Below are 72,089 nucleotides of genomic sequence, written 5' to 3' on the forward strand. Positions count from 1 at the left end.
TGGGGCTGAACCCGACATTCACTCTCAGGAGACTTACCCTAGACCAGGGTACTCGGTCCCTGCGTCCCTTGCAGGGAGAGGGAACAGAACGAGCAGTTAATATACTGTGGTACTTAGATATTAACAATGAGACCAAAGGCAGGCCGTCACCACAGTGAACGTCCTTAACTGGTCTACACGTGGCTGCGGGTTCAGCTCTGATCATCCAACAAAGTAGGATTCTTCCCACTGTGGCCTTTCCCACATTCTTCTCTCTTGACCTGGGTGTAACCAAAAGGATTCAGCTTTCTATACACAAAGTTAGGAGGGAATACCAACCTTTATTTACACTTGGGTTCAAGTTCAGAGCCATCTTAAACAGTATAGCAAAGCGGGAAAAGGCAGATCCTGGGACCAAGGTTCAAATTCCAACACAAGCTTAATATTAACTGTGTGACAGCAGGCCAGTGTTACCCGCAGCTGCTTCAGTGAAGTGGGAAGAGCAGAGCCCCAGCTTCCAGAAGCTGTTACAGCTGCCTCAGCCCTGCCCTGTCCTGGGCACTGTCCTCGCAGGCAGCTCAGCTGAGACAGCGCAGGCTCTGGAGGTCTCAGCTCTGCTGGTCAGGGGGGAACTCAGTGAGTGACTGAACCCCTGAGGGAGCCCCTAGCCCCACACGGTCACCAAAGGCAGGAAGCAGGAACCGGAACCAGTGTGAGGACCAAGTGAGGAAAACCGCACAGCAGCAGTCAGTCGATTCCTATTATTTACAAGTCACGCCCAGGACAAGGACGGAAGGCCTTTGCACGTGGCAGTTGGATTCTGACACTAGTTTCAAGGGAGCAAAGGATGTGGTTTTAAGCTGTAATACTCTTTTGCCTGGACCTCTTTTGATTGGTGGGTTAAATAACATGATTTTTAAAATCATATACTTAATACTCATCCTAAAGCCACCCAAACACTAAATATGCACATTTATCCTGTGTGTGTGTGTGTGTGCATACACACAGAAACCACGAGGTAGTTTAAATCACCATTAAAAAAATCAATGCTTTCTCTAATTCTGTCACACTGGTAACCAGTGACTGTGCAACAGCTGTTTAAAATTATTGGTTAAAGGAAAACCAGAACTCAAAAAAATTCCAGGAGTATAACATTTACAAGTAAACAGTACAACTGCATTTAAATTTCATGTTCTCGGAAAGCTAGGCTGAGCCCGCGTTGAGTCAATGGTCCAGGTTCTATGCGTTTCCGTAGCACTAAAGGACACAGCCTTCGTATCTATACAACTTAGTAGTCTCAATAGATTCTATTTTACAACTTACTTTACTCTCCATGCTTGTGTGGAGGATTTAATACAATCTCTGTACACATTTTAAACATTATTTCTGAACTTCATTTGGAATTCCTTAAATAAAAAAATAATCACCATTCACCTTCTTGGGCAAGTGCCAGACTAACCCTCTGACTGGAGCTGCTGCCCACAAGTGTCTGGAGAAATCCCTGGCCCACACCCCCCAGGCCAAAAAAGAGCAACGAATTCACACTACACGGGGAAAAGCAACATCTATTGTTCTTAGAGTCTGACTCTCCCCACAGCAAGCAAAGTCTCTTCGCAGGTGCGCCGTGCTGTTGCCGTTGCCGGGGAATAAGGCTCTCTCAAGCCAGGGCAGGGAAGTCTTCAGGGTCATCTGGGTTTGGAGCGACGTCTTGTGTCTAAAGAGAAGAAACATTTTGAACCAACCATCATCCCACCCACTCCCCCTCAGCCAAGGCCTAAGTGAAATGCCGGGCCCGTTCTCCCCCAGGGGACGGAGCTAAGGCAGGGCAGCCCAATCACGGAGCGGAGTGGCAGGTCCCCAGAGGAAGGAGGAGTGTGAGTGCTGCGCAGAGCCCACATAGGGGGCCGGTCCCAGAAGGACACCTCTCCCTTCTCAGACTCACTCCTGTCCCCTCTGCAAAACAGCTGGAAGCACCTGCCTCCCTCCCTCCCTCCCACAAATCCTTACTGAGTGACCCTTTTTGTATCTGGCACTTCCTTCATCCAGTGTTTACTTAGGGATATATAAGGATGATTAAAGGCTGTCCGCCCTGGGGGAGCTCACAGGGCTAGGGGGAGAACCACACTTAGCAATTTCCAGGGTGGGGACTTAAGTAACAGGTGGCCTGGCAATGTGCCCACAGGAGGGGCATCCAATGCAATTTGGTGGCAAAGTACACATGACAGTCAGGTAAGGTTTTCTGGAAGAGGAGGTTCTGGAGACAAGCCTCAGTGCTTGAGCAATGAGAGCAGGGATCCCGAAACACTGCAACCTGAGCTTGAGGGGCGGGGGCCTGAGGGCAGGCTCATTCTGAGCTGGAGGAGCACAGGTGGGTGGCAGGGGAGGAGCAGGCAGGTGGAAGCATGTGGGTGCCAGGTCACCGCACTTGGCAATGAGCGCTACGGTGGCTGGAGCCCTGCTGCCGGAAAGGAGCAAGTGTCTATTTTCAATTCCCAGAATAGATCCGTTTTCCAATCTGGCCTCCAATGTACTCGGAAATTATATTGTTTCTGCTCTTGCGTCAGTACAATAAACTACAGGCACTCCTCCCAGGGCCTGCTCCTTGGAGAGAGGCAATCAAGCAGCAAAAGGAAGATTTCCAAGACCAGCCACAGACAGGCTGCCCCCGCTCCGTCATCAGGAGGCTGGCGTGGCGGCCCACGCTGGCCCGACTCCCACTAATAGGTATTCATGTATTTGTTCGTAAGAGGAGCACCCACTAGATGCTTACCTCGTGCTGGGCACTGGGGAAACCAACAATGAGCAAAAGGAGACACGGCTGCTGTTGTCCATTGTAAAGACAGCAGACTCCAATCAATCATCACACCAGTGAGAATACCATTACAAATGATTTAATGCTTCAGAGAAAGAAAGAAAATTCTTTGCTCAAGGACTCTGACCTGGTCTGGAAGGAAATGTGAGCAAAGGGGCCTTCTCTGAGGAAGTAAGGTTAGAGGACCTATCCTAGGTAAGCAGACCAAGGGGTGGCAAAAGACCAGCAGGTACAAAGGCCCGTGGAGTGACGAGGAGGCCTGTCTGAAGAACCAGAGGAAGAACAGTGTTGGCTGAGGGGCAGGGAAGAAAGCCTTGAGGTGAGAAGGTGAGCCTGGGGAGGTCACGAGGAGGCCTTGAAGCCCTAGGAAGGATTTTATCTGTCCAGAAGACATGATAAGGGCACAGGGCAGACAATCAGATCATAGTTAGGAAGCAACCATCAGGTGCTCTGATGGACCCAAGCCTGGAGATCTTGTCTGATGCAGGTGAGTGAGTTTTTCTCCACTTCTGAGTATGCACTCATGGCAGACAGTGGATCGCCCTGGAGGCCAGGGCTACAGAATGGTCTGTATCCAACTGCTGTCCATGATGCTGACATCACTGTTCCAAAAGCCAACATCAGACCCACACTAGATAGAGGAGGAATCAACAGCAGAACCTGATGACCCTCCAAAATTAGACTATGTAGGCCCAGGGCATCCTCATCCACTCACGTCCTTCATAAAACCAGCCAGGATTTAGAATACAAACACTTACCACCACTTCTGCTCTGGGTCCATAGTTCTCTGCCCTTCTGATCCTTCCCCGGCCTCCCCGTGGGCCACCTCTGGCTCCACGCCCAGGACGAGGGAGGTTACCAAAATTAATCTCCAGCTGGGACGTGATGTCATTGGCCGCTTTCCGGAAAACGTGGGCATCATCCTCATAGTCATCCTTTACCATCTGAAACAACAGTTACAGCATCAAACACACACACACAGCCATCTCCATGGACACTTATTCGGCTCAGCGTCCTAGTGCTGTGCTGCAAAGGAGCAAAGACGGCATCACACAGGAATGTGGCCCTCCTTGACGTGTCTCCCTCCTGGGCTGTGGGGCTAGGCAGAGGAAGACAACAATGCTGCTCTGGTTCCAGCCCAGGTGGGTTCTGTTCATTTCTCAAACATGCGTCATAGTCCTAATCCAAACATCTGTGAACTTACTATTACTTCAGGTGACACCAAATTTCTATCAGTTCAGCACCTTAAGATGTAAGATTTGACATACCTAACAGCAATTGATATAAATGTTTTCTATCTAAATGTATTTTGCTGAGATTAAAAAGTTTTAATTTCTGCCTTTTTTTTAATTCACAAATGCTATTTTGATAAATAAGGAAATATCACCTTCCTAGAATAGAACTTGATGGAGAAACTCCTTTCAATGTGGGTGCTGACTGTACAAATACCATATGTTAAAAACAGCATAATTTACAATAAACAGCGCTGACTCCAGATATATAGTAATGGTAAAACAACAGAGTCTGGTGGCCTGAGGGTTGCTAGCAACGCTGGATGAAGAACTCAAGTTGCTTTTTAAGAACTGCTTTAAAATTCTTTGAGAAAGCACATTTTATTGTAAAAGGTCAAAGAAATTCTGTCTCTGATTAAAGGAAAACTATATTAAATAAATCTCCAAATTTGATTTGGCTTCAATTCATAATAATGGGTAAGGCAAAACAAACAAAAAAAACCCCTCACTTTGAAATAAAATATAAACCTACAGAAAATATGCCAGTGATCTTGGATGAGAATCTCCAAAGTGCTAGCACGTTCAACATTCCTACAACTTGTCCAGGAACTGGAGCCAAATCTCCTGAGCACATCAACCCCTCTGGGCCATATGTTCATGACAGATTCCATGTTTAATGTTTGTATCACCTTCAAAGATTCACATGAAAATAAAGCAGAGGCCTTAGGAAGATGGACTCTAGATGCTAAAAAGGTGAAGGAAAGAACAACTCAGGAGCTCTGGCACTCTGGTAAAAAGATAAACACAGAAAACCACTAAGAGGCAAATGATGAGCCACTGCTGAGCAGACAGGCCGCAGCAGCGTGCCAGGAAGAAGGGACAACTGCAGTGGCGTGCTCGAGACCAGCGCCTCCAGGGCCCAGCTCCACTCAACGGTGATGGTTAGGTCTAAACTGGGCAAACAACAGCTCCACCCAAACAAGAGGCATCATTCTAGTGGTTTTGTTTCTGAGAGTTCCAAGAACAAAGTAAAACAGTAGCCCCAAGATTTGGCTTATGTCGCTTTAGGAATAATTCCTGGCTAAAATCGTCAATGCCATAAGATTAACAAGGACTAAAGATGTGGGCTTTACTGAGGCAGGGCTCCATGACTCAGCTAAGCCAGCTGCTTCAAATATTCCAGGAGGGCTCTCTCTGGAGCCAAGGAGGATGAATTTGGTGTGGATCAAGGAAGAGCAGCTTCAGTTTTACCCAGCATGTCAGCTGCACGTTTCACATCCTGACAGCACATTTGTTTTAGGCAAAGCTTTATTTACAGTGCCCCAGAACAAAAAGAACAAAGAAAGTAGATGAAAAGGCTCTGGCCTCCCATGTGCACAAAAAGCCATTTCTACTGAAACAGCTCAAAACTCACAAGTAAGGCCTCTCAGAGCTCAGAGCAACCAAAGCAGGAGGTGGGAGGGGGTCCTGTATCAAGGTGAAAGTATTCATTCACAGAATACAATTAACCAGAGTGTAAATGGGAACACATACAAATCTACATAGTACAAAATTCATCAGTTACAAACGGAAAACCAGTGAGTAATATTTAGCAGAGAAGAACAGTTTGCTCATCACCATAATGACAGAGACTGGTACCGTGATAAATAGCTGTGATTTCATGATGCAAATTCTGAATTTTAAATTACAATGCTTCGGCATACCCTTAAGTTCAGTAACTTAAATATAATATGATTAAATGGCTCCCTGACCATCTTTATCAATATATGCTGGTACATACTGTCAAAGTTGAGGCTTCCAATAAAGAGCTGAATATAAATCATGAAAAAAAGTCCTCACAGAGAGCAGGATGCTGTGAGGATCTGGCCAGCAGTCTGGTTACTGTGGTAGGGCCAGACCTGCCGCCAGGCTCCTCAGGGCTCCTCTGCTGGTTCTGGCAGTTATGCAGACGGAGAAGAGCTGCTGTACTAACTCAAGAAAGGAGTCAGAGCACAGAACCCTGACCACTTTAAATAATCAACCCCTTCCGATTAAATGCTCTTGTTAAGAATTAGAGCTCCAGTGGGAGCCAGCCCAGTGACGCAGTGGTTAAGTTCGCGCATTCCACTTCAGCGGCCCAGGGTTATCAGGTTCAGATCCTGGGCACAGACCTACACACTGCTTGTCAAAGCCATGCTGTGGCAGAGTTGCACATACAAAATAGAGGAAGACTGGCACAGATGTTAGCTCAGCAACAATATTCCTCAAGCAAAAAGAGGAAAATTGGTAACAGATGTTAGCTTAGGGCCAATCTTCCTCAGCTCCCCCCAAAAAATAAATTAGAGCTCCAGAAAACAAGAGATAAAATGTCAGTATTAAGCTCTCATATATCAATAATCACCCTAAATATAAATGAATTGAATTCTCCAATCAAAAGACAGAGTGGCTGGATGGATTAAAAAACAAGACCCAACAATATGCTGCCTCCAGGAAACACAGCTCAGCTCTAAGGACAAACACAGACTCAAAGTGAAGGGATGGAAAATGATATTCCAAGCAAATGGCAAACAAAAGAAAGCAGCTGTAGCCATACTTATATCAGACAAAGTAGACTTCAAGATAAAAAAGACAATGAGAGACAAAGAGGAGCATAATGATAAAAGGGGCACTCCACCAAGAGGATATAACACTTATGGATATATATGCACCTCACACAGCAGCATCAAAGTACACAAAGCAACTAGTAAAAGACATAAAAGGAAAAATTAACAGCAACACACAATTACATCAATGGATAGATCATCCAGACTGAAAGTCAACAAGAAAGCGGCCTTAAATGAAACACGAGACCAGATGGACTCAATCGATATATATAGAACATTCCATCCAAAAACACAATACACATTCTTCTCAAGTGCACATGGAACGGTCTCAAAGACAGACCCTATGTTGGGACACAAGGCAAGCCTCAATAGATTTAAGAAGAGAGAAACCATATCAAGCATCTCTTCCAACTACAATGCTATGAAACTAGAAATCAACTACAAGAAGAGAGCTAGGAAAGTCACAAATACGTGGAGATTAAACAACATGCTACTAAACAACCACTGGATTTATGAAGAAATTAAAGGAGAAATTTAAAAACACCCAGAGACAAATGAAAATGAAAGTACACCATACCAACTCTTATGAGATGCAGCAAAAGCAGTACTAAGAGGGAAATTCATAGCAATACAGGCCCACCTCAAACAAGAGAAAATCTCAAATAAGTAATATTGAAGTATACCTAACAGCACTAGAAAAGAAAAACAAAGCCCAAAGTCAGCAGAAGGAAGGAAATAATAAAAATCAGAGCAGAAATCACTGAAATAGAGACTAAAAAAACAATAGAAAGTATCAATGAAATACAGAGCTGGTTCTGTGAGAAGATAAATAAAATTTACAAGCCGTTAGCCAGAGTCACTAAGAAAAAAAGAGAAAGCTCAAATAAATAAAACGAAACATGAAAGAGCACAAATTACCATGGATACCACATAAATACAAAGGATTATAAGAGAACACTATGAAAAACTATGCCGAACAAATTGGATAACCTAGAAGAAATGGATAAATTCTTAGACTCACAGAACTTCCCAAAACTAAATCAAGAAGAAACAGAGAATCTGAATAGACCAATCACAAAAGATTGAAATGGTAATCAAAAACCTCCCCAAAACCAAAAGTCCAGCACCAGATGCCTTCTCTGGCCAAACATTCAAAGATTTAATATCTATCCTTCTCAAACTATTGCAAAAAACTGAAGAACATGGGACACTTCCTAACTCATTTTACAAGGCGAACATTACCCTGATACCAAAACAAGATGAAAACAGCACAAAAACGGAAAATTGTAGACCAATATCACTGACGAACACAGATGCAAAAATTCTCAACAAAATATTGGCAAATCGAATACAGTAATATATAAAAAGGATCATACACCATGATCAAGTGGGATTTATCTCAGGGATGCAGGAATAGTTCAACATCTGCCAGTCAATCAATGTGATACACCACATTAACAAAATCAGGAATAAAAATCAGGAAGAGAGACATCAGCATCATGGCAGAGTGAGCTCTCCCCTCTAAGATACAATGAAAAGGATATTCATATACCAACAGAGGACATCCACACAACACAAAGGATGCCTGAGAGATCCACGAAGCCATTCACATGAAGGTGAAGGTGCTAGACCCCCAGGAGGAAGCAGAAGAAAGTAAGGGGATCTCCTCTGCCTCCCAAATGGCAGGGACCCCAGGACTGCATGCAGTTCTTGAGAGGAGTGAGGGGTGGCCATACACAGGAAGACCTTTGCTCTCCGAGTTCCCTCATAGACCGTGGGAAAGCCCCACACAGAGCTGACTAAGCTATTGTGGGGGTGTCTTCATCATGCTAGCACGCCAGGAGACCAGAGAGTGACGGCAAAATGAGGATGCCCCCCAGGACCATGCAGATGAAAAAAAGAGCCCCTTCCCCTGCCTGATGATCCAGTTCAGTCAACTGGCCAGAGCACTTCACAGACAGAAAAGCATCATCTGACAGCAAGCCAGCTGTGGATCATAGTGGGTTCAGAATACACAGCTCTTGACCCACACCCAGTGGTAGCAGGTGGAAACTGCAAATATTATCACTATGCAGAGGCACAAATCCATGCCATCTAGCACTATGAAAAAAACATATTAAATCTCCAGACCAGAAGGAAAATGACAAGTGCCCAGAAATCAATCCTGAAGGCACAGAAATTTATAATCTAAATGACAGAGAATTCAAAATAGCTATCATAAAAAAACTCAATGAGTTACAAGAAAATACAGATAGATGGTTCAATGCATCAGGAACTTCCTCACAAAAGAGAACTTACCAAATCTGGGGAAGGGGCTGGAAATACAAATGAAAGAAGCCAAGAGATCTCCTAACTATAGCAATATAAAAAGACCTTCTCCAAGGCATATAGTACTAAAGCTGGCAAAAGTCAATGACAGAAAAAAAATATTAAGGGGAGCAAAGCAGAAGAAAATAACTTACAAAGAAACCCCTATCAGGCTTTCAGTAGATCTCTCTGCAGAAACCTGACAGGCTAGCAGAGACTGGAATGACATTCAGATCTTTGAAGGACAAAAACTTTCAGCCAAGAATACCTATCCAGCAAAAATATCCTTCAGATATGATGGAGAAACAAAAATTTTCCCAAATAAACAAAGGCTATGGGAGATCATCGCCACAAGACCCCACCTACAAGAAATGCTCAAGAAGGCCCACATACCTGAAAAAAAGAAAGGGGTTAAAAAGCCTTGAGCAACGAGATAAATAGGTAAACAAAATTAAAAATTGCAGCTCTCTTTCAGAACAGGTCAGCAAATAATGATAACATTAGTGATAAAGGGAAGGAAAATACCAAAAATAAATATAATCTTGTCATTTTAACGACAAATTCACAACACAAGATGGAATAAGATGTGACAATAATATCTTAGAAGGGGAAGAGGAGAAGTATGGAATCGGCTTGGTCTAAAGAAATACAAGGCTGTCAGAAAACAGACTATCTCATCTACCAGATTTTTTATACAAATCTCATGGTAACCACTAAACAAATAATCAGAACAGACACACAACAGATAAATAAAGAGAAAGCTAAGAAAACCATCATAGAAAACCACCTAAGTGAATAGGTAGTCCGAAATACATGGGAAGAGAAACAAAGGAAATGCAGAAGAACTGGAAAATAAGTAATAAAATGGCAGCATTAAGCCCTCATATATCAACAATCACCCTAAATGTAAATGGATTGAATTCTCCAATCAAAAGACACAGAGTGGCTGGATGGATTAAAAAATCAGACCCAACAATATGCTGCTTCCATCTCAGCTCCAAGGACAAACATAGCTTCAGAGTGAAGGGATGGAAGGCAATACTCCAAGCTAACAGCAAACAAAAGAAGCAGGTGTTGCCATTCTTACATCAGACAAAGTAGATTTCAAGATAATACAGGCAATGAGAGACAAAGATGAGCAGTATATAATGATAAAAGGAACATTCCACCAAGAAGACATAACACTTATAAATATATATGCACCCAGAAAGGAGCAGCAAAGTACATAAAGCAACTATTCACAAACCTAAAAAGAGATATTGACAAGGCAGTAATAGTAGGGGACATCAACACCCCATTTACATCAATGGATAGGACATCCAGACAGTCAACAAGGAAATAGTGGATTTAAATGAAAAACTACAGCCAATGGACTTTATAGTTATGTATAGCACACTCCATCCAAAAACAGCAGAATACATATTCTTCTCAAGTGCACATGGAACATTCTCAAGGACAGACCATATGTTGGAAAACAAGGCAAGCTTCAATAAATTTAAGAAGATTGAAACCATATCAAGCATCTTTGCCAACCATAATGCTATGAACCTAGAAATCAACTAGAAGAAAAAAGCTGGGAAAGGGACAAATATGTGGAGACTAAACAACATGCTACTGAACAACCAATGGATCACCGAAGAAATTAAAGGAAAATCAAAAAATATCTGGAGACAAATGAAAACGAAAATGCACCATACAAACTCTCATGGGATGCAGCAAAAGCAGTCCTAAGAGAATCTGGAAATTCATAGCAATAAAGGCCCACGTTAACAAACAAGAAAAATCTCAAACAAGCAATCTTAAACTATACCTAACTGAATCAGAAAAAGAAGAACAAAGGAAGCCCAAAGTCAGCAGGAGGAAGGAAATAATAAAAATTAGAGAAGAAATAAATGAAATTGAAACAAAAAAGACAGTAGAAAATATCAATGAAACTCAGAGCTGGTTCTTTGAGAAGATAAAGCAAAACTGACAAACCCTTAGCCAGAGTCACTAAGAAAAAAAGAGAAAGCTCAAATAAATAAAATTAGAAATGAAAGAGCAGAAATTACAATGGATATCACAGAAATACAAAGGATTTTAAGACAACACTATGAAAAATTACATGCCAACAAATTGGACAATCTAGAAGAGATGGATAAAACCTGACTCATACAACCCCCCAAAACTGAATCAAGAAGAAACAGAGAATCTGAATAGACCAATCACAAGTAAAGAGATTGAAACAGTAATCAAAAACCTCCCCAAAAATAAAAGTCCAAGACCAAATGGCTTCTCTGGGGAAGTCTATGAAATATTCAAAGAAGATTTAATACCTATCCTTCTCAAACTATTTCAAAAAATTGAGAAAGATGGAACACTTCCTAACACATTCTACGATTCCAACATCATCCTGATCCCAAAGCGAGACAAGGACAGCACAAAGAAGGAAAATTACAGGCCAATATGCCTCATGAACATAGACGCAAAAATCTTCAACAAAATATTGGCAAACCAAATACAGCAATACATTAAAAAGATGATATACCATGATCAAGTGGGATCTATACCAGGGACACAGGGATGGTTCAACATCCACAAATCAATCAATGTGATACACCACATTAACAAAACGATGAATAAAAACCACACGATCAGGGACTGGCCATGTGGCCAAGTGGTTAAGTTCACACATCCTACTTTGGAGGCCCAAGGTTTTGCCGTTTTGGATCCTGGGCGCGGACCTAGCACCACTCATGAAGCCATGCTGAGGGGGCATCCCACATAGCAGAGCCAGAAGGACCTACAACTAGAATACACAACTATGTACTGGTGGGGGGTTTGGGGAAAAGAAAGAAAAAAAAAGATTGGTAACAGATGTTATCTCAAGTGCCAATCTATTAAGAAAAAGAAAAAAGAAAAAACCCCCAAATGATCACCTCAATAGACACTGAGAAAGCAACGTCCAGCATCCATTTATGACAAAAATTCTCAGTAAGATGGGTAGAGAAGGAAAGTACTTCAACATAATACAGGGCATGTATGACAAACCCACAGTCAATGTCATGCTTAACAGTGAAAAACTAGGAAAAGAAATAAGGAAATGAAATAAAAGGAATCCAAATAGGCAATGAAGAAGTGAAACTCTTGCTGTTTGCAGATGACCTGCTTTTATATATACAGGACCCTAAATAATCCATTGGAAACCTATTAGAAATAATCAAAAACTACAGCAAAGTTGCAGGGTACAAAATCAACCTACAAAATTCAGTTTCATTTCTATACTCTATAACAAACTAACAGAAAGAGAACTCAAGAATACCATCCCATTTACAATCACAATAAAAAGAACAAAATATCTAGGAATAAATTTAACCATGTGGTGAAAGGCCTGTACACTGAAAACTACAAGACATTACTGAAAGAAATCAATGATGACAGAAAGAAATGGAAAGACATTCCATGCTCATCGACTGGAAGAATATAGTAAAAACTGTCCACGTTACCTAAAGCAATCTACAGATTCAATGCAATCCCAATCAGAATCCCAAAGACATTCTTCATGGAAATAGAACAAAGAATCCTAAAATTTATATGGAACAACAAAAGATGCCAAATAGCCAAAGCAATCCTGAGAAAAAAGAACAAAGCTGGAGGCATCACAATCCCTGACTTCAAAATATCCCACAAGGCTACAGTAATCAAAACGGCATGGTACTAGTACAAAAAGAGACACACAGATCAATGGAATAGAATTGAAAGCCCAGAAATAAACCACACATCTATGGAGAGTTTATCTTTGACAAAAGAGCTAAGAACATACAACAGAGAAATGACAGTCTCTTCACTAAATGGTGTTGGGAAAACTGGGCAGCCACATGCAAGAGAAGGAAAGCAGACCATTATCTTACACAATACACAAAAATTAACTCAAAATGGATTAAAGACTTGAATCTAAGACCTGAAACCATAAAACTCCTAGAAGCAAATATAGGTAGTACACTCTTTGACATCGGTTTTAGCAGCACCTTTTCTAATACCATGTGTCCTCAGATAAGAGAAACAAAAGAAAAAGTAAACCAATGGGACTACATCAGACTAAAAAGCTTCTGCACAACAAAGGAAACCAGAATCAAAACAAAAAGACAACTCACCAATTGGGAGAAAATATTTGCAAATCATATATCTGACAAAGGGTTAATTTCCAAAATATATAAAGAACTCATATAGCTCAACAACAAAAAGACAAACAACCCAATCAAAAAGTGGGCAGAGGATATGAACAGACATTTTTTTTCCCAAGAAGATATACAGATGGCCAACAGGCACATGAAAAGATGTTCAACACCACTAATTATTAGGGAAATGAAAATCAAAACTACAACGAGATACCACCTTACACCTCTTAGAATGGCTTAATCACCAAGACAAAAAATAACAAACGTTAGAGAGGATGTGGAGAAGAGGGAACCCTCATATACTGCTGATGGGAATGCAAACTGGTGCAGCCACTAGGGAAAACAGTATGGAGATTTCTCAAAAAATTAAAAATAGAAATACCATACGACCCAGCCATCCCACTACTGGGTATCTATCCAAAGAACATGAAATAAAAAATTCAGAGAGATTTATCCACTCCTATGTTCACTGCAGCATTATTCACAATAGCCAAGCTGTGGAAGCAACCCAAGTTGCAACCAAGGAAGCACATCAACGCATGAATTGATAAAGATGTGGTGTACATATATATACAATGGAATACTACTTAGCCATAAAAAAAGACAAAATCTATTTGCAACAATGTGGATGGACCTTAAGGGTATTATGCTGAGCAAAACAAGTCAGACAGAGAAAGACGTACCATATGATTTCACTCTTATGTTGAAGATAAACACATGGACAAAGAGAACAGATTAGCATTTACTGGGAAGAGGATTGGGGAAGGGGGTTGGGGAAGGGTGAAAGAGGTAAACAGGGACATATGTATGGTGACAGATAAAAACTGGACTGTTGATGGTGAGCACAATGCAGCCTATACAGAAACTGATAAATAATAAAGTACACATAGGGGCTGGCCCAGTTGCATAGTGGTTTAGTTTGTGTGCTCTGTTTCAGGAGCCCAGGGTTCACAGGCTTGGATCCCGGGCATGGACCTAGCACAGCCCATCAAGCCATGCTGTGGCAGCATCCCACATAAAATAGAGGAAGATTGGTACAGATGTTAGCTCAGAGCCAATCTTCCTCACCGAAAAATAAATAAATAAATAAATGTGCACCTGAAATTACTCAATGTTATAAGCCAATTTAAAAAAGTATAATGAAGCAAAAAAAATAAATGAAAGAAACAAACAAAAAAGAATTAGAGCTGTAGGTAATCTAATTGCAAAAATGCAGAGTAGTTATCCTTTGAAATGGCATCATTCACAAAACATTCTGAACCTCTCTTTTGAGACATGCAATTGAAATGCAATGCAATTAACATACAGTGTTTGCACAGTCTCAGCACAGTTCCAGAGCAAGCAGAAAATGCACTTTCACTCTAACTGCTGTGTACTAAGGGTCAATAGGTCAGATCAATTCCTTTTCTTAACGAACAATAAAGATACAGTAAAATTAGGCACACGTCGTCTCTGATTAGTCTTAGGTAGAAACCAGAATGTCAACTACTAACGTTCCATTTTCAAAACAGAAGTGGACAGGCCTGTGTCACTCCCAACAAGGCGGCAGTGGAGAGCCCTCCAGGCAGAAACCCGATGCTTACGTCCTCTCTGAATCTGGATTTGTGTATCACCACTGCTTTGGAAGGGACAGTGGACTCAGGTTTCCGGATGTTAAACTCAGGCTTTGGTCTGGTTTGTTCTTGAAGATTTTTCCACTCATCTAGGGTCATCTCTTGAACTTGAGTTTCTTCTTCTACCTCTGACTCAGGAACTCTATAAAGAAGTATAATCATAAAGAATAATTTTTGATGGGTCTGAAATGTCTACTTTCTCAAAGAAAAAGTCATAACCATTAGTTTAACCTAGTTTCATGGACTAAATCTCAAATCTAAATAAGGTAAGAAAATCTTTGAACCATAAGCTTCCTTATTTTATTTTTATCACTTTATGCCATCATTGTCAACTGAAGATACACTTCCTGTATTCAAAGCAGTCTTTGAAAAATGGAAACATCACCACTCTGACAACATTAACATGACGCTTCACCACCAGGCACTCTCTTCCCAGATGGCATTACACACGAAATAATTCTAGAACTAAACGGAAGAAGCTAATGAAACAAAACAAATATAGGAAACCATGAACACAGGTTATAAAAAAGCAGGTCACAAATGCATATTTTTGTAAATATCCTCTTTAAATTCATGAGTTTTTAAAAGAAAACAGAAGACAGACACATAGATCAATAGAATAGAATTCAGAGTCCAGAAATAAATCCTCATATTATGATCAATTGATTTTTTTCAACCAGGGTGCCAAAGACAATTCAAAGGAGAAAGAAGAGTCTTTTAAACAAACGGTGCTGGAAAAACTAGATAACCATTTGTAACAGGATGAAGTTGGACCCCTACCTCACACCATAAATATAAGAGCTAGAAATATAAAACTCTTAGAAGAAAACATCTTAGATATAAAACTTCATGATATTAGATTAGGGAACAATTTCTTATGTATGACGCCAAAAGCATGAGCAACAAAAGAAAAAGTACGTAAACTGGACATCACCAAAATTTTAAACTTTTGCATAGCAAAGGACACCAACAAGAAACTGAAAGAGAGCCCACAGAATGGGAGAAAATATTTGCAAATTATCTATCTTATAAGGGACTTACATCTAGAATACATAAAGAACACTTACAACTCAATAAAAAGATAGGACAAGACTGAAAAACAGGCAAGGCTCTGAACAGACGTTTTTCCAAAAATGATCTACAAATAGCCAATAAGATGCTCAACATCATTAGCATCAGGGATATACAAATCAAGATCACAATGACTTGCACCACTCCACACTCACTAGGATGGTTAGAATCAAAAAGACATTTAACAAGCGTTGGCCAGGATTTGGAGAAATTAGAACCTCACACACATTGCTGGTGGGAATATGAAATGGTGTGGCCACTTTGGAAAACAGTCTGGTAGTTCCTCAAAAATTTAAACACAGAGTAACCATGTGACCTAGCAATGTCACTCCTAGGTAATATACCCAAGAGAAATGAAAACTATATCCACATGAAAACTTATACAAGAATGACATAAGCATTCTATAATCTGTTTATAGCAGCATTATTCATAATAGCCAAAAAATAGGAACAGCTTAAGTATCTATCAGCTGATGAATGAATAAACAAAATACATATATCTATACTACGGAACATTATTTGGCTATAAGAAGAAATAAAATACTGATAGATATTACAACATGAATAAACCTTGAAAATATTATGCTAAGGAAGATAAATCAGGCACAAAAAGCTTATGTATGATTCTGTTTATATGAAACATCCAGAAAAGGCAAATTCATAGAGACAGAACATTAGTGATAGTCAGGGACTGACTTAAAATTGCAAATTTTATGTTATACAGATTTTACCATAAAAAAAGGATAATATACAAAAAAGAAAAGGAATATTGATCCATCCTAAAGACATGGATAAACCTGAAAACATTACAGTAAGTGAAATAAGCCAAACACAAAAGGACATAAGTTATACTCCATGTATATGAGGTACCTAGAGGAGGCAAATCCACGGAGACAAAGTGGAATAGGAGTTACCAGGAGCTGAGAGGAGGGGGAATGGGGAATTATTGTTTCATGGGTAGTTTCTGTTTGATGATGAAGAAGTTCTAGAGATGGAGGATGGTGATGGTTGCACACACTGTGAATGTAATTATTGTCACTAAGCTGTAGACTTTAAAATGGTTAGAATGGCAATTTTTATATTGTATATATTTTACTATAATTTTAAAAAATTAATAATGTAAAATACCAAAAACCACTTAATGGTACAGTTTAAATGGCTGAATTGTGTAGTATGGGAATTCTCTCAATATGTTTATTTAAAAGAAAAAAAACCACATTGGACATGGAGTGGGGAGGCAATCAAGTCTATAACAGCCTCACTGAAGGCTAACGTAATCTAAGGTTCTAGATTACAGGTTACTGATACGAAAAACAGAAGCAAAATCAGGGGAGAAACCTAATCACAGAGCATCCAAAATAGACACATTTGTAAAGTAACTTTAAAATACCAATCTGATAGAAGAAAAACATCAAAGCAGGGCTGCCTATGAAGAAGCACGAGGAACTTTCTGGGATGATGGGAGCATTCTATATCTTGATAGGAGTTGGGGTCAACAAGTATATGCATTTTTCAAAACAATAACTGTATACTTGTTTTTGTACATTTCACCAATAAATTTTGTATGAGTTTAGGTGATGGGTATAGGTGTTTGTAAAGTTCTTTAAACTTTGCTGTTTGAAAATTTTCAACTAAAATATTGGAAAAATACATATCTCAAACATATATTGGCAAAAATATGAGAAGACATTAAGACTTTTTAATAGTAAATACTAGAAACAACCCAAACTCATCTAGAAAGGAATTTGGTAGAAAAATTATGGATATTATACGTGAATATTAAGCAGCTTACAAAGAAATGAGGACTATAATATATATTTCTATGGAGCACCTCCTGATATACTGATGAAAAACCAAGGTGGAATGTATGTTACCATTCACCTAAGACATAGGGAGACATGCAAATACTACTACACGTAGGCTTTTTGGCTTTTGGTTTTTTTGCTGAAGAAGATTGGCCCTGAGCTAACATCTGTGCCCATCTTCCTCTATTTTGTATGTGGGACACCGCCACATCATGGCTGGTGACAAGTGGTGTAGCTCCACGCTTGGGAACAGAACCCAGGCCACCAAAGCAGAGCATGCCAAACTTAACCACTAGGCCATGGGGCTGGCCTCAGATTTTTTTAAAATTGTAATATAAACCAGGGAAAGAACAGGGACAGAAGCTAGTTGGAAAATATCATGTTTTATCAGACTGAACTTTGGAAACATAAATATTTCCCATAAGTCTAAAATAGATTTAAATTAAAATTCAGTCTCTAAAATTTGAAAGCAAAATTAATCAAATTAACCTAAATGTTTATCAAGTTGGTGATATAACCAGCAGGGAAATTATTTAAAGTGACTTTAAAATATGAATTTGATTAGTCATCCCTATATATAACTTTTTAGTAACTATATTATTGAAGGTAGTGTTGGTAATGTTATTTGTGACTGTTGTGTGTGTAGCAAACAAGCAACAGTATGATATTACTGACAACCGGGATTTTCAGCATGGAAGAAAAGGAGAAACAAATGTAAGAAAGTTCAGCTAAAAGTCTTGTAGTCCTAAATTTCAAATGGAAATACTGAATGAACTCATATTTTATCTTAAAAATAGATGTGTGTAGGGGCTGGCCCCGTGGCCGAGTGGTTAAGTTCGCGCGCTCCGCTGCAGGCGGCCCAGTGTTTCGTTGGTTTGAATCCTGGGCGCGGACATGACACTGCTCATCAAACCACGCTGAGGCAGCGTCCCACATACCACAACTGGAGGGACCCACAACGAAGAGTATACAACTATGTACCGGGGCGGGGGGCTTTGGGGAGAAAAAGGAAAAAATAAAATCTTAAAAAAAAAAAAAAAAAAAATAGATGTGTGTCTATGTCTGTTTCCCAGCTCTGTTCACTTAGAAGTCCTAGAAACAATCAAAAATGTATTAGCAGTGAGCACCCCTAGTGCCAAGACTGGAGACTCTAAATACTATGTTCTATGAAAGCAGATGGGCTTCTCAGAAAAATGGCTCAGGATGAGGTAAGAGCTATGAAGCATGGGGTAGGAAGTACAGATGATGAGTCTGAACAACCAACGTGCCTGACCAAGAAGGGGGCTGTCAGAGGCTGCTGAGTGTGCGCGCACAGGATCAAGAACCAACTGGGAGAGGCTCCCTTCAGCTAAAAAATAGGTCACTTTAAGCACTCCTAAGAATAAAAACTCAGTGAATTAAAACATGTCAAATATGTTTAAATCTCTAAGTTCATAATGACACAAAAAAAGTCACTGGCACCTTTGAAAGATGCTAGGGAAACAACTCATTATTCTGATGATGGGTAAATAAAAGGTAAAAAGTACCTTTATTTATCTGCATTTCCCAAATGAACTTACACTGCAGTGTAATCAACTAGTTCCAGGTAAGTTTTTCTTTACAGACCATCCCAGCTAATAAATGAAGAAAGAATGACTGACTTAGACTATTACCAATTCACAGCCCTAACAAATTAATGGTAAAGCAATGATGATCAGCGACCTTCCATAACCTATGAAACAATCTTGCCAAATCACTGAACCTGAATCTGATCAAACCTCTGCCTCTCACTATTAATTTTCAGAAAATACTGAAAATACAGGTGACAGAGTAACATGTTCGACCACTCTACAAGCCGTGCTGTGCTGCCACTGGCTCTGACAAAGTCATAACAGCAAACTGTTCAATTTTCAGGAATTTTGTGAACTGGCTATTAAATACATCGTTAAAAATTAAATTATATAAACTTATAATTAACTATATTAAAACAAAGGTAATAAATACAATTAATTGTTCCCTAATTATTTCGCTACGTTTTCGCTTTATCTAAATGCTCTTGGGGTGACTGATACCTATTGTATGTGCAGAGTGGAAATACTACATAACAGTGCACATCTCTTCCCGACTCTGCATTCAGCGATGTCATGTTGGTGGTTTTAAATCAGCTATGGAGGGAATAATATACCACAGAAACCAGCAAGTGCAACAGATCCAGACTTCTTCATCCCAGAGAGCCAGAGCTTAAATAATTCCCAGCACACTACTGCCTATAGGGATATAATCAGTAAAATCCTCACTCTGGGAAGCTCCTCGACAAGTAAATTACAAGGGAAAGAAAAGAGAAAACAGAGATTAAAATCGACTTAAGGATAATCAATGTGATATTAGTGTAATATCCACAGACCACTGGAACAAAATACAGAGTACAGAAATGGGGCTCCATACATGTGGCAACTGATTTTCCACACTGGTGTTCAGCATGCTGGAATAACTGGATACGCACGTGTGAGAAAAAAGAGCAACTTCTATCCAGACCTCTACTATATTCAATAATCAACTCAATATGGATCATAGAAATATACATTAATTTTTTAAAAAATGGATCACAGACCTAAATGCAAAACCAAAAGTTCTAATACTTATAGAGAAAACTTCTGTGATATTAGGTTAGGCAAAGACTTCTTAGATTTGACACCAAAGGCATGATCAATAAGAGAAAAATTTGATAAACCGGACTTCATCAAAATTAAAAACATCTGCTCTTCAAACTCACTGTCAAAAGAATGAAGAGACAGGCCACAGATTGGGAGAAAGATATTTGCAAATCATGTATCTAATAAAGGAGTTGAATCCAGAATATACAAAGAACTCTCAAAACAGCAATAAGAAAAACAACCCAATTAGAAAGTAGGCAAACAATTCCAATGACTCTTTATTAAAAGAAGATATACGGACGGTAAATAATCCATGAAAAGATGCTCAACATCATTAGTCATTAGAGAAATACAAATTAAAACCACAATGAGATATACACCTATTATAATGGCTAAAAAGTATAAAAACTGGAAAACCACTTTGGAAAAGAGTGTGGCAGTTTCTTAAAAAGTTAAATATATACCTGACATATAGTCCAACCGTTTCACTACTAGATGTTTATGAGGAGAATGATATATCCACAGAAAGACTTGTACACAAAAATGTTCACAGCGGCTTTATTTGTAGTAGCAAAAGCTTGAAACGATGCAAATCCCATTACCAGGCAGATGGATGACACACTATGGCCTGTCTGTACAGTGGAATGCTCCTCAACAATAAAAGGAATGAACTAATGCTGCATGCAACAACACAGATGAATCTCAAAATACGTATGCTCAGTGAAAGAATACAGAAAAAAAAGAATACATGCCTATGATTCCGTTTATATAAAATTACAGCAAATGCAAACTAATTTTTATGATTTCCTTCCTTCTGCTGACTTTGGGCTTTGTTTGTTCTTCTTTTTCCAATTCTGTTAGGTGTAGTTTAAGATCGTTTATTTGAGATTTTTCTTGTTTGTTAAGGTGGGCCTGTATTGCTATGAATTTTGTAATAATGCTCCTTCAACATTCTCCTTTCATAAAGAGTATTTTTTTTTCCTGAGGAAGATTAGCCCTGAGATAACATCTGATGCCAATCTTCCCCTTTTTGCTGAGGAAGACAGGCCCTGAGCTAACATCCATGCCCATCTTTCTCCACTTTATATGTGGCACGCCTACCACAGCATGGCTTGACAAGTGGTGCCATGTGCGCACCTGGGATCTGAACCCGCAAACCCCGGGCCACCGAAGCGGAACGTGTGCACTTAACCACTGCGCCACTGGGCCAGCCCCAAAGAGTATTTTATTTTTAAGGAAGGAAGGGAGCTGTTGCTGCACATTACTGAATAGGGAAATCCTCAGTGATCCTGGCAACTCTTCCTCTGCTTATAGAACCAACATCTTCTCCCCTTTCAGTTCCTAACACTAAGTTAGTCTAAACGGCACTTTTAACTGTTCCTACCATTCACTACAGAGAAGAGCAAGAATGTTCGTGCCACCACACCTGGTTCAAATTCTGGCTCTGCCACTTACTAGCAAGTGATTTAACCTCTATGTCTCAGCATCAGAATAGTAACAGTAACTTCTCCTTCACAGTCAGCAAAGGGGTGAATGAGTTATGATATGGAAGCATTTAGAGCAGTTCCTGGCACACAACAAATGCTCGATAAATGTTAGGTTTATTCTTAAACCAAAATATAAGAAGTTGAGACAGGTATCCTTGGACATTAGAATACCACGTGACAAGGAACTCGCAATGCTTCTGTAACGAAAGGAGGAAGGGCACAGCACATATAATTATCAACAAAATGTGTCCAATTTGAGGAAAACGTATGTACTTTGGGTTGTATGTTTGAACATAAGTAAGGGTGCATTAAACTGACCTATCAAGAAGTTCTACACCAAGAGGTGCACTGGATGTACATTTTGGCTGAATGTTGAAAGCTTGAGTGTTAGATCAACATTCAGACAAAGCCGCGATCAGAGAGCATCACCATCTTCAAAGGCATTTCTCACATACAAGCCTAATTTTGATATCAAAATATTCTAATTTTATTATTAGAAATTTTAGTAATAATTTTAAAGTTTGACAAAGCAGTACAGAAACAAGAATCTCTCAGCGCAGTCAGCCACTACACGGCTGGGGTGGCTGCTCTGTGTGCAGCTCCTGCCATTCTAACCAGATGCTCACTGTCCACTACAGTCAGCAGAGAAGAGAGAGGGAGATTTGCTGGCTGGCTCTGCTAGGTTATTGCAGACAATAAGACTGCCACCCAATCATTAAGTATTATTTTGTCTCTCAGAGTAACTGATTGAACAAATTATTTTGTCTAATGTGAATGCTAGAGTACCTCAATCAATTCTATAGATTAGAATTATGCTATAACTTACTCTCTAATATTCTGCCTTATTTACCTGAATTTGTATAAATGGTTTATTGGCTCAAAAAGTATATAATTTTTCCTGAAGGTATCTAGTTAACTCACTTTCTCAACATTCAGATAAACTGTTAATCTATTTCCTTAATTAACTGTCTAAATATTCATATAACTGTTAATCTATCTCTTTAATACATTTCTTAGTTTTTTCAAATTGTAAATTAATAGCTTTCATAATCATCAATCATTGTAGCATTTTACTCTTGCAATAAGCAACAATTACAGCAGATACTTACATGTAGTTACATGTAAGTTACAGCACTAACTACATGCCAGGCCCCACTCTAGACACACACACACAGCCCCCCAACCAATCCTTCTAACAGCCCTTGATGTAGGTACAATTATTATTCCCATTTTACAGATGAAGAAAACTGAGGCACAGAGAGAGTAAACAACTTGCACCAACCAGTAAGTGGCAGAGCTGGGATGTGCACCCAGCATAGTGGCTCAGAGTCTGTGCTCTTAACCACTAGACAGCCTGCCTCTTGGCAGCTGAAGGAAAGTAAGAGCTAAATAGGTGAAGGGGATTTGGAGGAGAGGTACAGGAAAAAAGGAAGCAGCACTTGCAAAAGCTCTATGGCAGGCGTGGAGGTAGGGGTGGGCAAGGTGTTTGGGACACGAGATAAGGGCCATGTGGTGAACCTGGAGAAGGCATAGGAGCAGCAGCTGAACTTGAGGGCTCTGCAGGGGCCAGACCACACAGGACCGCACAGGTCAGGACAAGGGACAGAAAAAGGACAGGAAGCCACTGGGGGTCTTATGCAAGTGGTGGGAGCATGACAATTGGAATGCCAGTGTGAAAGCCACTTTGGTGTGGAAACGGGTTGGTAGAAAGTAAAAATGCAGGGTGCCCCATTAGGAGCTCTGGTGATAGAGGAGATGACAGTAGCTGACACTGTGGTGTTGAGTGGAGATGGCGGATATCAGAAGGTACGAATCACCAGGGCAGGCAACAGACTGGATTTTGGGGAAGGAGGGGGTCAAGAAGAAGTCTCAAGGATTATGACTCCTAGGGTTCTGCTTTGTGCAGATGGATGGAAGGCAATGCTGTTCTACAAGATGGAAACCTAATGAGGACCAGAGGTCTGTGGACATCAGTCCTTGAGATGCTGAGCATGAGGAGCATTTGGGATGTCCCAGGTGAGGTGTTCAGTAGGCAGATGGAAGCACAGGTCTGGAGCCCACATTGAAGGTTAGAGCCAGAGGTGTATATTCTGGAGTCAGTGTATAAATGACAATTCAAGCTGTAGGGATGCCTAAGATCCTGTAAAGAGATGCCAGAGACAGAGAAGGGGACCTACGGCAAAGGCCTGAAGAACTTGACAGTTTAAAAGACCAGAAAGACAAAGATGAACCTGCAGAGGAGCTGAGAGGCAGAAGGAAATCCAAAGGAGTGTGGGTACCACAGAAACCAATGGGAGGGTGGGTGTAAGAAGAAATCAATAAAGTCAAATTCTCTGACAGGACAAGAAAGATGCAGACAGAAATGTCCATTAGGTCTGGAGACATGTGGTAACTGTTTCAGAAGGGCAGTGAGGACAGAGCCAGACCTGGAGTGAGGAGGGGATTAAGTGAGGGGAGGAAATGAATGGAGAGTACACACAACCCTGAAAACTGTAGCTAATTGAGAATGTGGGGCAAGAGGAGAAGATTTAAACTGGAGAGATTAAGCAGGTTTAAAACGTTGATAGGAAGATCAGAGTTGGGAGGAAGGAGGTGAGCATACCTGAAAAGAGAGGAACTAACTGATGGTATGAGATTTCTGTGAAGTTATAGGAAACAGGATCCAAAGCCCAAGAGGCAGAGGAGATGGGGCCTCCGGTACACCATGAGAGGAGGCACTAGGAGGCGTGCAAGTGTAGGCAGCTTTGTTCCTTTGGGGATGTGAAGATAATGAAGCTCTCATCTGATGGCTCCTAACTTCTCTGTGACATAGGAGGAGAAAAGCTGTATCCAGAAAATGAAAGAGAAGGTGTGGGTGTGGGGAGGACTGGGAAGGGGGAAGGGGGAAGTGTGGGGCAGTGTCAGGGTTTTGAGGAGACAAGAAGGATTGAATGAGTCATTGTCAGGGTGGAGGGGAGAAAGAATGAATGCAAGGAATGGGATTGCTGGGCAGTGTTGAGAGTTCATTTCAGAACGCCGGTTATCGAGAATTTACGGGGATTCCCGCCGGCTCTGCTGCTGACTTGCAGTGCTCAGTGTGTGGTAAAGGCAGATAGCCAGCAGTCACCCAGGACGTGGGTTTTGACGGCAAAGTACAAAAGAAGATCCAAGGAGCAAGGGAGTTCAAACACTTGGCAAGGGTGCTAGAGATGGACGAGACACCCCAGTTCCATGAGGAGAAGAGGGAGGAGGGACTGGGAGAGAGCAAAGGGACAAGAGATGGGGGTCCTGATGAGAGACAGGCTAGTCACAGTACACGCTGCTAAGAGAAAAGAGGTTGTGGGCACAAGGCAGAATTCTTGAATTTAATCCATTAATTATTATTAATAATTATTCATTGGATTATTTAAACTGATTATTAATTAGTACAATTATTTGCTAATACATTAAGAAGATCAACCCTTGGTGGTATGACAAAATGCTGAACTTTCTGCTCTGTGCAGAGCTCTTAGAAATCGTTAGGAAAAAGACCAACAAACCCAATGGGGAACATGAAGGGAACACGCACTTGGCTGGAGATTCTTCCTCCAGGGGGCCCAGGGACTCCTCCGCCACGGCGGCCTCTTCCATGGGCGCAGCTGGCTCCCCATCACTGAAAAGCAGTCACACAGATATGTTCACATCAGTGCCCTTATATATTCAAGACAGAAGAAAACAGCTTTCAGTGTCCTTTTTCTTAAGTAAATATCCTCCAAGGAATTACACATAAAGTAACCCACATCAAAATGAAAAAAAGAAAACACTTGTAATTGCTAATTCATACAAATTTTCCAAAAATGTGAAAAGTATTGTGAGAAACAGAAGTTTCTCAAATGAGAATTTTAGTCAATGAATGGCCTAAAACTAAAAATAGGCTCTAAGGGACCAGAACAATTATTCAAAACTCTTATTATCCTAAGAAATTCCAAATATTAACAGGAGCCATAAAAATTCCCAACCCACAACTGTTGAATGACTTACAATAGATAAGACTATGCTATCTCAAACTTTTAGAAAATGGTAGACAGCGGAAACACTCCACAAAAATGAGTGTACTGGATTGCAAACAAGCTGGTGATCACTACACCAGAAGAAGGCTCTGACACATCAGTTTACACACCCCACATGTACATACGCCATCTACAGATTAGACAGCACAGCACAATGAAAAACCACTTGAATTTTAATATACATGATCTTAATTCTTCCTTTTTATGTTAACATTAATCCTATCTGAACATTACTTAGAAAAGCAGGTCCTAGCAAAGAAATTTCATTTTCAAGAAAACGCTAAAATTAGTCAACTTAAGTATATCCATTAGAAATATTTTACTCTCTACATACAGAACCTAGGACTTTTTCATCCCCAGTTCAGGAAAAGCTTCATAAAATAAGGTATTTTTTTTAAAAGTACACATAAATTGAATTGTAATAACAGAATAGACTTTTTACATTAAAATTTTTTTTATTCTCAACTCAAAGCTATTGTATCAACTTAACAAAAAAAAACCCTGTTTTTCAACACAAAATTTGAATAATTAACTTTCACTTTTAAAAAAGGTCCTAAATCAAATGCACTCTGAGTGTGGAAGGACACAGCTGCCGCTCTGCGGGGCGCCCGCCCTTCACAAGGTGGCCTCTGACAGCAGCCTGAGCCCAGCAGGGGCACAGGGCTCCTGGCATCCTGAGCCCCAAAGGCTAGCAGCAGGGGCAGGGCTGACTGACTCCAACTTTCTCTTTATCCCCTGGCCACAAAATAACGCCAAGGGATAAAAAGCACAGGTTTACTGACAGTTCTTAGCTCTCAACAATGAAAAATCACGAAAGGGCTCTGAAGATAAGGGGAAGGAAGAAAAGCAGAATACAAAACAAACAGACCTTGTAAAAACCAGCATTTCTTGAACTTGAGCAATTGATTTTAAAGAAAAGAACCAGAGCTCTCCCTCTTGTATTAACCTAAATTATCTTATGAATAAACATAAAACTAATGTTGTGCTTATAGCTCTTACAGAACCAAATGACCAAAACGAGAAAACTATGAAGTTTCAAAATTAGCAACAATTTATTGGTGGATTTTGTTATTCTGTTCAAAGTAAATCATCAATGTTGGATTTCTTAGAAGAAAGATACAGCTCCAGGGCCCATGTCTGTATTTTGACTTCAGTTATACTAACACAGAAAATGCCTGTTTGTGCAAGTACATTCCACAAAATGATGTTAAACACCTCTAGGCTTTGTTATCTAGTTCAAATTCAATCAGACTTCACACTTAACCAAATCTAAGACAGTGACCAGATTTTAATCAAATGTTGCTTGATTACTACATAATCTGTCTTGCTCTTCATCATAAAAGTTGGAAGGCAGTATTGTTGAAAACTGCATTCGTGGGTGTCTATTCCAACTGGTAACAAGGAAATAATATCTGATATTATACTTTTTTAATTACTGCAGCCAGACAAAATTCTATTTTTCAGCACAGGCACTCAGGATCAAACTGCTGAAGGAAACCAGTAACACTGGAAATGGCCCAGTCACACCATTTTGAAAGCATCTTGTCCACAGATCTATTTACCACCAAGTCTTCAAATAAGAATACTAACCACAGCAAACTCTCACACCCACAATGCACTGGGCACCACCTGGCCTCGCCAGCCATGAACACATCACTTACTGCATTAGGCGCACCTCTACTCTTTTCTGATTAATCAAAAGTAGCACATAACTTCACTGTCCTATACTGTTTTCATGATCAAAATCAAAATTAAAATCTCAATTTATTAAATAAATTATTCAAGCCTTACTCTACGAAAATCTTTCAATTACATATTATTACCACCTAAGAGCTTTGACTTTATAACTCACAAAGCAACCCAAAAGGACATGGGGCATGTGTCATTTTAACATCAGGGCATGCCAGTCCACCAGGACCACACATGGTCACCTCCTCATATTATAAAGCCAATGCTTTATGTACCCCTTAGGGTGCACATAATTACTTGGAGCCAAAATGATTTTAAGTCCAAATGCAAACTAAAATGGAGTGTAGTATTAGATAAGGTGGTAAATCAGATGATTCAGAAGGTATTACTTTTACATACATATTATCAAAGTAAAATAAAACAAAATTTAAAGATTTGCAATCAAAATCCTATGGAACCCCAGACGCAGGCATTCAACATTTCTCCTCCTTTCAAGGACAATACAGATGTGCAGTGGTAGTAAATCTAATATGACATTTGGTACTGTTTTGTACATCTGTCTTTAAGGACAACAATTTAAGGAAAATATTTTATGTAAAAAGCTTATAGTCTCCAAAGGAAGAAAAATGGAAGTCTGGATGCCCTCAAGCCTTCAAACTGTGGGAAGCCTGCCTTGCAACGCACCCCCGCCTCTCCCTGACCTGACGAGTGCATCTGCCCATTCCTCTGGAGACACCAGGAAGTCACCACGTCTGCGGCCAGGAAACGGCAGAACCAAGTTGCTCCTCTAATTAGCAAAACCAGCACCGAGCTGAGACACCATGAAGCCACAGAGAAACGTCAAATTTGAGCCTTAGGGGGAACCTGTCATTGAGCTTCGATCTGCAAATGATTACACAAAATCAGGACGCAACGCATACAAGAACTTTGGAAGGTCACAGACAAATACAGCACAGACTATCCAGGAATTTAAAAAGCATTCTGAGGCATATGCAAATGTACGGTGCCACGTGCATGGGGCATCAGCAAATACACAGATTTGTTTGACTAAAATAAGATAAAATAAAAGAATTTTAAAAGGAGTTTTCAAATCAAATTGCAACATAACAAGCCCATTTAAAAAGTTATCTCACTAAGTTTTTGAAGTTGAGCATTGATTTTAAACTCGATTAAACTAAACAAAAGCCTAAAATCAATCTCTACATAAGGGTACACAAGTATGAAGATACCGAAGCACAGCACATAAAACGTAATGTTTAAGAAAGGCGAACAAAGATCCAGAGACTTCCACTGAACTGTAGGCTCACAGGAGGCAGATATTTGCACCATACCTGGTATCTCTACCTGAGCCCCAGGTGCGAACTCCACATCCACCCACGTTGTCTTCAGTTCTCATTGCTCTAGAGAAAGAAAGAATGTCCCTTTAAACTGGAAGCTGGTCTCCAGTCAATCTCCAAATCAGAAAAGTTGATCATAAAAGCTTTCCCAGGATCAGCTCCCTCAGGATCAACACTATACTAACATAAAGTCAACTAAATATCAACACTTAACAAACAGATTCATACCACGTATTACCAAGATCTTACAGCAAAATAACATTTACAAAGAAACTTACGTTTTATCATTCCCACCATATCTTTCAAATTCTCGTCTCCCTCTCTGGTCAAAACCGTCAAAAGCTCTGCTCCCGGGCCCACCTCTGCCTCTGCTTCGCATGCCCCCTCGTGGGCCTCCACGTCCTCTCAGCAGTCTGTCTCGATCAAACCTGTCAATTGGTCTGGAAAGAGACGCACAGAGTAAGAAGGGGTGAATTGGATTAAAGAGCTAAGACTTTTTTGAGAAAAAAATTCTAGAAGGACATTATGGCTACAGTGTATTAGAAAGAATGGTGGCTTGAATAATAAACAGTTAACTTTTACTGAACACATACCATCCCTGACATTGTTCTGAGCAGTTCACATACAGTAATTTAATTTTCACAAACAAATCTATAACATACAACTCTGCCTGCAGATGAGGAAACTGAGGCACAGAGAAGGTAGGTAACCTGCCCAAGATCTTAGAGCTGCTAAGAGGAGAAGTCAGCTATGAGTCCTGGGCAGGTCTTATACTAATCTGTAGCGGGGCACCCTTTTCTCTCTCTGGATCTGGTTTGCTCATTTATAAAATGAGGAGGTTAGATAAAGAAACTCTAAGGTTCATTCTAGTTCTAATATTAAATATTTAAGTTAAATTTGGAATGTTTTGTATAATGAGAAAAAGAGTCAAACTTCACATCATGCGCCGCGCCCCCCGCTCCACAACCAGTCAGTGACATTTGAGGTTGACAACACTAACTCACAACAACCTGGCTTCTGCCCCCATTGCTCCGCATACACTTCCCAGGACAGCTGAAGATGACCTTTTTGCCGTTAAATCCAATAGCGACTTGTCTTTATGTCATTTGACCCCTATTCAACATTTGACACTACTGACTACTAATTTTCCTCTGACTTTTTCCGGCTTCTCCTTCTCTGCCTGTCCTTAAAAAATTATTTTTGGAGCAGGAACACCCAACACGGTACCAAATCCACAAGGTACTCTCCTTGCTCTTCAGCCATCCAATTCCACTTCTCAGAGGCAGGTGCTTCCAGAGTCACCCGAAAGGAAAAAGTCCGGCACCTTGCCTTTTTCATCAACATGTCTTGGCACACAGCCGCCTCCCTTGTTCTCCAGGACACCTGTCTGTCCTTAAGTGCATCAGCATTCCTGTCTTTCCAGCCCCTGCACACACTGTCCTCGTATCTATGCTAACGCTACATGACCCTCATTCATGTGACCCTGTTTCTCTCATTTGGGGGTCTGATTCCAGGCCACAAAGCCAGTTACTTCCTGGACATGACCCTCTGTATATCCCCCAGGTTGCAGATATGCGACCAACACTGACCCCTTGCTCCTCCTGTGGTTCTTAACTCACTAGAGTACCCAAGCCAAGAACCAGGGCCCTTCACCACTCTTCCCTTCTTCCCCTGCTGCATTGGCTGGACCCACGGCCTGACTGCCTGCCTACTTCTCCTCACACCTGTTCTCTGCTGAATCTCATTGGCATCACTTTTTTTCCCCCCTGAGGAAGACTGGCCCTGAGCTAACATCCATCGCCAATTTTCCTCTTTTTGCTTGAGGAAGATTGCTGCTGAGCTAACATCCGTGCCAATCTTTCTCTATTTTGCATGTGGGACACCACCACAGCATGGCTTGACAAGCAGTGCACAGGTCCACACCCAGAATCTGAACCAGCGAACCCCAGGCTGCCAAAGCGGAGCGTGTGAATTTAACCGCTATGCTGCTGGGCCGGCCCCTCGCTATCACTTTTTATGAGGACTTGCCTCTCCTCCACTAGACTCAAAGCTCCTGCAGGAAGGACCACATCTTTTTCATAGTTATAACCTTAGTTTAATAAGATAAATGATATTTTTAAATTTGTCAAGGCTTTTAAAAACATTTAAAATGACTATTGAAATCTAGCAGCTCAAACACCAGAACTAGAGGTATGTTCCAGTCTACTTTTATGGCTGAAAATGTTACATTAAAAAGCTACTATATGGGGGCTGGCCCCGTGGCCGAGTGGTTAAGTTCGCGCGCTCCGCTGCAGGCGGCCCAGTGTTTCGTTGGTTCGAATCCTGGGCACGGACATGGCACTGCTCATCAGACCACGCTGAGGCAGCGTCCCGCATGCCACAACTAGAAGAACCCACAACGAAGAATACACAACTATGTACCGGGGGGCTTTGGGGAGAAAAAGGAAAAAATAAAATCTTTAAAAAAAAAAGCTACTATATGATCATATCAATGGAACAGAACTGAAAGCCCGGAAATAAAACCGCACATCTACAGACAGCTAATCTTCGACAAAGCTGCCAAGAACATACAATGGAGAAAAGACAGTCTCTTCAATAAATGGTGTTGGGAAATCTGGACAACCACTTGCAAAAAGAATGAAAGTAGACCATTATCTCACGCCATGCACAAAAATGAACTCAAAATGGATCAAAGACTTGAAGATAAGTCCTGAACTATAAAACTCCTGGTTGATATAGGTAGTACACTCTTTGACAGCAAACTAAAAAGGACATTTATGAATACCATGTCTTCTCAGACAAAGGGAAACAAAAGAAAAAATAAACAAGTGGGACTTCATCAGACTAAAGAGCTTCTGCAAGGCAAAAGAAACTAGGATCAAAATAAAGAGACAACCCACCAAGTGGGAGAAAATATTTGCAAATCATATATCTGACAAGGGGTTAATCTCCATAATAGATAAGGAACTCACACAACTGAACAATAATAAAGCAAACAACCTGATCAAAAAACGGGCAGAGGATATGAAGAGACATTTTTCTAAAGAAGATATACAGATGGCCGATAAACACATCAAAAGATGTTCAACATCAGTAGTAATCAGGGAAATGCAAATCAAAACTACACTAAGATATCACCTTATGCCTGTTACAATGTCCATAATCACTAAGACTAAAAATAACAAGTGCTGGAGAGGGTGTGGAGAAAAGGGAACCCTCATACACTGCTAGTGGGATTGCAAACTGGTGCAGCCACGATGGAAAACGGTATGGAGGTTCCTCAAAAAACTAAAAATAGAAATACTATATGACCCAGCTATCACACTACTGGGTATCTACCCAAACAACTTGAAATCAACAATCCAGAGTCACATATGCACTCCTATGTTCATTGCAGCACTATTCACAATAGCCAAGACATGGAAGCAACCCAAGTGCCCATTGACTGATGTGTGTGTATATATATATATATATATATATATATACTGTACATACACACACACACACACACACACACACACACACAATGGAATACTACTTAGCCATAAAAAAGACAAATTCATCCCATTTGCAATAACATGGAAGGACCTGGAGGGAATTATGCTAAGTGAAATAGGCCAGACTGTGAAAGACAAACACCACATGATTTCACTCATATGTGGAATATAAACAAACACATGGACAAAGAAAACAGTTCAGTGGTTACCAGGGGAAGGGGGGTGGGGGTGGGCACAGGGGGTGAAGGGGAGCACTTATGCGGTGACAAACAAATAATGTACAACTGAAATCTCACATCAATGTAAACTATTATGAACTCAATAAAAAATAATAAAAAATTTTAAAAATTTAAAAAAAGCTATTATATGATCATGGGTAAAAAGATACAAAACTCACAATTTTCCTTACTCAAAAAGATAAAAAAATACAGAAGCACCAATCATTAACCTCATGACAGTCTCTGACAAGAAACGCTGTCCTAAATAAATTCCCCAAGTCAGCTTTTCAGTCTCCCAAATGCCCTGGCCAAAACCAAATTCTTAAATAGAGATTGTTGTAAAATCTATCCTACATTACAACAAACATCTAGCAAAACTCTAAAACAACAACAAAAGAAAAGTAAGTTCTTAACCAGGAAGTTGGACAGGGCCATAGAAGAAAAAAAGTCTCCCCAAACATTAAGAGGAAATGAAGCGCAAAACACACAAGGAAAATAATGCCAACAGTGAAAATCGGGTCAGAATTTACATGAAATCTAGATCAGATACCAAAAAATAACAAGTTCATTTAAAATATAATAGTGATTGAAAGTGACCCTAAAAAGAGCACTGTGTGTTCTAGTGTATTTTAATCCCTTAAACCATTTTTTCTTTCCTCTACAGGTTTACCCCCACCCCACCCCCCAATTAAATATATTCTCAATTGCTTCTTTATAATCCCCCTCTTATAAAATATATCCTCTTTATTATAGGTTGGTGAGCATTGAGGAATCCTGGCTCCACTTAGGACACTTTATTTGTGATGTACTCACAAGCAAAAGGAAGGAAAAGAATATCTGAGCCAAGTGAGCTGCTTTACACATCTGTAACGCACTCTTAGAACCAGCCTAGGACCTGCTTTACACATCTGTAACCCACTCTTAGAACCAGCCTAGGACCTGCTTTACACATCTGTAACCCACTCTTAGAACCAGCCTAGGACCTGCTTTACACATCTGTAACCCACTCTTAGAACCAGCCTAGGACCTGCTTTACACACTTGTAACCCACTCTCTTACAACAAGCCTAGGACCTGCTTTGCACACCTGTAATCCACTCTCTTACTAGGACCTGTTTTACAGGTAAAAGGAAGGAAGCTCGTGCAGGGGGAACCGGGAGTTAGTGTTTAGCAGGCACCGAGTTTCAGCCAAGGAATATGAGAAAGTTCTGGAGATGGATGACGGCGATGGCTGCACAACAATCTGAATGCACTAAGACCACAGGACTATACACTTACAAGTGGTTAAATGGTAAATTTTATGTTATGTATATTTTATCACAACTTTAAAAAATGCTCACTTATGAAGAGGGAAAGAAATTTTAAACATCTGAGTGATTCTTTCTGAACTGGAACTGACTTTAAACAACCAGCAGTAAACTGCAGAAAGAACCAAAACGTATGCAGAGGCAGACTAATTTCCTAATAGCCTATGTTCTAAGAGTTCACTTAAGTCCATCATTTGGAGCCTAAAGAAAAATTCCTACTGCATTAAAAACAGTAGTGCACGCCCAGACTACATGCACGGCTGATCTCTGCACGTGAGCCACACTGACAGTTACTCCCAGCACCATTTCTGACTTTGCGTCAACATGAAAACAGTGTTCTGCCGTAGAGGAAGAAAAATCCAAGGCAGCTGGCTGTGACCAGAGCACTACACATCGCTAAAGCTCTGGGTCTGTTTCCTCATCCATAAATCGAGGACTGAATTAATCTGTTAAGATTATCAAACAACAAAGAAAAAGTGTGTGTGTGTGTGTGTGTGTGTGTAGGGGGAGAGAAGAGAGAGAGGAGGAGGGAGGGAGAGGTTGATAAAGCAAATGCGGTAAAATGTTAACATTTGGGGAATCTGCATGAGGGTATACGGGAATTCTTTGTATAATTCTAGCAAGTTTCTGTAAATCTGAAATTATTTTTAAAGAAAAAAGAAAACAATCCCTCCATAATCCCATATCCTACCCTTCCTCTACCCTTATATATGAGTGTGATTTCACTTAATAGTCATCTTTTCATGTTAACATATAAAGACCTATCTTATCCTTTTAAAAGACTCATAGTTTTGCTACTAAAAAAAGATGGCAACACAGGTTTGTGATTTTGAGCTACAATTTCCTTATTTCCACAGAATAAATCCCTGAAGTGAAAAAAAAGATACACAAATGCCTCCAAAAATCAGCAGCTCCGATCCAGAAGGCTTCCTGTAAGCAAGCAGATTGTGGCCATTACACAGCAAATTTAAAGTCATCACAAAAAAAGCAGAATTATGCCTTTCTCTAACCCTCTCCCCCTCCTACATGGCGGCAGATAGACCATCTCAATGTTCTCAATGCGTAACTTCTAGCGAACAGATCTGCAGAAGTCACGACCTGCTCAGCCCTCTCCGACCGAGCTACTCTCTGCTGGAACTTTCTGTTTGTTCGTTTGTTTCAATGGACTCCAGAGTGCAGTTTGACAAAGTCATGTTCTTTGGTTAAACTTGTAGCCAGGATCCTAAGTAGAATTAGTAGTCAAGAAGTCGAAAGACTTTGGGAATAATGGCTCCCTTGACATTAAACTATACACTAGTCTTCCTTAGCTTTTTAACTTTATTTTCGCTAAAACGTGTTTCACAGGGAGCTTCTATTTAATCTAAACTCATGCTGTGTATGTGTAAAAATTAAACAAAAACTTTAGGCAGCAAGCATCCATCTTGTTAGGGCCAAGCAAAGACACAAAGAACTGCTCCCTGTGTACAGGTGAGAATGGATAGCCTGCATGCTGCTACATCACTCAGGAGTGGTCAGACTGCCTCAGCCCAAAAACACCTTCCAGGTCAAAGCACCTTCTAGAGAAGGTATGGGAGGCAGAAATTGGTGTTATACATTATATCAGTTTTTCTTCCTTTTCTTTTTCTTTCAATGAGGAAGACTGGCCCTGAGCTAACATCTGTTGCCAATCTTCTTCTTTTTGCTTGAGGAAGGTTGTTGCTGAGCTAACGTCTGTGCCAATCTCTCTATTTTGTATGTGGGACACTGCCACAGCATGGCTTGATGAGTGGAGTGTAGGTCCATACCCAGGATCCAAACCTGTGAACCCCAGGCTGCTGAAGCAGAGCACATGAACCTGACCACGCAGTTAGGAATTTGTTTAAATTCATTAGTAGTCTAAATTAGTTACACTAAATCAAAAAGATAATTATATCCCTAGCCTAAACTTCAAAAGAAATTTAACCAGTTTCACATACTCCTGTATAGTTTTTTACAAGTGCTTTTCACAGTTGCCAATAAATAATTCATTTTTCATCGTACAATCGTTTCCTGAACCAAGACTTAAGGTCATCTGAGATAAACAGAAGATCCTTCATGTGTCACCTGAAGTAATAAGATTTGCTACTTAAATTGGCAAAATATTGCCAGGAACAGAACCACAAAGTTTGCAGAGTCTGGCAGTCCTCTGACAGCCCCTCAGGGCCCCGGGTCCTCCCGGCCGAGGTCTGCAGTACGTACTTTTCATCCATAAACTTCTCTGGTGTAAAGTCCGCCTGCCTCTCGGTCTCAGAGGGTCGACACTCCCTGTAGGATCTCCGCTCCACTCTGTCAAGCGTGACGTCTGACCCTCGGCTGTCGCTCCATCCTTGCTGCTCCCCTCTTCTCGGAGTTCGCTTCTGGCCTGCCAGTGAAAGACGAAAGGGCAGAGCTGGAATGCAGGGTCTGTGGACAGCACACTATGTATAGGAACTCCTAAATTTCACTCTTCTAGAAATCAATGTCATAGGAAAATCTGGCTTTGGACAAGTTCAGAGAGGAAAAACTGCTGTTGATACCACTACTGCCCAGAGTCCACTGCTTTTGAATAAAACTTCTAAGTTCCTATTGAATCACATGCTTTCCCGTATGTCTTAGAAAGTATGAGATAAACTATACCAACTAACCTAGAATCACAGGCATCTCACAATGACTCTGTGACAGCTTAGAATATATATATTTGCTCAATCAACTATATTTCACAACAGCAGCTTTATCAAAACATGGTAGCTAAGCTCCATCCAGAAAATTAAAGGATAATACCCCGTACTTCACATTGTACTTTTAGAACCCCAACTATGGCTTATCATCAGCTACTCAGGTTTTTGTTTTTACACAGTTTGTACCGCTCTTTCTCATTTGAAAACAGACTTCCCTACTATTTGATGGGATTTATACATTTATGATCATACTTCTCAAATATGAGGCCAAACTGGTATTTTCCCATTCAAGCAAGAGCAGGTCAGCACTTGAAGGGGCATCTCTCGTCCATGGAGGCCAGCACTCAGCGGGGGCTGGGGCTACGGCCACTCCAGTCTTTCCATCTCTCACTTTACTCCTCTCTAATTTTGATGCTTTACCAAGTTAAAGCAGAGTCTGTGTTCAAAGGCATCTTTATACATGGTAAATATGTTGTGAAGAAGTCTGTCACTTCTAAAAGCATCTTTGTACACATTTAAAGGGTCTCCATCTCAAACATTATTGACAATTTTTATTATAGTGGCCTCAAATTTTCTTGGTATAAATTACCCTTCATATGGGTTGTATGGCTATAAAAATATTAAATGTATTCAAATTACTGGGTGTTTTTTTAACTGCTGGATTTCCCTACTTAGATACACATGACTCCTAAGGAATACTTGTTTACGTATTTTTCTATTTTCCCACTTAATATTTCCTATCTGAACTTTATAAACTGGGCACATGTAAATATTAACATAGTTCCAACACCCTACTGATCTCCCTTTAAAGCAAAAATCATGTCTGTGAACCACTAACATAAAATTGTGCAACGTATTACTTGCTAGTTAACAAAGCATTTTTTTCAAATGTGAAAAGTTGCACCACAGATCTAAGTCAATCCTAAATTAATGTCACATTAAACCTAGAAATGTTTAAATCCGATTTGCATCCTGTACTGAAGTCACAATCTGAGCTTGTGACATATTTAGGATATTTAGGATACTGGAAAGATGTTATCATGAATAGAGCATTATACTTTTATTGCAGAAACAAAACAGAGACTGACATTCGTGCCCAGTTGCCCAGGAGTACACGATGCCAGACCCCAGGCACATGCATTACTGATACAGATCAAATGTAGATGAGGCATTTAAAATGTAAGGTAGAAAATCTTATTATGAAATTATCTAACAAATTGAAAACTACAACAGACCATGACAAACAGCCATCAGCAAATACGTCAACAGTTAAATACTCTTCCCTCAACGTAAGAAGTTATTTTAATACAGCTTCAAATTTCCTATTTATAACCTCTAATTTAAAAAAAATTCTTAATATCTCCACTCAACTACAGAATAAGAGCTTATCCCACTGTCTTTCTGCTTCCTCAAGGTTATTTTTTAAATTGTATCAATTGAGTTTGTAATTCACCATTCAAAACTTAAAATGACATTTACCGCATACTTTATATTAAAGCTTCTTCCAAAGTTTCTGTGTATAATTTGAAAACCATTAAATATGATTGGCTACTTATTAGAATAACTATCAATACCCTGCAAACATTTCATTCTCCTTCTAAAACCCAAAAAACAAACATAACAGGGGTCCAGGTTTTTTTCCACAATTCAGTACTAAGAGATTAAGATTGCAACTGAACCCAGTGTTTCCGTGCTGGATCAGCAGCTCCAAGAGGACAGTACAAACAGTGAATTTCACCCGCCCTCTCCAATAAAGGCTGGCACAGCAGTCTCATCACTGATCCAAACTGAGGCCGTGGGAGGAGGCAGAATACAATAAAACACACTGTGAGATTGCCTACAAGATAGAGCTGAGCTTTGACTTTCGGACAACAGTCCTGAAGGGCCAGGGAAAGCAAGGCTGAAGAGTCTCTGGGACTTCAGAATGAATTTACTGAACAAAGGTCACCCAACGGTCTACCTATCCAGTTAAATAGTGAAGGTCATTCGAAATCTCCATGTCTGTGGGAAAATTTTATGATTTCCACATCCCTGGGGGATTAATCAATGTTTCCATTATATGTCAAACATGTTTTGCCTTTGATTCGTATCTGCACTAAGCATTCCCCTATAATATTCTAACTAAATTAAAAATGTTGAGTGTTAGAAAATTACAGTCCATACAATCAAGGCTACAAAACCTTGAGAGAGTAGCTCTCTAACAACCATTATAGGTAAATTTAGTACAAAAACTACATAAATGAAAATTATGAGCTGTTTGCTTCTGAAATAACACATACTGAAGAAAGAACCAGAATGACAAGACTTTTTTAACTACAAAACTAACTAAAGATCTTTAATATAGATTTCAAAAGACAGATCACGTGGGTCACAATTGACAGACGAAAGTTTTAAACTAGACTGCAAGGCTAAGTGAAAGAAGCAGATTGCAACCCAGTTTATATCATTTTAGAATAGAAGAAATAGCTTTGTCCATTTATGCATATAAATGTAAAGCGTTAACAGCAAGAAAAAGGATTTTCACTGTCATATGTTTCTGAATGGCTTGAAATCTTTATAACAAAAATGCATATTTTTAACTTTAAAAAGATTAAAAAGTGATATATTAGTACTAAATGCAGTTTCACACTATTCTGAAGGATAAAACATATTATTTCCATTTGCTAAAAAAACACAGAGAAAGGGGAAAAGCTTTGCCTTCCTCAATTCTTTTATTATTTATCTAAACAGAATTAACAGAAAAACTAGAATACATACCTTACATTATATCTCAAGTCTCACTGTTTAAACAGGCTCATGAACTTACTGGCCTACCAAGGGGTCTTGAGACGTCCAATGGCACTGCAAATAACGTTCAACATCTTTATCACCGTGACTTGACTTTCCGATTCTCAGGTGATATCGCCGCACTGAACTTTTCACAGGTAAAGGTAAATGTTCCCTAGTTGCAGGAATCAAAGCCCCAGTACTTAAATCGGGAGTGGTTCCCTCCTGGCTGCGATGAACAATTCTCATTAACAAGGAGCAAGCCAGTAAAGCCGAGTTGAATACACTGCCGAACGCTGACTGAAGCAGTCGAACTACACATCCTAACACTCTTAGTCAAACCTTAGCACCACTGCCTGATTTCAGGAAAACAGGAAACACAGGTGGAGTCCTGCCGACTGCCCCCGACGCGGTTCAGGCGAGACACGACCCCCCCGCCTCCTCCCTCCCCGGACGGACAGCAGTGCACCCAGCTCTGCCCTGCACGTCTGGCGAAGCGGGGAGTGGGAACTCAGAACATTCTCGTTGGGAAGGTCAAAAGGCTGGCCCTAAAGCCGCCTGAGCTACCGAAAAGCTACACATCCCACCAACGCCAGGCGCAGGGTGGACGGACGCCGGCCGGCTGCGGAGGCCGCAGGGCCCGAGCCACGGCGCGGCTCGGAGGCGCCAGCCCGCGGCCACCGCGCGGCCCCTCACGGCCCTGACGTCACCGCCGTCGCCCGCGGCCGCCAGGCCCCGCTCCGTCACAGAGGCCCGGCCGCGCCCCGCGGCCCCCGCCGCCCCCTGCCTGCCGCCACGCTCCTCCTTCCGACCCCGGACCCGAATCCCGCGGAGTCGGGCAGCAGGGGGAGGCAGCCCCTGCCGGCTCTAGACGTGAGCGCCCCGGGCCAGCGACCCCAGCTCGCCCGCTCACGGCACGCCGGCAACATCCCTCAACTTCGCCCAACTTGGAAAGGCTCGGTTCCGGGGCTCTGGGACCTCCCGCCGCACCAGGACCAGGGCGGCCAGAACGGGCGCGCCACCCCCATCCCCATCCTCCTTTCTCGGCCACAAGGACCCTCAACTCAACCAACTCCTCCCCGAGCCCCTGCCCTCTCCGGAGCAGGTTCCAGCGACCAGTCTCCCAGCGCGGTCGCGGCGGCTGTGAGGGTGACCTCTGTGACCCGTCTCGTCCTCTCCCGCCCACCGTGCCCGGGGGCGTACCGGGCGGCTGCGGGCCGGCCCCGGGGCTGTCGGGCTGCTGTGTGCCGGGGGCCGGGAGGCTCTTGCGCTCCTTCTGGGACTCCCTGCGGCCGCCGCCCGCGCCGGCTCTGTGACCCGAGGCCCCAGCCGGGCTCCTGCCGCCGCGGGTGCCGGCCCCGGCCGCCGCCGCCGCCGCCGCCGCCGCCTCATCGCGCCTCTTGCGCTGCAGCTGCTGCTGGCGCCGGCGCTCGGCCTCGCGCAGGATGTCGAACGGGTCCGACTCGTCGTCCAGCAGCTGGTGGAAGCGGTTGGCCACGACGCAGCCGAAACTCTCCTGCATCGCGGCGCCTGCGGCGGCCGCGGCCACGGGACTCCCTAGAGCGCCCTTCATGCCGCCGCGGCCACTGCGGGCCCGTCGGGGCAGCCCACGCGAGCAAGTCTCAGCGAAGCCGGCGGTGAGGACCCATCCCGCCAGCCGCGGCGCCCTCCTGCCCTGCCTGGTCCCGTCCCTCCCAGGGCCCGCCCCCGCGCTGCCGCCCCCGCCCGCCCAGCTGCCACCAGACAGCCAATCAGCGTGCGTGAACACGCCCCCTTGCCTGGCCGGCACGACTGGAAGCCCAATCAGCGGCCGGCTGCTGTCACGTCACGCGACCTCTATGCCCCTCCCCCGACTCAGCAGGGAGGGGCGAGGCCCAGGGGCGGAGCTACTGGGAGGAGCAAAGAGTCTTGTGGTCCAGGCAGCTGGGCGGTGCGTGGTCGTGGCCGTTGTCTGTGTTCGTTCTGGGACTGGGTCCGCATTCATGATCGGCCACTCTGCTTTTAAGTTTATATATACGTTTAGCCATTCAACAACTATATGTTGAACATTTATTATGTGCCAGGCGTTATGTTGTAGAAGATACTAGCTCCGTGTTTTTATGGATCCTACAGTCTATAGATAGAAAAGTGCCCTGAAGGAAAGGCACAGACCTCTGTACAAGCCTACAGCAAAGGGACCTGACCTAATTAGGAAGCCTGGAAAAGCTTTCCTTAAGAAGTGACACTTAATCTGATACCTGAAGGATGGCAAGGGCGGGAGCAACAGCAAGTGCAGAAGTCTTAGGTGGGATGGAGCACAACCCATTCGAGCTCAAAGAAAACCAGTGAACTGGATTACAAAGAGTTGGGAGAGGGCCGTATTCGGTCCTTATTCTAGGAGCAGTGGGAAACAACTTTTAAGCATGAGCGTGTGTTTGAAAAGGCCACTGTAGCTGCTACGTGAAGGACTAGGTTGGAGAGAGGTCAAAAGGAGTCCAGGGAGACCAAGCCAAAGACTGCTGCTGCGTTCCAGGGAAGAGCTGATGGCAGTGGCTCGGACTGGGCCGGTGGTGGTGCAGGTGAAGAGAGTGGTAGAGTCAAGAGGTATTTTAGAGGTTATATCAACAGGACTTGGTGATACACTAGATATGGGTGATGAGGAAAAGGAAAATTATGATGACTCCTGTTTTTCTGGCTCAGGCAGCTGGAATGGTAGTGCTACTCACAAAGAAATAGAGCACTAAAAGAGAGCACTTTGATGGGAATCATGAGTTCAGTCTTGGACACGTTGAGGTTTGGGTTTTGTTTTGTTTCATTTTTTTCTTTTGAGATATTCACTTGAGGCCTGGAGTTCAGAGAACACTGAACTGGACTTCCTCCAGGATATCTTTCCTTAACATCCGTGCAGACACTCTTGACTGCCTATCCTACAGCCTTTTCTTTCCCTCCTACATTTTCCCAGAACCTGTATTTTGTTAGGGCATCAGGTGGCTGCATGCCCCAGGGGAACCTGGGCCCCCTTCCAGCCTCGAACTTGATTAATCTTAAATCATGCATTGTAATTCCATTCCATTGCCAATAATTGGTGTTAGAATAGGCTTGTGATGCAAATCTGGCAGAACAGACCTGAGGGGAAGTATTCTAGGGGATTTCTGGGAACATTTTTCTTGTACCTAAAAAGGGATTGGAAAGGGATCTGCCGTCTTTCCACTTTGTTCTTTGGTTCTTGTTATGTGAGGAGGCCCTGATGCCTGGAGCTGCTCTCCCTGATTGTGACTATGAGGACGGCAGAGCAGAAGGATGGAGAAGCCTACTTCCTTGATGTTGCTGAGCTGCTGACTTACCCCTCTCAGGAACCTCCCTACCTCAGACATTGTTATGTAAGACAAGGAATGCCACCATTGTTTAAGCTACTCTTAGTGGTACTTGCTTCTCACATCCAAAAGCATTCTGTTAGAGCGTCTTGCTCAGTGTGTCATTACCAGCTTTTAATTTTCTTTAATAGCCAATGGACAAGGAACCCTTAATCCTAACTACTGCCAGGTCTATGTTTTACTCACTGATTCAGTTTTCTGTCATTTCCAAGGAGGACCCATCCTCCTTGGAATGAGACCTGTCTTATTCATTGCAATTCATATTCCTAGTGCTTAGCATCCTAGGTAGCTGTGAGTTCTCAGTAAATATTTGTTGAATTACTGAAGATTTGAAGATATTTGGTCATCTCCTTCTTGGAGTCAGCAGAGGTTTATGATCAAATGCCTGTATTTCTTACCCAAAAGAATTGAGAGCAGGTGTTGAAACAAAAACTTGTACCTGAGTATTCATAGCAGCACTATTCACAATAGCCAAAAGGTGGGAACAACCCAAATGTATATCAACTGCTGAATGGCTAACAAATTGGTATAATGGATTAATATTTGGTTACAAAAAGGAATGAAGTACTGATATGTGCTACAACATGGATGAACCTTGAACACATTATGCTGAGTGAAAGAAGCCAGACACAAAAGGCCATATACCGTATGATTCCATTCATATGAAATGTCCAGAAGAGGCAAATCCATCAAGACACAGAACAGAATAGTGGTTGCCAGGGCTTTAGGGAAAAGGGAATGATGATTGACTGCTTAATGGGTGTAAGGTTGCCTTTTGGGGTGATGAAAATTTTCTGGAACTAGGTATTGGTGATGGTTACACAAAATGTGAATATAGTAAATACCACTAAATTGCAGACTTTAAAATGATTAAAACAGTAAATGTGTATTTTACCATAATTTTTTTTAAAAGAGCATACTTTGGAGTTAAACCATGATTTAAATTGTGGCTCTGCCACTAATTAACTTTGTGACCTTGGACATGTTCTTTATTTCTGTGCCTCTGTTTTTTCATCTGTAAAATGGAGAAAATAATGGTACATACTTAAGAGAGCTGTTCTGAGGACCGGGTCAGATAATGCATATGAACAGTTCAGCACCAAGCCTGGCACAGAGTAAATCCTCAGTAACAGTCATTATCAACATTATTATTATTATCAACACCATTATTCTGAATCAGGCTTAAGACTAGGTAGAGTCATAACAAGGCCTTATCATTATGAGGTGAAGGAAATTTCCAAAGATTCTTCACACACCAGAATCACCACGTGCACAAATATTTTACTTTGAGAAGCACTGCTTCGAGCCAAAGTTGTCTCTGGCATTTCTAAGCTGCGCATGACTAAGCCACAATACCAAGGACCGTTACCATGTGAGAGAAGAGCCTGTCTTCTTGCTGTTGGACATCTGGAGACAGACCACTGCCCAGTCCACTGCCCGATTTTCCTCCGATTTCCTTTCCAACATAGCAAACCACAGCAAGTTCTTCAGGCATGCCCTGTGAGCACTCCATCCTAATTTCCAAATCACAACTACCTAAAAGAGTTGTAAATCAACCAGCACTGGTTGCTTGGGGATTAAGAACACCTTTAGAATTGTTGAAATGGAGATAAATAGCCACTAACTGGTATTAGCTGGCTATGGGTTTATGGGGCTATTGATTACAGTAGAACTTACTGATGATAACTTATTAAGCAGCCTCATGTTTTTCCCTGACCGTTTTTCGGCTGGGAGATTGCATTCTTAAGTGCAATCCTAAAATACAACTCCACCACATTAGCATGAGTTATTTGCAACATTGCATTTCATGTGGTCAGTTTAATAAACTGATCTTCCTGATAATCCAAGATATAAAAACTATCTTTAGTAATTATAATACCAAACAGAAAAAAACCTCACACACGCACATTCATATAGCTTAGAAAATAAAGCATACCAAAAAAAGCAGTGAGGTGTGGATGCCTTTCCATAGCAGTTATTTATTGGCACCAGTGGAAATGCAGTGAAGTTTAATTACATACAAAATATAAATTACCTTGAGTTACTAAATATATGAATTGTATTAAAATAATCAAATAAAATAAAATACACTAAAATCTTCCAGATTGACTTGAAACTCACAGAAAGTCCGGTCGAGAGTTTGAAAACATGTAGCTTTAACACTTTTAATTACATGCAGAGAGCAGCCCCTGGGTCAGGGCCAGGGCTGAGGGGCCAGTCAGGCTGTAAAGGGTGTGAATTTTTGTGAATCACCGAAGAGTTGAATTCCATATACTCCGTTTTGCCACTGGATTACTGCTACCTCTTTGCTTACCTTTTCTCCTCTAGAAAATTAGGATGACTATAATCGGTCCTTTATTCCTCATGTGGTTGTTGGGAAAATAAAACCAAAGATGTAAATTGGAAAAGGTAAAAAAAAAAAAAAAAGCATTATTTTACAATTGTTTCTAGTTGCATAATATAGGCAAGAACAAAAATACTTTTCCTAACTCTAAGAGGATCTCCTCTGTCTTTGATATCAGTTGAGCCAATTGTGATAAGATGAGTGAAATTTAGTTCCTGGTTTCGTTGTTACAGGGTTGATAAGTGAATTCAAATTCAGTTTCCCACAGCAAATGAATTGAGCAACTATATAGTCTCAAAGTTAGGGGTTGTAGAACCATAAACCATTAACAATCAGAATGCTACGGCAGAACTTCTGGCAAGCCAGAATCCATTCGTGATGACCAGATACAGAATATTTAAGTCCAGAAAGGACCTGCGCCCCTCCTACTAATACATGTATTCTTGGTGTCATCAAGGTTCTTTCCAGCTTTCTTTTTTATGGCAAGATGTCACTAGGTAGCACAGTACTCAGAGCTCTGAGGACACAGAGTACTGTGCCAATAGAAGAATTTTTATTCTCTCAAAGTTCCTACTATTAAAATTTTGGTCTTGGTTGTAACTTTAATCAAGGTTGAATTAAATAATTTGGAATTTAGAACTTTTAGTTCCATAGAACTTTTAGATCCATATTCTGGATCCTTCACTTGTGAGCAACAGAAAACCCACAAGTAAAACAAAGGACTTTGCTGGCTCAAGGAAAAAGTCCAAGAGTGAATCAGGCTTAGCTGGATCAGGGATAAACCATCTCAGACCTGATCCCTCTCTCTTCCCCTCCCCCTCTCTCTGCTTTATTTTCTTCTGCACTGGCTTCGCTGTTACCAGTTTCTTTCCACAGATGGTCCCAGTAGGGCCATGTTTAAAGCCTTTCAGTTGTAAGCCCAGCAGGAAAAGAAATACACTGGCATGGGGAATCTCAGAATTGAATCATTGACCTGCCTTGGGTCATGTATATACCTTTGAACCAGCTCCTACAGCAAAGGGTATTTAATTTCTCTGATGAGCCAGGCCCGGACCACTAGGCCAAGCTGGAATCTAGGCCAAGCTGGAATCTGATTGGAATCAAACCCCGAACACTGGGACTGAGTGGAGGGAGTGGTTCCCCCTGGAAAATAACATTCCCAATGCCAGCAGATAAGAATAGATGGCTGGGCAGGTTAACAAACAGAATTCCCCACAGGTGATGCTTAGCACGTGTTATTGGTACGCATCTTGTAGCCCTGCATTCTTGCGCCCTGCGTTATAATTCCTTCTCCTTATTTCTCCTCCCTAAGGCCAGAGATCGTATCTAATTCATTTCTGTATTTCTTCCTTCCCTTTCTGGCCTTATCTTCAGTGCCTGGAAAGATGACTTCCATTCAGGAAATATTTGTCGTGTTAATGAATGAGTTTCTTGTTTGTATGCATGTGCTCCTGACAAATAATTTTGCGTGTGTTAAAAATAAATTAATTAATGTGTGAAAATTAATTAATTCATGTTACATGATCAAAGGGATATGATACTATTTCTTTTTTCTGAAAGATTCATTATTCTACATGTTCACTAATAATCATAGCTGAATTTTATTTCATTTTATTTATTTATTTTTTGAGGAAGACTAGCCCTGAGCTAACTGCTGCCAGTCTCCCTCTTTTTGCGTGAAGGAGACGGGAGGGAGGCTTTGAACTTGCTGTCAGTGCTTATTTCTGGGTGGTGGCATTTCGGATGAGTTTTACTTTCTTTGTACTTTTCATGGCTTTGATTTCTTTCGAGTATGATTTCACCCAAAGTAATAAAGTTAATTCCTCCCAACCCTCAAGAAACTCTAGTGACAAAGTCACCGTACTCTCCGGAGATCTTAGACCCAGCCAGGAGTTACTGGAAAAGGGGCAGCGGTGGCTTCTGAGAGGATAGACCCTCCCTCGGAGAGTGTTTCTTAGAGACATTGTGACAGCTGAGACCACTCAGCAGCAGTGAAGATCTTGCCAGCTTTTATCGAGTATCAGCTGTGTGTCAGTCTGGCAGGAGACAGAAGTGCAGGGTGTGGATTCTGTCACTTTTGTGTTTGATTATTCATCCCTGTCGACGAAAATAATCCATAACCAATCTATAAATGAAAATTTAGGTGAGTTTATTCTGAGCTTAAATCTGAGGATTATAACCCGGGGCCTCTCTTCCCGAAGGAAGAAAGGACACCAAAGAAGTGGGGTGCACAGAGTGGTTATATACCCCCAGAGAGGATGTTTCACATAGGATTGAAATGTCGCTTTTACAATAGTCGCGAGACTGTCGCTTTTACAATAGTCGCGAGACTGCACAGCAATTGATGAAACAGCAGGTAGGTCTTCTGTCTCAGTGAACACAGCGGGGTGGCAGGTTGTTGTCTCCAGCTGAGTGGTCACAGGTGAGCTGGGTGGTCAAAGGTGAGTGCAGCAATCAGTTCCTAGCCTAAGGAAAGATGCTTATCCCTAAGGAAATGCCAGTGTGGGGGGAAGTTGCACCTTTATCTCAAGGGCCTTTGTTCTGGCCATAGGAAACGTCTAAGCAGATATACAATGCATGCTCAAAAGCCACAGTCAGGCCCATTTGGAAAAAACAAAGTCAGGCCGAATTAGGTTTATACCAAATGGCTTCCTCATATACTCCAATATATCCTATTGCTTGCCATTTTTATTTGTCATCCCAAAGGAGTTGGCTATCTTTTATTTTTGTTTTGTTATACATATTTTTCCAATGAGAGATTTACAGACATGAAAAATTAAAAAACTCAAACTTCACCAAAATACATGACAGAAAAATCCTCTTAATTTATCCCTCAACTCCTCTCCCTCCCTGCCAAAATCATTATTCACAGTTTGGCATTTTTAAATATATTTTTTAATTTTTTAATAGACAATTTTTTAAGGCAATTTAAGATTCACAGCAAAATTGAGCAGAATGTGCAGGGATTTCCCGTGTGCTTCTGCCCCCGCCCCGGGCACAGCCTCCCTCACTGTCAAGACCCCTGCTGGAGTGGCACGTTGGTTACGCTGCAGGTGTGCTCTGCAGATCAGCGAGCCTCCGTGGACACATCATTGTCCCCACAGTCCCTCGCTTACATTAGGCTTTACTCCTGGTGCCGCACATTTTACAGATTTTGACAAATATACAATGACTTGTCTAGACCCTCATGGTATGATATGGAGTAGTTCACTGCCCTGAAAACCTCCGTCCTTCCCCCGCTCATCCCTCCCTCCTCCAGGCCCTGGAAACCACTGATCTGTTTACTGTCTCCATAGTTTTGCATTTTCCAGAGTGTCCTGTAGTTGGAATCACACAGTACACAGCCTTTTCAGATTAGCATATTTTTTTAGATTGTGTTCCCTAGGTGCACAATATTATTTCCTCATTTACTTATGAATTAACTAAACAAGTAGGGATAATATCAAACATTGTTCAGCAACTTTCTACAGGTAACACTATGTCTTGAACACACTTTCTTATCAGTGTATATAAAAGATAATGACCATAATAACCATAGTAGCTAAATTTATTGACTATTTACCACGCGCCACGTATCATTCTGCTATAAATGCTTTCCACGTGTGCTATGGGCTGAACTGTGCACCCCCCCAATGCCTATGCTGAAGTCCTAACCCCCAGTGCCACAGACTGTGACTATATTTGCAGACAGGGTCTCTAAAAATGAGGTCATTAGGGTTAGCTCTAATCCAATGCAACTGGTGTCCTTACAAAAAAGAGGAGATTAGGACTCAGACATGCACAGAGAAAAGACCCTGTGCAGACAGAGAGAGAAGACAGCCAGCTACAAGCCAAGGAGAGCAGCCCCAGAAGAAACCAAATCTGCCCACACCTTGAGCTTGGACTCCCAGCCTCCAGAGCTGTGAGGAGATAAGTTGTGTGGCTTAAGCCGCCCAGGCTGTGGCACTTTGTACTGCAGCCCGAGCAAAGTAACACAACATGAAACTCACTTATTCTCATCACGACCCCAAGACGGAGGCACTATTATTCCTATTCTACGGGTGAAGAAACTAAAGCAGAGGGAAGCTGGTTAACTTGCCCAAGATCACCCATGGTAAAATATCAGGATAGAGTAAAACGTTGTGGTAACAAAGAATCCCCACATCTCAGCAGTTTAACCCAAAGATTGACTTCTCACTCACACTGCAAGTCCAACAAGGGTTGGGGCGGGGTACTTGTTCTTCATAGTTACTCAGGGGCCCAGGCTCGCGGATCCTCCATCTCAACATGTGTCTTCACAGTCCCTAAGGAGAGGAAGGCTGTGTGGTGAGCCCCACGTTGACTTCCAAAGCTTCCGCCTGCTCTTCACTTTCACTTGCATTTTTTCAACTGAGGCAAGTCATAGCCCATAGCTATCTTCAAAGAGAGCAAGGGAGCACAATCCCACCATGTACCCAGGAGGAGAGGAGAACCAGGTTATTTATAGATAGTGTCGTGGCCACTAAAAGGGGCGGGCAAACCTGAGCAAACTCTACAGCCTGTACTCCTAATGTGTATTCCAAAATACAGGGCGGGTGTGTGCTAAGGAACGCACTTTCCCCAAGGAGGGGTCTGGCCTCTGCCCTCGGCTGCCAGGAGGTGCTTCCTGGGAAGTGCTGACTGACGGGAGTGTCTTTGTTTGCCTGGGGCTTTGCCCATCAGACAGTCTAACAATGAGATGGATGATGAGGGGCTTTGGGACATGTCATATCAGTTCCCACCTCCAGAGGAGCTAGATACTAAAGGTCAGCCACACAAATAGTAAGTGATCAAGCCCCAGGAAAGCTCTGGACACCAAAGGCTCAGGTGAGCTTCCTGAGTTAGCAGCACTCCGTGTGTACCGCCACACATTGATGCCAGGAGGGACCACGTTCCTGAAGTTACAGAAGCTTCACGTTTGGACCCCTCTCAGATTCTGCTCTATGAGCCTCTTCCTTTGGCTGGTTCTAATTTGTATCCTTTCACCATAATAAAACTGTAATAATACGCACAGCATTTTCCTTAGTTCTGTGAGTCATTCTAGTGAATTATCAAACCTGAGGGTGATTGTGAGCAGTCTAGCATTTTTGGCCAGCTAGTCTGAAGTGAGGGTGGTGTCTGAACCGAGGGCGGTCTTGTGGGGACTGTTTCCTCTGACTTTGACTTCAGCAAACTCCTTGCAGCTGGTGAGTCTTGGGCAGACTCGGCGGTCTGGAGGACTGTGCCCTTAATGTCGAGTTTGGCTAACTCATTTGCAGGTAGAACCTACGCTTTCTCGATCCAACTGCAGCTTTCTTCTCCAGCTTTTTCTGCCACCTCCTCCACCCTCTCATATGCTCCTTGAAGCAGTGTGTTCCCCAAACACTCCTGGCTTCTTCCTGCCTGAGCAGCCTCACGCGTGCTATTTCCTCGGCCTAACTTGCCCTGCCTGCCCTGCCCTACCTGAGACCATGCATTCAAGATTTAGCTTTGAAGACTCCTTTCCTTCAAAGTTCTTCTTTCCCCCACCACAAAGTGTTGGTCATTCCTTCTTCTGTGATTGCATCAGACCTTGTACCAGCATGCTTTATAGCATTTTTATTCAGTTTTCTAACAAAAGTAAACACACATAATGATGACGCAAGATGAGAAGGTGACACAGCTGGTCTCCAAGGATGGCTGTCAATGAACTTCACTTCCCAGTACTCATGTCCTTGTGCAGTCCTTTCCCTCACTGAATGTGGACTGGCTGTGACTCTGTTAACTAATAGAATGAAATGGAAATGATGCTGCGCCAATTCTGGGCTTAGCCTTTAGGAGGAGTGGTAGCTTCCATTGAATTCTTCTTGAAACTCTCCTTCTTGGAACTTAGCTGCCATGCTGTGAGGAAGTCCAAACATCCACGTAGAAAGACCACATGAAGAGGAGAAACCCTAAGACTAGATAGAGAAGGAGAAAGACTCAGCCATTCCTGCATCACTGGCAAGCTTCCAGATGATTTTCACCCCACCTACCATGTGACTACAACTGCCTGAGACACACCAAGCAAGCCCAGCAGAAGAACTTCCCAGTTGAGTTCAGTCAACCCAGAGAATCATAGGATAATAACGTGGTTATTGTTTTAAGCTATGGTGTTTCGGGCTTGGAGAGCATGTCTGTGAGGTGAGTAACAGAAAGATACCAAATATCCTGGATATTTCCCTAGCACAGAGAAAAATATAAGAGGAAAGTAGATAAACATGCTGAGCAAGAAGTGTGGTTTGTGTAAGACATAGGGAAGTTCAGCTCAACAGATGTCCAGCTAAAAAGACATCTCTTCTGGTTGTTTTCCCAGGTAAACTAAATTTTCCAAGAGCCTCATGATGTGTAGCTTAAGTCAGCTCTTTAAGTAAAAATTCAATTTATTCAAAAGTAAAGACTAAAGACAATGTCTATGTGGTGAAGATATAAAGATAAAAATAAACGAATAAATAAAATGATCAATGTTTTCTTTTTAAAAATATTTGACGTTGTTTAGGCGACAGAAGCATAGTAGGTTTTACTATTTATTGGAAAGATTCTTTTAAATAAAAGCAATCACGTAAATACAAAACGCTGTTTGCACTAATTCTCTAATCTTGGGGGGAAAAGCTGAGCTCTGGCAGCCTTCTATGGATAAGAGAATTAGTTTTCTCTCCCACGCTTTTAAGAATGTCAGGGAGAATTCTCTCTCCTGCCCCAGGGCCTTTCCACTTGTTCCCTCAGCTTGGAGCTCTTTCCCTGATATGGCTCTTGCCCTATATTCTTTTATTATGTTGTGTGTGTGTGTGTGTGTGTGTCTGTGTGAGCAAGACTAGCCCCAAGCTAACATCTGTGCCAATCTTCCTCAGTTTTGCATGTGGGATGCCACCATAGCATGGCTTGATGAGCGGTGTAAAGGTCCACACCTGGGATCCAGACCCACAAACTCTGGGCTGCCAAAGCAGAGTGCGCAAACCTAATCACTACACCACCAGGCCAGCCCCCCTAAATTCTTTTAAGTCTCTGCTCAGAGTCTTCTTATCAGAGAGACCTCCCCTGACCAGCCCATTAAAGCCCAGTTTCCCACTTTATCTCTTGCTAGCATTTTCCATGTATATATTCATTTGTTTGTTGTCTGCCTCCCTCCACTGGAGTGTGAGCTCCCTGAGAACAGAGACTTTGTTTTGTCTACTGCTGTGTCCTCAGTGCTGAGAATAGCTATTGGCACCTACACGGCACTCAATAAATATCTTTTTAATGAGTGGGGGGTGGAATGTCTAAAAACTCTTACTTTCGGCTAAATGGAAACGCTAAGCAATACAGTGTACTTGATTCTTTTTGTTAGCATCAAAGTTCATTTCTGCCATTCTTGCAAGTCTTTTAAAGTGACCGGGTTTCCTAAGTCATCATATAATTACCCTCTTAAGGCTGAGTAAGCATTTAAAAGCACTAAACTGTTTTGCCTATATGACATCTCTGCTATCGATGTCATTGTTTAGCAAACATTATGATGGTGCACACCATTAAAGCACAGGTGAGGGGAAGTCAGGCTGTGATGAGCACTGCAACAGAAAGGGAAGAGGAGCGGACTGGTGCCTGTCCTAACCCTGCCCCACGTCAGAGTTAGATGGCCTTAGCAGAGCCGCTGAACCTCCCTGAGATCTCTTCCTCAGCTGTAAAATGCAGACACCCTGCCAAGTCTACCTAACAGAGGTATTGTGAGGGTCAGATAAGAAAATACGCAGAAGCGCTTTGAATGCCCGAAAAACGTTGTGAAAACGTAACGTGTCATAATTATGTCAAAGCAATCACCAGTCATCAACTTTTGAACGTGTGCTGTGGGAGGAGTCTGCATCTAGGCTTACAGACAGGCTTTCTGTTTACTGGGGGTGGGGGACGGCGGCAGCATGCACATTAAAAATTTGCTCATCTAATTAATAATGCAACCATTTCCAAAATGTGCCTTAGAACAAATGTAATTTTTAAAAGAATTGACTGACAAATTGTATTTTAACATGTTAATTTATATCAAGGGAGACTGATTAAGCCATAGACCTCATGTAGTAGACACTTAGCAGTTAGAGGCCACCCCTCTTTGTGTGTGTGTGTGTGTGTGTGTGTTTGTGTGTGTGTGTCCTTTTGGACCTTATTCATTTGTCCATACTGCTTTTTAAAAAATTATATAAGTACTACACGAATGTTGCCACTAGAAAAGAGATGTAATGCAGAAATGTACTGAGAAAAAGAAGAAAGTCTCCTTTCATTCCTTCACCCATCATATTGATTTGTCTTAAAACACACAAGAAATGAAATATCAACAAAGGGAAAATAACCACTGAGACAAGAAATTTTTTAAAACCATAAGAAATCACTTTGCAAACTTCTATGCAAATAAATTTGAAAACCTAGAGAAAATTGATAACTTCCCCAGGGAAATTTTCAGATTAGCAAAATTAAATCCTTTTGAGTTAGAAAGCTGAAAGAGACTAATTTCCATAGAAGAAACAGAGAAAACTATTAAGTAACTACTCCAAGAAAAAGCAAAACGCCCAGATGGTTTCATAGGGGAATTCTACCTAACCATTAACCTAGAGCAATAAAAAGGAAGGAAAATCTTGTAATTTCTTTTATGAAGTAAATAACACTGATATCTAAACCAGATACAGTACAAGGAGAAAAAAACCATTGGTCAACATCATTCATGAATATTGATACAAAAATTCTAAACAAAATATTAGCAAAAAGAATTCAATACCACATTGAGAAAATAATACACCATGACCAAGTGGGATTTATTTCAGAAATGCGAATTTGGTTTAATATTTGGAAATCAATTTATATCAAAGATCACATTATCTCCATAGAAGCTGAGAAAAGCTTTGAATAAATTAACACCTATTCATCATAAAAACACTCAGGAAGATAGGAATTAAAAAATACTTTCTGCCCACTCTCACCACTCTTAGTCAACATAGTACGAAAGGTTTCGGCCATAGCAATTAGGCAGGAAAAAGAAATAAAAGGAATCCAAATAGGCACTGAAGAAGAGAAACTCTTGCTGTTTGCAAATGACATGATTATATATATAGAAAACCCCAAAGAATCTATCGGAAAACTATTAGAAATAATCAACAACTACAGCAAAGTTGGAGGATACAAGGTCAACATACAAAAATCAGTGGCATTTCTACACTCTAATAATGAACTAACAGAACAAGAACTCAAGAATACAACCCCATTTACAATTGCAACAAAAAGAATAAAATATCTAGGAATAAATTTAACCAAGGAGGTGAAAGACCTAAACAAGGAAAACTATAAGACATTACTAAAAGAAATCAATAATGACATAAAGAAATGAAAAGATATTCCATGTACATGGATTGGGAGAATAAACATGGTTAAAATGTCCATACTACCTAAAGCAATCTACAGATTCAATGCAATCCCAACCAGAATTCCAGTGACATTCTTCACAGAAATAGAACAAAGAATCTTAAAGTTCATATGGGGCAAAAAAAGACCCCAAACAGCCAAAGCAATCCTGAGAAACAAGAACAAAGCTGGTGGCATCGCAATCCCTGGCTTCAAAACATATTACAAAGCTGTAGTAATCAAAACAGCATGATACTGGTACAAGAACAGACACACAGATCAATGGAACAGAATTGAAATCCCAGAAATAAAACCACACGTCTACAGACAGCTAATCTTTGACAAAGGAGCCAAGAACATACAATGGAGAAAGGAAAGCCTCTTCAATAAATGGTGCTGGGAAAACTGGACAGCCACATGCAAAAGAATGAAAGTAGACCATTATCTTTCTCCATACACAACAATAGACTCAAAATGGATCAAAGACTTGAACGTAAGACCTGAAACCATAAAATTTCTGGAAGAAAATATGGGCAGTACACTCTTTGACATCAGCCTTAAAAGGATCTTTACAAATATCATGTCCACTCAGACAAGGGAAACAAAAGACAAATGAACAAGTGGGACTTCATCAGACTAAAGAGCTTCTGCAAGGCAAAGGAAACCATGATCAAAATGAAAAAACAACCCACCAAGTAGAAAAAATATTTGCAAATCATATATCCAATAAGGGTTAATCTCCCTAATATATAAAAAGCTCACACAACTGAACTACAAAAAAATAAACAACCCAATCAAAAAGTGGGAAGACGATATGAACAGACATTTTTCCAAAGAAAATATACAGATGGCCAATAAGCACATGAAAATATGCTCAACATCACTAATCATCAGGGAAATACAAATCAAAATTACACTTAGATATCATCTTACACCTGTTAGAATGGCTATAGTCATCAAGACAAAAAATAACAAACATTGGAGAGGGTGTGGCGAGAAGGGCATCCTCATTCACTGCTGGTGGGAATGCAAACTGGTGCAGCAACTTTGGAAAACAATATGGAGATTTCTCCAAAAATTAAAAATAGAAATACCATATGACCCAGCTATCCCACTATTCGGTATTTATCCAAAGAACTTGAAATCAACAATACAAAGAAACTTATGCACCCCTATGTTCACTGCAGCACTATTCACAATAGCCAAGACATGGAAGCAACCTAAGTGCCCAATGACTGATGATTGGATAAAGGAGATGTGGTATATATACACAACGGAATACTACTCAGCCATAAAAAAGACATAATCAGGGGCCAGCCCAGTGGCTGAGTGGTTAAGTTCGAGCACTCCGCTGCAGCAGCCCAGGGTTTCGCTGGTTTGGATCCTGGGTGTGGATGTGACACCGCTCGTCAGGCCACGTTGAGGCGGCGTCCCACATGCCACAACTAGAAGGACCTGCAACTAAGATATACAACTATGTACTGGGGGGATATGGGGAGATAAAGCAGAAAAAAAAAAAGATTGGCAACAGTTGTTAGCTCAGGTGCCAACCTTAAAAAAAAAAACACCAGGGGGAAAAAAAAGACATAATCGTCCCATTCGCAACCACATGGATGGACCTTGAAGGCATCATGTTAAGCGAAATAAGCCAGACAGAGAAAGACAAACACCAAATGATTTCACTCATATGTGGAATATAAACAAACTTACGGACAAAGAGAATAATTTAGTGGTCTCCAGGGGAAGGGGGGGAGAGGGTGGGCACAAGGGGTGCAGGGGCACATTTATATGGTGTTTGACAAATATTAATGTACAACTGAAATTTCACGATGTTATAAACTATTTAGACCACAATAAAAAAATTTTAAAAGAAGGATACTTTCTTAACATGATAGAATATACATATACATATATACACCTTACTTCTAAAGCTAGTTTCTTATCTAATGGGCAAACACTACACACAATTCTTCTAGGATTGGAAACAAGACGAGGATGTACACTATCCATTACTATTCAATATTGTACTAGAGATATTAGCCAATACAATTAGATAAGGGAAATCAATTAGAGGCATCAGAATGGGTAAAGAAGAACTAAAAATGTCTATATTTTCAGATGATATGATAGTATACCTGGAAACCTCCAGAAAAATCAATGATAAAACTAATTTAAACAGTAAAACAATTCGGTGAAGTAGCAAGATATAACGTTAACATACAAAAATCAATAGCCTTTATACACACAGACAATGAGTAGTTAGAAGACATAATGTGAGAGACAACCTCATTTTACTATAGCAACAAACAAGATTAAGTACTTAGGATTAAATTTTTTAAAAATCTGCAAGAACTATATAAGGAAATGTTAAAAGACTACTAAAAGAAGTGAAAATAGACTTGCACAAATAGAAAGACATCCCCTGTTCTTGGATAGCATGACTGAACATTATAAAGATGTAAGCTCTCCCTAAACTAATGTGTAAGTTTAATGCAATCCTAACAAAAACACCAACGAGCCATTTCATGGAGTCAGACAAACTGATACCGAAGTTCATATAGGAAAACAAACATACAGGAATAGCAATAAAACACTGAAAAAGAGAAAACTATGTGGGAACTAGCTTTACTAGGTATTAATAAAAGTCATTATAATTAAAACACATAAGTCACTATTATCAAAACAGTGTGGTAGTGATGAATGAATAGGCAAATGGACCAGTGGAACAGAACAGAAAGTTTGAATTAGACCCAAATACGTGTGCAAACAGTATATGACTAAGGTGGCATTACAAATCACTAAGGTAACGATGAAATTTCTAATAAATTTGTTTGACAAAAATTCCATTAATCAAGGCAAAAACAAGCAACAACCTGTGAGAAAATATTCAGAGCATATACATAAACAAAAGGCCAATATTCTAAAATATAAAGACTTCTTAAAAATAAAGGGGCATCACATCCACTAGGATGGCCATAATGAAAAAGACAGATAATAGCACGTGTTGGCGAGGATATGGAAACTGGAACCCTCAGACACTGCTGGTGAGAATATGAAATGGTGCGGTTGCTTTGGAAAACAGTCTGGCAGTTCTCAAAAAGTCAAACATACAGTGACCATATGACCCAGCGATTCTACTCCTGGGTATTATCCAAGAGAAATAAAAACATACGACCACATAAAAACTTGTACAGGAACATTCATAGCACCATTCTTTGTAATAACCAAAAAGTGGAAACAACCCAAATGTGCATGAACTGATGAATGGATAAACGAAACATAGTGTACATCCATGCAATGGAATATCATTCAGCCGTAAAAAGGAATGAAATACCGATTTACCCTGCAACATGGATAAACATTTAAAACATGCAAAGTGAAAGAAGCTGGTCACAAATCCAAGTTGAGGGATGTTCAACAACATAATTGACCAATTCTCTTCAAAAGTGTTGGGGCCGGCCTGGTGGCACAGTGGTTAAGTGCACATGTTCTGCTTCTGGCAGCCTGGGGTTCGCTGGTTCAGATCTTGGGTGTGGACACGGCACCACTTGGCAAGCCATGCTGTGGTAGGCGTCCCACATATAAAGTAGCAGAAGATGGGCATGGATGTTAGCCCAGGGCCAGTCTTCCTCAGCAAAAAGAGGAGGATTGGCAGCAGTTAGCTCAGGGCTAATCTTCCTCAAAAAAAAAAAAAAAAATTTAAAAAAAGTGTCATGATCATGAAAGACAAGGAAACACTGAAGAACTGTCACTGACGGGAGGGAAGTAAGGATGAATGATGACCTAATGTGCCGTGAAATCCCAGATAGGATCTTGGAAGGAAAAATGGACATTAGTGGAAAAATTGGTGAAATTTGAATAAGAACTGTACTAATGTTAGTTTCCTGGTTTTAATAATTGGCCATGATTAGCATTAGGGGAAGCTGGGTGAGAGATATATGGAAACTCTCTGTACTATTTTTGCAACTTTTCTGTAAGTCCAAAATCAGTTCTGAATAAAAAGTTAAAAAAAAATCAACAATAACTATACTGACACCATTCTCTAAAGTCAATCTCTGACATCCAGAAGTGAGGAGGAATAGAATTTAAACTAAAAGTTCATTTGTCCCTACTTACCTTAATTAACTGACAATAATTAAGATGAAATGCCACAGCAGAAAGTTTCCATAGACACAACTACCTTTGGCAGAAGCTTACAGCTGGGGTACCCAACATGACCACAGGTCCTATGTGTGGTAGAAAGGGGAGTCATGCCAAGAGTCAGTTGGAGGAACTTTTGAAAGATTTAAGGGCTTTAAAGTATTATTAACCAGCTACCCTAATTAAACTGCTTCGTTTAAATCTATTTTGGATTTTATTCTAACAAGCCAAATTAGTATTATTTAGAGTGTATGGCCACATGCTATTTTAAACTTGATTCCAAATCCATCTGGTAATTAACCACCGTGTGTGTGTAAAATAATGAAGCTTATGTCTTTCGTGGAGCATAACAGAATCCACATGAGTACCTCATGGTCACTCAGTCACTTTCAGGACGGTAGAGAAGGGTAAACTGCCCGATCTCCAGATGCTTGCTGATGGTGGGGTGCTGAGGAGTGCTTAGAAGACGGGTTAGGCCTGCAAATCACCACCTGTGTTACCAAAAGCAATTCCAGAGGCAAGTAATAATAGTAAAATCCATTAGTATGAATAATTGAAACTGCTTCAATCTTGTGAAAGTGTGTGTTATTTTGTATCAATGTATAACATAGACTCCATGCTTGCTATGAGAGATAGTATCAAGGCAAGTCCCTCGGCATTGCCTTCCAGCCAGGATGGCCACTCTCAAACTCTCTAAGGTGAGAATTCTGGGTCTCTCTTGTCCCTATATTACTGTGAATATGGCAATCACAAGCTGAAGAGGTTTATCACATTACCGCTAGTGTTATTAGGCTGCTAACAATGATTTGTATCTGGTGACTCAAGTTACACAGTCAGCCAAGAAGAATTTTACTGTGCTCCCTTGAGGGTAAGACTATCCTTTCTATGTGGTCTACATGGGCCCAAATGTACAAGTCCACCACATTTGTACAAAATTGTAGTCCTCTTCTTACGAAATGTCTTGTGTGAGTTTGAGTTACATACCGTGGCCTGGGTACATGCAAAGTTGCAACTGTGCACTGGAAAGTATTTCCATCAGCATCTTTTTAACATGTGGTACAGGAGTTGACAGGCTGGGTACCACAGGAGGACACTTACACACTCAGACTGTGATGACATTATAACCTGACTCTCCACCCTTCCCTGTAGCCACACCCTCAGCCATGTAACTTTGCATTTACCTCTCAAAGAGCAGTAGGGTGCAATTCTCCATCCTTGGGCTCAGCCAATGGGATGTTGGCAGATAGGAAGCAAGCTGCTGTGAATGCATCACTAGGCCTACTCACTCTTAGGCTTCCAGCATCCCCAGGAAGACATACCGGGCTAGCCATCTAGTCCCAGGAGGATGAGAAACTTGTGGAACTGAATTGCCCCAGCCAAGGGCACAGTTCCAAATCAACATACAGATGCATGAGAAATGTTTATTGTTGACTGCCCCTGAAGTTTTGTGGTTATTTTTACGAGGTATGGCTAACTGATAGACATACCGATTAGTTGCAAAGATGTAGGAAGACCTTGTAACAGACATTAGTCAAGGGCATGACTTGCCCTTCAAGTCACTCATTGGTAACAAGGGGAGAGGAAAATTGAATGATGTGGAGAATCAGTCTAGGAGGTCTAAATTCTTGTAATTGACAATCCAGAAAATGAGAACAGTAGTATTCAGAGTAAATTTTAAATTTTATGGCACTGAAGCAAGACAGGAGTATGCAGATTAGAAATTACCATAAGTGCAGAGCAAGATAAATAGAAAAAACCACACACCTGGTTGTATCATGGTGAAATTTCAGAATACCAAGGATAAAGGGAAAATCCGGAAAGCTTAGGAGTGGGTGAGTGAGGAGGGATGAGAGTCAGATTGCATTGTTCCTTTCATCAGTAAAATCAAATGCTGGAAAATACTAGAGTAATATTTTCAAAACTTGATTTTTTTTTTAAGTATAGATAGTCTAATATCCAGTCTCAGCCAAATTAACAGTCCAATGGAATGACAAAACAAAGGCTTCCTCCCACAGATGCTCACTGAAAAAAAATCCAGAGTAATAGTTCAGCCAGATTCCTTAATCTTTGCAGATCTAGGTAGGAGTATAAATGAAGGTTTTGAATTTGTGACATCCCCCTCTCTTTATTCTTACCACTAGCTCCATCTTCTTCTGCAAGGGAAATCACATCACGCATGTACAACCTTAGTCTTCCGGTCCAAGGTCCGTCCTATCCACCCTAAGCAGCCTCCCCCTGGGCAGACCTCAGGTCCAGCTAGAAGTGTGGTCTGCCCACAGGAGGTAAGGCCCAGGGAAGAGGCCTGCACAGGCCCTGAAAGTGGCCTTGGGCCACGTGGGCAGGGAATTCTGAAACCCCAGGTACTCAGAGCATGATCTTGAAGATGTTCTGAATAGGTCCCATGGACTTTTTACCCAGTGGGAAGGGGTTTGGCTGGAGAAGACTCAGAGCGAGGCCCTATAAAGCTTGGGGTCTTCAGCAGAGGCCCAGTTCTCCAGGTCTGGGGGTGGTATTAAGTCTAACAAAATGAAAATTGAATCACAAAGAAAGACATAGGACACAATAAACCAACAGGGAATAGACAAACATACCATGGAACAGAACAGATCCATGCTTAATGGGGTTTAGCATGTAATAATTACAACATTGAGAACAACTAACATTTATTGAGAGCTCACTACATACAATATTCTCATTGATCCCTTCTCACTTATGGGGAAACTAAGAGAGGTTAAGTATAACACCAACTTCATAAAACAGCACCATGGCATGCTCTTAGTGGCTACACTACTCTGTGACAAGATAAAAGCATCTCAGTTCAGTGGGGCAGGGACAAACTTTTCAGTAAACGGTGTTAGAAAAATTGGCTCTAAGATTGGTTAAGTCACACTAGTTGCTGTAACTTCAGTGGTTTAACAACATAAAAGATTGTTTCTTTCTCACTTAAAGTCCAAAATGCGTGTTCCTGATTTGTGGTGGCCCTCCTCCACACAATGATTCTGGGATCAAGACATCTTACATTTTAGGATATTTCCACTTTCAAACGGTTTCCAAGGGTGTGTGCTCAACTACACCAGCCAGAGGGAAAAGAGCACAGAGGATGAGGCTGGGTCTTTCTAGGCCAGGCCTAAACGGGGTCCATCATTTCTACCCACATTCCCCCTAGAACCTAGTCACGTAGTCACCCTTACCTGCAAAGGAGGCTGAGAAAGGCAGATTGCTGTATGTCCAGGGAGAAGAAGTGTGTGTGAGCATCTAGCAGGCTCTGCCACATCTATCCATTTGGATTGAAAAAATAAGCTAGACTTGTACCTTATATCATATCTGCAACAACAAATTCAACATGGCTTAAAAAGCTGACACCGAAATCAACTATGAAAGTATTAGAACAAAATATTTTTTATAATCTTTGGTTTGGAAACAGCTTAAATAAATCACAGAACCCAGGAGCTATAAAGGAAAAGATTAGCAAATTTAATTATACAAAAACTAAAAACATCTGAACAAAAGATGCTGTAAACAATGTAAAGCAAGTAACAGATCAGAAGAAAATATTTCCAACATATGTAAGTGACAATAGATAGATACGTAAAATATGTAAGTACTTATACAAATCATCCAGAAAAAAGACAACTCAGTGGAAAAATACACCAAAGAGATGAACAAATTTTCTGAAGAAAAGCATGAAATGCCTAGCAAACATATGAAGGGGTGTTCAAACACAACATAATCAATAAAATGCAAATTTAAATAATAAATAACTTTTGCCCATCAGTTTGGCAGCAACAAAAAATATTTATTTTGTCCAGTATTGAGTGTGAGGAAATAGGCACTTCTTTATCCTATTTGTAAGAATGTAAATTGTCACAGCATTTTAGAAGGGCAATTTGTCTCTATCAGGTAAAAATGTCTATAACTTTCAACTCAGCAAGATTTTTGCATATGTATATGAGGTGGAATAGCTAAGAATGTTCATTGCATTATTGTTTAAAGTACTAGAAAAAATTTAAACAATCTAATCGTCCATCAGTAGAAGAAGAATATAGAGTTATATTGTCAAATGAGCTATGTTGTTAATATATACCATGGAATACCATGCCATGAATATAAAGAATGAGACAAAGCTCAATGTACAACACAGAAAGATCTCCAGGACATATTTTTCTAACAGAAAAAGTCAGTCACAGGGCAAAAGGAACAGTTTAATCACTATGATTTTAAGAAAAGCTACAAAATATGCCATGCATTTTTATATGCACATTTATAAATGCATTTTAAAAGGTCTGGAAAGATACTACTAAGCTGAAAACACAAGTTATGTCTGAGGATGGGCCCATGCCCATCTGAATTTAACTGAATTTAATAGGAGTCATTGGATTTTGCTATTGGGACATCACCAATGACATTTGAAGATCAAGTCTCATGGGAATTGTGAGACCAGAAACAAAATGGAAGAAGTGAATGAATGGAAGGAGATGGGAATGGGAAGTGAGCATAGAAAGAACTAAGACGTGAAGTCCCAGAGAAAATGGACTAGAAATGTACAATGACCGTAAGGGGCAAAATGGAAGGGCTTAGTGGTACAGAAGAACTCGGTAGACCAGCTGATGAAATGTGAAGGTGAAGGGACTCCTGAAGAAGACTGCAACCAGAACTCAGGATGAGTTTGGGGAGTGTTTTGGGCTCAGAGGTTGGCTATGTGTCAGATGTTACTGGTCGGGTTGGGGAGGAAGGGAGTCCTGGGTTGACTTTGTCTTGTTAAAGAAAATTAGTGAACAAGTGAAAGGAGAAGTTTCCATAGAAAAATGTCTTCAAGGGTCTATAAATTTGGAAGTTACAAAAATTGTTTCAAATCCCTATTGATGATATATTGTTTTGGAAGTCTACCCATTGATTTCTATAGCTCACCTGAGATAATTCTTTTTGGTGAGGTACCATGAAATAATAAGAAATATGTGTATTGGTCTCAGCCCCCAGTTCCTGACACAGGACTCCTAAAATCCTTATAAATAGGGGTGTCAGGAGAATCTTTTGTTCTAATATTTGGTCTTTGACCCCAATTCCTGACATAGAGCTGCTAAATCTCTTGGAATTTCCTAGGTGATAGCAGTGTCTTCTGTTCTAATGAGGTGACTCCTGGGTGGCTCCTGGATGGCGGTGGGTCACCAGAAAGACCAGGCCATGATTAGAAGCTCGGAATTTCCAACCCCACTCCAAATTCTCTAGAGAGAAGAGAAGGGCTGGAAGTAGAGTTGATAACTGATCATGCCTACATGAGGAAGCCTCCTTAAAAATCCCAATAGTATTGAGTTCAGGGAGCTTCCAGGTTGGTGAACACATGGAGGTGCTGGGAGAGTGTCGGGCCCAGAGAGGGCATGGAAGCTCCATGCCCCTTCTCACATACCTTGCCTTATGCATCTCTGCCATCTGGATGTTCATCTGTATCCTTTATCACATCCTTTTATAACAAACTGGCAAACAGTAAACTGTTTTCCTGAGTTCTGTGAGCCTCTCCAGCAAATTAATAGAACCTGATGAGAGGGTCAGGAGAACCTCTGATTTATAGCTGATCCGTCAGAAGCACAGGTGACAACCTGGACTTACAATTGACATCTGAAGAGCACAAGCAGTCTTGAGGAACTGAGACCTTCCCTGTGGGATCTGATGCTATCTCCAGGTATTTTGTGTCAGAAGTGAGTTAAATTGTAGGCTATCCAGCTGGCATCACAGAATGGCTTGATGTGGGGAAAACTTCCACACATCTGGTGTTAGAAGTGTTGCGAGTTTGGTAGTAGTGTGAGAGTAAAGGAGAAACACAGAAGTGAGTTTTTTCTACTCAGATATGAACAAATAAATGAATCAATGAACACCACACAGACGCACACCTTTACAAGCTGGTTTTCTAGCTAGCTTCCCTCCCAAGGGTAGCTGGCTTAATACACCCAACTTCCGGTTTTCACTCCTGCCGCATGCTGAGCTTTCCTCAGCCAAGCTGACTCTGCAAGGCTCACCACCAAGTCATCCAGGTCAGTCTAGCAGAGATGCCGGCCCTGTAAACCTGACCCATCTGTGTTCTCTCCTTAACCCACACAGGCTCTTGCTGAACTAATACGTGATTTATTTGCAGGAAGCTGCAAGGGACTTTAGTATACTAGTCTATTTGTAATAGGTCTTTGTTTCTATCTGCCAACTAATATGTGCATCATACAGTCTTTTCTTCCATCTTGGCAAAAACATTTTACTGGATCTGAAATCACAGTAAGGTTTATTTCAGCATTAGACATTTATTATTTAATATATTCTAAGGAGGAGACCGATTAAGAAATATGGCATACCAAGAAGATATAGAAGTGGCTGATAAGCACATGAAAAGATGCTCAACATCATTACCTATCAAGGAAATGCAAAAATGAAAACCACAATGAGATACCACATCACATCTACGAGGACGGCTAAAATTAAAAAAGGAAGAAAGCGTTGGTGAGGATATGAAGAAGTTGGAGTGCTCATATACTGCTGGTGGATGTGTAAAATGGTACAGCCTTTGTAGAAAACAGTTTGGCAGTTGCTCAAAAATTTAACCATAGAGTTACCATATGACCCAGCAATTCCACTCCAAGGCATATACCCAAGACAACTGAAAACATATATTCACACAAAAACTTGTATATGAATGTTCATAGCATTATACATAATAGCCAAAAAGTATAAACAGCACAAATCTCCAGCAACTGACAAATGATAAACAAAAATCTAAATACCTGTGTGTTAATGAGCAGATTTGCAAAGAGATTTACTGCTCTTATCTCTGTGAAATCTTCCCTGTCCTTTTACAAAAAACATACAGAGTGGAGATGAGCAGGAGGGGTAATTTGGTCTCACACATGCAGAGAATGTTGTTAGTAGTAAATTGGCCCTAGTAGAGGATCAAAAACTAAGCTTTCCAACACTAAACTTGGGGACTCAGCCTGCATGACTTTAGCTTCCACCTCAAGAAACTAGAAAAAGAAGAGCAAACGAAACCCAAAGTAAGCAGAAGAAAGGAAATAATAAAGATGGAAGCAAAAATCAATGAAACAAAAAAAATTGGAAAGTCAATGGAGAATATCAATGAGATTTCTAGATAAAACAAAATAAATTTTGTGGGAATGGATTAGGTAAAGATGTTTTAGATATAGCACCAAAAGCACAATTAATAAAAAAACAAATTGATAAATTGGACTTAATCAAAATTAAGAAATTTTTCCAAGTACATTGTTAAGAGATGGGAAAAAAATATTTATAAACCACACATCTGATAAAGGACTTGTATCCAGTACATATAAAGAAATTTCAAAACTAAATAATAAGATAACAAACAGCACAGTAAAAATTGGGCAAAAGATGTGAGGACACTTCATCAAAAAAGATCTATGGAGGCAGATAAGCATTTGAAAAATGCTCAACATCATTAGTTATTAGGGAAATGCAAACTAAAACTATAACGGGATACCACTACACATGTACTAAAATGGTTGATGAAAATGAAAAGGAGTGACTATACCAGGTTGGCCAGAGTGTGGAGAAACTAGAACTCTAGTAAATTGATAGTGGGAATGTAAAATTACGTAACCACATTGGAAAACTGCTTGGCAATTCCTTAAAAAAGTTTAATACACATCTATCACATGGCCCAGCCATTCCAATCCTAGATATTTACCCAAGTAAAATGAAAGCCAGGTTGCAGAATGCAATATACAAAATTAGTCGTATTTTTGACACACTTGCAATGAGCAATCCTAAAATGAAATTAAGAAAACAAATCCATTTACAGTGGCATCAAAAAGAATAAAATACTCAGGGATAAATTTAAGAAAACAGGTGCAAAATTTATACTCTGAAAACTATAAAATATTGTTACAATAAATTAAAGAACATCTAAATAAGTGGAATGATATCTCACGGTTGTCGATAGGCAGACTTAATATTGTTATTAATAGCAATACTCTCCAAACTGATCTACAGATTCAATGCAATGCCTATCAGAATCCTAGCTGGCTACTTTGTAGAAATTGACAAACTGGTCCTAAAATTCATATGGAAACTAAAGGGACGCAGACTAGTAAAATAATCTTGAAAAAGAAGAACAAAGTTGGAGGACTTACACTTCCTGATTTCAAAACTTAAAACATAGCATCACTAATAAAGACAGTGTGGTACTGGCATAAGGATAGACATATAGATCAATGGAAGAGAAGTGATTGTTGACAAGGGTGCAAAGATTATTCATTCAATAGGAAAAGAAGAGTCTTTTCAACAAACGGTTCTATAACAAATAGGTATCCAAATGTAAAAGAATGAAGTTGAATTGCTACTTCACATTATATGTAAAATTAATAAAAAATTGACCAAAGATCATAAATTTAGGTCTTAAAACTATAAAACTCCTAAAGGAAAACATAGGGGCCCTTATAGTACATCATATATAAAATTAACTCAAAATGGGTCAAGAACCTAAATCTTAGGGCTAAATCTATAAAAGTCTTAGAAGAAAACATAGACTAAAACTTTCATGACATTGGATTGGGAAATGATTTCTTGGATATGACACCAAAAGCACAGCAATAAAAATAAAAATAGATAAATTTGACCATATCAAAATTAAAAATTTCTGTGCATCAAAAGACACAATCAAGAGAGTGAAAAGGCAATGTATGAAGTGGGAGAAAATATTTGCAAATCATATATCTGATAGGGTTTAATATTCAGAATATGTGAAGAACTAGTCATGAACAACAACAACAAAACAAACAACCTGATTAAAAATGGGCAAAGGAGGAGTCGATCCAAGATGGTGGTGTGAGTAGTCTTCTTTGTCTCTCCCCCTTCGAATCTACAACTAATTGGACATTCATCGCTTAACAAAGGATATCCATATAGCATCTCAGGACACCGGAGAGACCCACGCTGCTATGCTTCGGAAGGTGGATGGACTTCCCTCCGGGAGGAGGTGGAGATAGGTGAAGACTCTCCGACCCCGACCTGCGAACAGCCTAGTACCTGCAAGCAGCTTTCTTCCAGCGGATGCCCCCAGAACATCACCACACACCAAGGGCAGGAGGGAGCGCACACCAGAGGAGCGACGGTGGAAACAGGTGACCAGAGCCCTACCTAAGCCCCCCGCAATTACACCTAAGCCCAGAGGGAAGCTCCAGAGTTACACACCAGAGGCAGTGGGGAAAAACCCCTACCCGCCATTAGCGGAGAGGCCCCTCCCAGCACCCACAACGCCGGGAGGATCCCAAAGAGGAGGATCCCAGGCAGGGCAGCAGCTGGCCAGCTGCCACTGAACTCAAGGTCTCCGGCTATCCCCCAGACAGGGCAAGGGGCTCCCCGAGATCCTGGGGGAGAGGACTGGGGCTGGGTGGAGTTCCAGCGACCCAGCTCCGTGGCCCAGGGGGAAACTCTACAGTCTCACAGCAGCCTCAGCGAAAGCCTCTGCACAGGACTAGTAGAGAGCATCCACCCGGCAACCACAAGGCTGGAAGACCCTGGGACAAAAGTAGCATAGCTAGATGAGCTAAGCACAGACTGCAGAAGATGCCCATAGCTCTGCTGTGACCCATAGTGGACAAGTGAGATTTTGTGGGTGCCAACAGTGACAGAGCTGCAAATATAAATGATCCTATCCCTGGCTGCTGGGAAAGCCCATAACACCGCTGCAGACCCTAAGGAGGGACCACGTCTAGGTGGTCTGCAACAGTAGGCACCAGCAGCCTGAAGCCCCCTTGTGACAGTCCCCACAGCTGAAGAGGGAACCCACAGGACCACTGTGACTACGAGGAGGGGCCCAGGCCCAGTTAGCAACAGCTGATAGGGTTCCTGGTTGGAGCAGTATAAACAGCTGTCCCCCCACCACAGCAGTAGAAACAAGTGGAAGCAGTAACTAAACTCTATCTCTATGCAGAGGTACAAATCTACACCATTAAGCAGTGTGAAAAAATATATTAAATCTCCAGAACAGAAGGAAAATGACAAATACACAGAAAACAATCCCAAAGACAATGAAATATATAACCTAAATGATGATGACTTCAAAACAGCCATCATTAAAAAACTCAATGAGTTAAAAGAGAATTCAGATAGACAACTCAACGAGTTCAGGAGCTATGTCACAAAAGAGTTCGATACTATAAAGAAGAACCAAACAGAAATACTGGAAATGAAGAACACAATAGAGGAGATTAAGAAAAATCTAGAGGCACTGAACAGTAGGGCCGATAATATGGAGGAAAGAATTAGCAATTTGGAAGATAGGAATATAGAAATACCGCAGGCAGAGGAGGAGAGAGAACTAAGACTAAAAGGAAATGAAGAAACTCTCCGAGAATTATCCGACTCAATTAGGAGAGGCAACATAAGGGTTATAGGTATACCAGAGGGAGAAGAGAGGGAGAAGGGGGCAGAAGGCCTGTTCAAAGAAATAATGGCTGAGAACTTCCCAAACCTGTGGAGAGAGATGGAACTTCATGTGACAGAAGCCAATAGATCTCCAAACTTTATCAATGCAAGAAGACCAACCCCAAGGCATATAGTAGTGAAGCTAGCAAAAGTCAACAAGAAGGAGAAAATACTAAGGGCAGCCAGGCAGAAGAAAGTAAGCTACAAAGGAACCCCCATCAGGCTATCAGCAGATTTCTCAGCAGAAACTTTACAGGGTAGAAGAGAGTGGAATGATATATTCAAAAATCTGAAGGACAAAAACCTGCAGCCGAGAATTACCTACCCAGAGAAAATATCCTTCCAAAACGATGGAGAAATAAAAACTTTCCCAGATAAACAAAAATTAAGGGAGTTCATTGCCACAAAACCACCTCTTCAAGAAATGCTCAGGAAAACCCTCATTCCTGAAAAATCAAAAAAAGGAAAGGGGCTACAAAACCAAGAGCAAAGGAGATAAGTAGAAGGACAACAACAGAGAGTAGCAGCTCTCCATCAGAACAGATTAAACCATGGGACGAGAAACAAAGGAAATGGAGAGAACCAGAAAACAAGACATAAAATGGCAGCAATAGGCCGCCACATTTCAATAATCACTCTAAATGTAAATGGATTGAACTCTCCAATCAAAAGACACAGAGTGGCAAGACGGATCAAAGAACAAGACCCAACAATATGCTGCCTCCAGGAAACACACCTCAGCCCCAAAGACAAACACAGACTCAGAGTGAAGGGATGGAAGACAATACTCCAAGCTAATAATGAACAAAAGAAAGCAGGTGTCGCTATACTAATATCAGACAAAGTAGAGTTCAAAGCAAAACAGATAAAGAAAGACAAAGAGGGGCAGTATATAATGATAAAAGGGACTCTCCACCAAGAAGACATAACACTTATAAATATATACGCACCCAACACAAGAGCACCAAAATTTGTAAAGAAACTATTAACATAACTAAAAGAAGATATCAACAACAATACAATAATAGTAGGGGACCTCAACACCCCATTAACACCAATGGATAGAACATCCAGATAGAAAATCAACAAGGAAATTATAGAATTAAATGAAAAATTAGCCCAGATGGACTTAATAGATATATATAGAACACTTCATCCAAAAACAGCAGGTTACACATTCTTCTCAAGTGCGCATGGAACATTCTCAAGGATAGACCATATTTTGGGAAACAAAGCAAGCATCAATAAATACAAGAGAGTTGAAATAATATCAAGCATCTTTTCTGATCATAATGCTATGAAACTAGAAATCAACTACAAGAATAAAGCAGAGAAATGTGGAAAAATGTGGAGACTAAACAACACGATACTGAACAAACAATGGATTATTGAAGAAATTAAAGAAGAAATCAAATATTTTCTGGAGACAAATGAAAATGAGAACACATCATACCAAATCATTGGGGATGCAGCAAAAGCAGTTCTAAGAGGGAAATTCATTGCAATACAGGCTCACCTCACTAAACAAGAAAAAGCTCACATAAACAACCTCAAACGACACCTAACAGAATTAGAAAAAGAAGAACAAACAAAGTCCAGAGTCAGTAGAAGTAGGGAAATAATAAAAATAAGAGCAGAAATAAATGATATTGAAACAAAAAAGACAGTAGAAAGGATCAATGAAACAAACATTTGAATGATGAAACATTTGGTCCTTCCAAAAAATTAACAAAATCAACAAACCCTTAGCCAGACTCACCAAGAAAAGAAGAGAGAAATCTCAAATAAATAAAATTAGGAATGAGAGAGGAGAAATCACAACAGATACCAAAGAAATAGAAGGGATCATAAGAGAATACTATGAAAAACTATATGCCAACAAATTGAACAACCTAGAAGAAATGGACAAATTCCTAGACTCTTACAATCTCCCAAAACGGAATCAGGAAGAAATGGAGAATCTGAATAGGCCAATCACAAGTAAAGAAATAGAAACAGTAATCAAAAACCTACCCAAAAATAAGAGTCCAGGACCAGACGGCTTCTCTGGAGAATTCTACCAAACATTCAAAGAAGATTTAATACCTATCCTTCTCAAACTATTCCAGAAAATTGAGGAAGATGGAGTACTCCTTAACACATTCTATGAAGCCAACATCACTCTGATCCCCAAACCTGACAAGGACAACACAAAGAAGGAGAACTACAGGCCGATATCACTGATGAACATAGATGCAAAAGTCCTCAACAAAATTCTGGCAAACCGAATACAGCAATACATCAAAAAGATTATACACCATGATCAAGTGGGATTTATACCAGGGACACAGGGATGGTTCAACATCCACAAGTCAATCAACGTGATACACTACATTAACAGAATGAGAAACAAAAACCACATGATCATCTCAATAGATGCAGAGAAAGCATTTGACAAGATCCAACATCCATTTATGATAAAAACCCTCAATAAAATGGGTATAGAAGGAAAGTACCTCAACATAATACAGCCCATACATGACAAACCCACAGCCAACATCATACTCAACAGACAAAAACTGAAAGCCATCCCTCTGAGAACAGGAACAAGACAAGGGTGTCCACTTTCACCACTCCTATTTAACATAGTACTGGAGGTGTTGGCCAGAGCAATTCGGCAGGAAAAAGAAATAAAAGGAATCCAAATAGGCAATGAAGAAGTAAAACTCTCACTGTTTGCAGACGACATCTTATATATAGAAAACCCCAAAGAATCCATGCAAAAACTATTAGAAACAATCAACAGCTACAGCAAAGTTGCAGGGTATAAAATCAACATACATAAATCAGTAGCATTTCTATACACTAACGATGAACTAACAGAAAAAGAACTCAAGAACTCAATCCCATTCACAATTGCAACGAAAAGAATAAAATACCTTGGGATAAATTTAACCAAGGAAGTGAAAGATTTATACAATGAAAACTACAAGACTTTCTTGAAAGAAATTGACAACGACATAAAGAGATGGAAAGACATTCCATGCACATGGATTGGAAGAATAAACATAGTTAAAATGTCCATACTACCTAAAGCAATCTACAGATTCAACGCTATTCCCAATCAGAATCCCAAGGACATTCTTTATAGAAATTGAACAAAGAATCCTAAAATTCATATGGGGCAACAAAAGACTGCGAATTGCTAAAGCAATCCTGAGTAAGAAAAACAAAGCTGGAGGCATCAAAATCCCCAATTTCAAAACATACTACAAAGCTACAGTGATC

The 72,089-nt window shown here is 40.8% G+C and overlaps 1 protein-coding gene across 1 annotated transcript; it reads right to left on the reverse strand.

Annotated features, from left to right (window-relative positions):
• Positions 1–300: 300 nt before the first annotated feature.
• On the reverse strand, positions 301–40,894 carry HABP4 (hyaluronan binding protein 4). The gene is made up of 8 exons (XM_044757021.2): positions 40,398–40,894; positions 35,971–36,133; positions 29,011–29,172; positions 28,727–28,795; positions 25,226–25,309; positions 14,653–14,824; positions 3,550–3,735; positions 301–1,693 (listed from the first exon to the last, which is right to left on the reverse strand). Exons 1-8 carry the CDS (start codon positions 40,765–40,767, stop codon positions 1,637–1,639), a joined length of 1,263 nt encoding a protein of 420 aa, XP_044612956.2. The 5' UTR covers positions 40,768–40,894; the 3' UTR covers positions 301–1,636.
• Positions 40,895–72,089: the final 31,195 nt, after the last annotated feature.

The sequence above is a fragment of the Equus asinus genome, chromosome 23, assembly GCF_041296235.1.
Source record: "Equus asinus isolate D_3611 breed Donkey chromosome 23, EquAss-T2T_v2, whole genome shotgun sequence".
Taxonomy (NCBI): domain Eukaryota; kingdom Metazoa; phylum Chordata; class Mammalia; order Perissodactyla; family Equidae; genus Equus; species Equus asinus.

Bases quoted from the DNA above. Each gene is read 5' to 3' on its own strand.
- HABP4 (XM_044757021.2), bottom strand. From the start codon at position 40,767: ATGAAGGGCGCTCTAGGGAGTCCCGTGGCCGCGGCCGCCGCAGGCGCC. The intron at 29,173-35,970 runs GTACGTACTGCA...GTCTCTTTCCAG, and splicing joins GAGAAGTTTATGGATGAAAA to ACCAATTGACAGGTTTGATC. The intron at 3,736-14,652 runs GTAAGCATCGGG...CTGTTGTTTCAG, and splicing joins AATCCAGATTCAGAGAGGAC to ATGGTAAAGGATGACTATGA.